The 72,089-nt window shown below is 35.2% G+C and overlaps 6 protein-coding genes across 7 annotated transcripts in view; 2 read left to right on the top strand and 4 right to left on the bottom strand.

Moving 5' to 3' along the window:
- Positions 1-6,295, top strand: part of LOC142628669 (chaperonin 60 subunit alpha 2, chloroplastic-like) — a 9,843-nt gene extending 3,548 nt beyond the window's left edge. The window contains exons 2-8 of the mRNA XM_075802717.1: positions 2,205-2,336; positions 2,410-2,605; positions 2,759-2,801; positions 2,944-3,049; positions 4,607-4,913; positions 5,844-5,854; positions 5,945-6,295. Coding sequence (XP_075658832.1) covers positions 2,205-2,336; positions 2,410-2,605; positions 2,759-2,801; positions 2,944-3,049; positions 4,607-4,913; positions 5,844-5,854; positions 5,945-6,295 — 1,146 coding nt within the window. The remainder of the gene's footprint in view (positions 1-2,204; positions 2,337-2,409; positions 2,606-2,758; positions 2,802-2,943; positions 3,050-4,606; positions 4,914-5,843; positions 5,855-5,944) is intronic.
- A 1,259-nt stretch (positions 6,296-7,554) lies between these two features.
- LOC142629651 (putative E3 ubiquitin-protein ligase ARI5) lies at positions 7,555-9,860 on the bottom strand. 2 transcript variants are annotated; one of them, XM_075803676.1, is made up of 2 exons: positions 9,651-9,860; positions 7,555-9,389 (listed from the first exon to the last, which is right to left on the bottom strand). In XM_075803676.1, exon 2 carries the CDS (start codon positions 9,367-9,369, stop codon positions 7,666-7,668), a length of 1,704 nt encoding a protein of 567 aa, XP_075659791.1. In that variant the 5' UTR covers positions 9,370-9,389; positions 9,651-9,860; the 3' UTR covers positions 7,555-7,665. The 2 variants fall into 2 exon arrangements, with proteins under 2 accessions (XP_075659791.1, XP_075659792.1); XM_075803677.1 differs by having other exon boundaries at positions 7,555-9,374; positions 9,651-9,853.
- Positions 9,861-14,776: 4,916 nt separating this feature from the next.
- LOC142626808 (L-type lectin-domain containing receptor kinase IX.1-like) lies at positions 14,777-16,921 on the bottom strand. The gene has a single exon (XM_075800525.1). The coding sequence runs from the start codon at positions 16,919-16,921 to the stop codon at positions 14,777-14,779; it is 2,145 nt and encodes a 714-aa protein (XP_075656640.1).
- A 14,740-nt stretch (positions 16,922-31,661) lies between these two features.
- Positions 31,662-32,507, top strand: LOC142628668 (uncharacterized). Its single transcript, XM_075802716.1, has one exon. The coding sequence runs from the start codon at positions 31,662-31,664 to the stop codon at positions 32,505-32,507; it is 846 nt and encodes a 281-aa protein (XP_075658831.1).
- Positions 32,508-44,784: 12,277 nt separating this feature from the next.
- LOC142628667 (uncharacterized) lies at positions 44,785-46,289 on the bottom strand. Its single transcript, XM_075802714.1, has 2 exons — positions 45,451-46,289; positions 44,785-44,884 (listed from the first exon to the last, which is right to left on the bottom strand). The coding sequence occupies exons 1-2, from the start codon at positions 46,287-46,289 to the stop codon at positions 44,785-44,787; spliced, it is 939 nt and encodes a 312-aa protein (XP_075658829.1).
- Positions 46,290-46,727: 438 nt separating this feature from the next.
- Positions 46,728-48,851, bottom strand: LOC142628666 (L-type lectin-domain containing receptor kinase IX.1-like). Its single transcript, XM_075802713.1, has one exon. It carries the CDS (start codon positions 48,849-48,851, stop codon positions 46,728-46,730), a length of 2,124 nt encoding a protein of 707 aa, XP_075658828.1.
- Between the last annotated feature and the right edge of the window lie 23,238 nt (positions 48,852-72,089).

Below are 72,089 nucleotides of genomic sequence, written 5' to 3'. Positions count from 1 at the left end.
TGTACCAATCCCTCGCAGGCCCTTTCAAGGTAGTGAGAAAAGCCCTGCACATGATTTCGTCCGGTACACCCTGGAGATGCATTAGGGTTCTGAAAGACTCCAGTGTGATCCAACGGGTCTCGGATCCGTCGTAGTTTTCCATATGGGGCATGCGGAACTTTGGAGGAACGGGGCATGAATTCACCAACGCTGTGAATGGTGAATCCGTTCTATGGACGAGGTCGTCCAGGTTGCTGGATACCCTTCCTCTAAGGGCGTTCATCATCACATCCATGCGTTCCCTCATCTCCTGCATTTCGGCGGCTATGTGAGTCGGTACAGCGTCTGAGACCGGTGGTTGATTGTTTTCTTGTCGCTCGGGTCTGGTTAGAGCGTTGTTGCCCTCAGGTCTTTCTGCATTCCTTCCTTCCGGACTAGCGCCCTCATGATCTTCCTGTGGTGCACTTGGGTGTGCGGTCCTTTGTCGCAACTGTTCTTCCAAATCATGATTCTGCTTGGTGAGGCGCTCAACCGCCGCCACAAGCGTTTGCACCTGCCTTTCTAGGGCGGTGGCGTGCGGTTCGTCGCCTTGATTGTTGTTCGTCGCCATCGATCGAGTGAGTGCCATGCAACTCTTTGTCTCAGGAATAGAGCGAGGCTAAATTAATCGGAAGATTTTTTGATTTTTCCCACAGACGGCGCCAACTGATGATGCTGAAAATATCACCAGTGAGTTGCAAGCACCCCTCCGCCTGAAGCTATACCTGCAAAAAGAAAATAATGTACCTAAAGAGAGCACCGGTGTGGTGTCGGCCAAAAACCCTCCGAAGGTCAAGTTAGAATCTTGTGTCTTTAACCCTAGAGTGCCAGAGTAAAGAATATTATGCGTACCTTCATATCTAGGGTTTCTGGGGTATTTATATTGAATTGAATTACCTTTCTTTTAGGATACAACTTCCTTCTCAAGTTCCTTTCCATATAGGAGTCTTCTCAAACGTGTGTCGCAAGAAGTCCAAGTGTGCACGTTTGCGTGGGGATAAAGCAAAAGCCCATTTGAAACATATCAAATGACATGCAACCCGGAATCTGCAATTAATTTATACATGACGGATACTCAGCAAAATTTAACCGTCATAGTCGTGTCACCTACGGTGTCGATCCGTCTTCACTCTTTCCGTCCCTTCAAGTTTTATGGGAATACCCGTCTCCTATTTTTATCCCCTTCACACCCCATTTTTGGCAATCGAAGAAACCCTTTCAAATGAATACCAAAAATGTAATGATTTTTTTTAATAAATAAAATGTACTGAATTTACACTACTCGCTTTTCCTCTATACTCATAAGTTTAAAAAAATATTTATAATAGATGTTTAATTTTAATAGAATTTTAATTTATTAAAATTTAAATGATAAAGTTTTAACTAAATTAACCATGGTTAAATTGTATTCCTTAGTTTGAGAAAATTAATATATCTAACAATTAATAAAAAATTAATTTAATAATTAATGAGGGTGGCCGTTTATTTGGAAAAAAGTTGTTGTACGTAGTTTTTTTTTTTTCGTGGTTGATTTGGAGTGTTTTGGATTGATAAGGTAGAAGAGGAAAAATTGATAAGAATAATTATTTTTTTTTGAGAAACAATTCATAAGAATAATTATGTTCTTATTGTTTTTTTTTTCTTTTTCTAAGAAAAAGGAAAAAAATATTGTTGTATTTATCAAAAAAATTGGTGAAGGAAAAAATTTGGTGAAATCACTTGGCTTAACCACAACTTTTAAGTCCAACTTTTATTGTTGCAATATTGTTTTTGCGCATTGATAAGGTAGAAGAGGAAAAATTGATAAGAAAAATTATGTTCTTATTGTTTTTTTTTTCTTTTTCTAAGAAAAAGAAAAAAAATATTGTGGTATTTATCAAAAAAATTGGTGAAGGAAAAAATTTGGTAAAATCACTTGGTGTAACCACAACTTTTAAGTCCAACTTTTATTGCTGTAATATTGTTTCTGCGCATTGCACGGATTAAATGCTAGTTCCAATAAATCTAGAGTCATAATTTTTTCACAACAGCTAAGGTGGTTTATTATAATTGATACATGATAAAAGTTATATTAGTGGTGGACTATTTTAGAAGTAATGTTGTTCCAGTGTAACTTACTAGTTAGTGCCTAGTTTTGATTATTCCTTGAAAATATGTGTAATGCAATATAAAAAAAAAAAAAGCAGGCAGCAGGCCGTGACGTTATTCTTTCTGAGTCTAGATCGCTTAAAGTAATTAATGATGGTGTTACAATTGCTCCATCCATAGAGCTTTCAGATGCAATTGAGAATGCAGGAGGAGCAATTCTAATCCAAGACGTCATTCATGGTTGCTAGATAATTCTCTCCCCTGTTGTTGTATTGATGTTTTTCGAGACAAAAGCAATCATAGTTTGCAACTAAAGTGAATGATTTGGCTGGTGATGGTACAACTACTGCAATTGTTTTGGTTCAAGCAATGATCAAATCTGGGATGCTGGCAGTTGCTTTCGGGGCTAACCAGGTTTCTTTGAAGAAGGGAATGGATAAGACTGTGGAAGAATTGGTCAAGGTCTTGAAGAAGAAAAGTGTGCCAGTAAGAGTAAAAGGTCTGGCATTTTGTTAATAAAAAGCAGAGTCAGAAATGTGTAGAGCATGACTTGTGAATTAGGTTTGTGCCCCTCTTTGCACATTTTTTTAATAAAAAAATATAATTACTTGTCAAAAACAAAATCTTGAAAGTTTCTTTTGCAGCATTGCAGCTGTTGATACGATTTCATCTGGAAATAATGAATTTGTTGGGAACTTAGGCCCTGTTTGGTGAGTGAGTTCTAACTCACATTTTCACATTTTAAACAATATTGCATACATTTTCACATACTTTTTCACCCACACGTAGATCAAAAACACTTAAACAACATAACTCAAACTCCTCTCTCAAACACCCCTTAATTGCTGAAGCTTTAGAAAAGATTGGCCCTGATGGAGTCATCTCTATTGAGTCATCTTCATCATTGAGGACATTTTTAATAATAGAATTAGGATTGAAGCTAGTTCATTAAAGATGATTTTTAATTGAAAAGATTCATGAAATTTAATTTGAAAGGAAAGAAAATGGGTCAGAATGTAATTTGAATCGAACCATAATTTTTGGTTCAAATTTTTACTTTTATTTTGTGTGCAAAATGCAAAAAGATCCTTTAACTTTCAGTCAAAGTCAGATTAACCCCCTTATGTTCTAATTTGAATTTTTAAACCCTGAAGCTAGGGTACTTGCAAAATTGGCCCTTCCATCACACGTCCACTGGCTCAATGGACAGAAAATGTTGTCATGTGATTCATTTTAAAGTAAAATTTATTTAAAAGATTCATTTTAAAATTATTTGAATTTTTATTCTTATTTTTCTTCTCCTCTCTCCTGCAACGCATGAAACCACCCACCAAGGAAATCAGCCACCTAAACTTGCTACGCAAGCCATTATATAGGGTGGCCACAATAACCATCCAAGTCTGCCACTCCCATTACCCAAAACAACCCTTACATCTCCTCAACCCTTTCCTCTGCCGGGAAAAACAAGAAAAATCTTGGAAAATGAATGACTGCCAACCCTACTGGGAGTTCTCTGTACTGTACGTTCATCTTATGAATCTATGATATTTTTAGAATGAAAATAAACTTTATAAACCAGCAATGAACTAATTACCCCACTGTTTGGTTTTTGTTGTTGAAAATAAACGGACTAAAGAAAACCAACATCAAGGTTATAGTCTCAATCCATTGAAATTTCATTCCTTAAGGCACAGATAGATAAAACTCATAAAAGGTTGTACCCAGTTCAGAAAGCTCCCAAATCTGTGGAGTCATGACACAAATAGATACAAGTTAAAAAACTTTGTATTCATTCCTCAGCTCACAGGTAGATACTACTAATTTTAATCATGTTAATTAGTATTTCTTTTCATTTATACATTCTTTTTTAGCTACAGAATGTATCATAAACTGAACCAGGACTACGTGCATATAACTGACACCACCCCTTGGCCACCCTCAAAACTAAGACCTAACACAAAACCAACCTTCCACGACAAGCCTTAAATCACTACCTCTGGCTTGGATCCGACACCTACAGACTCGGATTTGCCACCTCCACAACCCCAAAACACAACCCTTTGGCAAATCTTTGCTGTGTGCCAGTTTTTGTAGTGGTAAATTGTGGTGGTTCTTGGCTGCCGGAGATGGTGGTGTGGTTGTGTGTTGGCAGGAGTGAGAGGAAGAAGCAGAAGATACAGGGAGAAAAGGAAAGGAAAATAAAGTCAAATAAAAAATAAAAAGGTTTTTTTTTTAATAGTAAATTTTACTTTAAGAAAAATGTGTGAAGCACTTGACACCATTTTCCTTCCATCGAGTCATCGAAAGTAAGATGGAAGGACCAATTTGGCAGTTTCCCAAACTTCTGTGGTTCAAACTTGATATTAGAACATCAGAGGTCTGTTTAATTTTGAACTAAAGTTGGAGGGGTCTTTTTGCATTTTTCCCCTTTATCTCTGATTCCTAGTTTTTTTTTTCTTCTATTCCCTTTCTTTTCATTCTATTAGATCTTTCTGGACAGATTGACAAGGGTTACATGCCACCCCAATTCACTACAAACCATGACAAATCTATAGTGGAGTTTGACAATGCCAAAGTCCTAGTAACTGATCAGAAGATTTCAACTGTCAAAGAAATTGTTCCTTTACTAGAAAAGACTACTCAACTGAGCGTCCCACTGCTAATCATTGCAGAGGATATGTCCAGGCAAGTACTGGAAACACTAGCGGTGATCAAAATGCAAGGTTTAATAAATGTTGCTGTTGTCAAATGTCCAGGATTTTTAGAAGGAAAGAAGGCTCTTTTGCAAGATATTGCACTTATGACAGGTCAAATTATGTACTGCATGCCAAACTTTATTTTCTTGATTATTTAATTTTTCCATGACATATTTCAATAATAAGATAATGTTTATTCTGAATCAGAGGCTGTTTTGATGTTAAGAAACTATCATGACTATGACCTGCTTTTTATTCACTAAATTTCTTAATTTGTTACTTTGTGACACAGTTCAACTCATTCCCACTTAGCATTATATTAATATCTTTACATCTCAAAATGGTGAAATAGCTCACTTTGCAGCCAGATGTTCACTCACATTTTTTATTTCCTAGTTTGCTGGCCCTCATAGTCATCTAAAAAAAAAAAAAAAAAACTATAGGACCTTTTTTGTTTTGTTTTTTAAACTCCTTTCATTATTGTAATTGCATCAAATCATCAACAATAATATAAGAGATGCCTTAAGAATGAATTGCTGCAAAAGCAGCTTCTGAACAATCCTGTTAGTGGGCCTATTTAATTGAATTTTATAGACCTTTTTACAAATCTGTTAGGCTTATTGATTATTTAATTTAGATACTGAACCAGTAAACCCTTAAATCTATGATGTACATACAATCAGATTTTCCTCATTTGTTATAACAGATAAGATCCCTTATCACCATACTGATATTTTGTTTTGGGAGGAGTAATCAATTAAAATGTTTTTCAAGACGGCTGGTGCCATGATACATAAATTGGAGATTGTCCAAAACAGAGATTGCCTCATAAAATTGTCAGAACAAGTGTTTAATCCTAAGGATTGGGTCTGCATGTGTAAACAATAAACTGGCAGTAGTTATACTACCAGCAATTAGTAAGAAATAGTAGCATATTTGCTACTGTGAATGACAGTGAGTGAAAGATCCTGTCCCTCATCTGAGGCCTCCCCATTTCTTAAATTGTTTCATGGGAACTTTTACTTTTTATTTGTTTGTTAGTTCAGAATTCAGTCAGATAATGTAAAATATAGATTATTATGCTTTAAATTTGAAAGTGTCAACTTTCATTTTTCATCTTTTGGTTTTTTAACATCTTTTAGGACCTTATTTGTGGACATTTTACTGCCCTGATCATAGAAACTATTGCTAATGTTGAATTGCAGGTTCTCCTTGCACCTGCAAAATCAATTGCTTCTAATGCAGGTGTCGATGGAGAAATTGTTGTAGAGAAGACTAGAACTTGTAATTGGCAAACTGGATACAATGGAATGACAGGCAGATATGAAGATCTTCTCAGTGCTGGAGTTGCAGATCCTTGTCAGGTTTCAAGGTGTGCACTTCAAAATGCGGTGTCAATTGCTGGTGTAGTTCTTATCACTCAAGCTGTGTTGGTGGAAAAGATAAAGAAACCTAAGCCAGCTATGCCACATGTTCCAGGCAAAACTCCTTAAAGAAAAAATTAGATGGAAAGCTAGTTGAAAGCTGAGAAAGGCCTGAATGTGTCACATTGGTTTGAAACAAAAAATTTGAATTTTCTTGGTTACTTGAGATGATGATTAAAAAAGCTTTAGAGTTTAGAAACTGAGAGGCCGGACAAGTCAGCTTTCAATCTGACTTTTGGATTGTGAGAGTATTAAAAGCCATACATAAAGAAAGGGATTTCATAACCAGTAGCTGTCAACCTTTTAGTCTTTGTAATCTCACTCAACACATGTAAGATTCCTTTTTTTTTTTTTTTCCAGTTTTGTTTTTGGGTACTCTGTTTTTGGACTTTAGTATAATACTGCAATAATAATAATGAGGGTATCTTAAAGAAATTTCTTTATTCTTTTTCCTTGATCTTTTGTTCAGAAATATCCAAAACCTATTTCTGATTTTCTCCATATGCATGTTCCAACTTTGCTGTAGAAGCTATCACTAAGAACAATGCACAACTGGCTACTAGGTATTGTTACAGATGTGGCAGTATAATTAATTTTGGAATTAAAGCAATATACTTCCTCCTTGATGAATCCAATTGTCTGCCAATGTTGCAACATCATCCAGAATATTGCGTCTGTGTATACACAGCATACAAGTGATTTTATGCCAAGTTTGTTGATTTGAGTGTTATTCCAGACAGGTAATTCCGTCAAAATGAAGTTTTAAGTAAATTCTAACACAATCTCACATCCAAGAGGGTGTAATCAATCATGCATTTACAATGCTTTGCTTGCATCTTATTTCATTGTTCTAAATACATAAGCTAAGTAAGGACTTATCTTTCACAGTATTATGTCATGAAGTACAACCTACTGCTAATAGTTGAGAATGCTCGAAAACCGAGTTTCAACCTATACTATTGAAGAATTTTGACCAAGCCACATTTATGTGTATTTGTTTTACAATCTCAATCATTTTTTGGCAGAGTTGCCAGTTATATATGTTTAGATTGTGTGTGTATATTTTGAAAAGAAAAGAGAAAATTCTTCAAATTCCTATACAGATATCAAACAAATATAGGGTTTAAGGTAACTAAAAAATGGACGGATGCCCATTTTTCAAGTTCACATTGTATATGATCAAGATGTGAAAATTGAAACCTTATCAGGCAATGCCAATGATCTTGAACATAATGATCTAGTGATATAAGACAAGAATTACTACAGATTCCATAAAAATGATAAATATAAAATAAAAATAACTATAAATGAATCCAGAATGTGCTCGATTGATTACAAAAAATACTCAACATATATCTGAAGTCATACAAAAATTGCTTAGTATTGTTTTTGGCTGGAATTCTTTGTTCAAAGAAACATATTCTATTGGATATTTTTGACTAATGTCTCCTCTTACCCTTAGTCCTTTCTCTCTTTATTGGTGTCCTACTCTTTATCTTGCTGGAAGCCTCTTGAGAGCTGCAAGCCTCTTGAGAACTGCAAGCCTCTTGAGAGCTGGCATCTTCTAGGCCATTCTCCAATGCCCTAACTAGATTCTCAAAGTAATTCCTTGTCACTGTGGTAAGCCCGGATAGCTTTGCTCGGAAATTGTTGAATTCTTTGTCTGGACACTTTTTGTCGAGGTAGTCATGTATATCCTTCTCTGTACAATGATGTAGCCTTTCCAAATTAGACTCTGCCTCCCCTTGCAAGTACTCAAAGAACCCCCTTTTTGATTTTGCTTTCTTGTCTCCATCCTCAGGAAGGTAATACCCATATGCATATGTCCACTTAAGCACTCTCCTACATTCAATTATTTGCAGCCAGGCCTCTGTAATGAACTTAAGCTCAGCCTCAGTTGCCCCTCGTAGGTCACTAAGTCTTCCCATGTAGTACTTTTGCATATGCTTTAAATCCTTAACAGCTTGTTTCCTTGATGATTCGTTGCCTGCCCATCTCTCATAATAATGAGTATACTTTTCCAAATGCTTCTCAGCTCTTTTTCTGATATCTTCAGCCTCATTATACTTTCCCTCTACCTTGTTCTTCTGGAATGTATTACAGGCATAGAACCCACCTGTCATTTCACCATGCTCCTTCCATGTTCCAAGGCACATCCAGCAAAACTCATGTCCACAAGGTTCCCGGCATGTCATGTGCATGCACCCTTGGTTCTTCTCAATGGGTTTTCCACACTTTGGACATGGCTTTGTATTGACTAACATCCATGCTGTATTCTCAGCCTCAGAACTATTCTTTAATTGCCACTTAGCCACAGTCTCACAATCCACTGGCCTATGCGCATCATCCATACAATTCCAACAAAAGCTATTGCTACAATGGCAACAAACATCATAGTACTCTTTTTCACCTCCTTCACAAAACTCCACCACGTACTCGCAATCTGCCCCTGGACACCACTTATACTTCTTATTACTCTCAATATAAGACCTTAACAAATATTGTGAATACCTCTTCTTATCTTCCTCTTTAGCAAACAAATCAATTGAATCACGATCCACCATAGCGTTACAGCGCGGTTCGGGACATCTCAATGTCAAACATCCAACCCCATCCTCAATCGCCACACTCACATACTTCTCCCAACACTCCCTACAAAAGGGATGACCACAACTAACCCAACCCATCATAGAGACGCGGACATTCTCATAACATATAGAACAAGTTAGTTCAACTTTTCTAAGTTTCTTGGGCAGCAAGAAAACCGGTTTTTCAAACAAACCTACTTTTTTTCTAACTCTCTCTTCGTCAGCAAACCACTCATCTTGAACGTCACACACGCTCCATTTGTACTGAAGTAGAAGTGCCGTCGCGGCAGCTTTTGATATGGAAAGAACGTTGGATACCTCGGCGATCTCGTTCTCTTGACGTTGTTGTATATCTGATTCTTTCAATACAACGAAACTTTGTTTTGCCTTCTTGTTACTTCTTGACTCACCGTCATAGTCTCCAATAGCTATGTTATCCATCTTTTTCTCTTCTTCTTCTTCTACCTTGTCATCCTCGTTGTTGTAGTCTTTGTCGCTGGAATAGTCATAGTAGTCATCAGCGTCACTGTCGTACACGTAATCCTCGGAGTCCATGGCAGCTGCAGCAACAAAAACTAGAAGGGAATTAATATTAGGCAAATTAAATTATAAATAATGAAATTTTTTTTAGTAATCTCTCTGTATGTGCCATTAGGGAAATTAAATCAAAAAATTCTCAACAAATATAAACATCAAATAAACCAAACCACAAGCCAGCCACTATGATCAAAAATAAAAATTTTAGATTTTTTTTTTTCAAGCCATAAACAACCAAACCTACAACCCAACTAACGACAGAAACACAAAGTGACAAAACAGAGCTGAGAGAGGGATACCACTGGTGGTCAAGTCCGGCTAAAAGGGGACTCGAAGGCGATGCAGTGTTGTAACGTAAGACCAAATTTTTTTTTTTTAATGTATAAACGGCAGTGACTTTGTGAAGTTTGGATCGATTCTCAAAGTTGGGAAGTTTGGGTTGTGTTTTGTGTATTTATTCTGATTTTGGAGTCCTAATTTAATTAGGACTAGGAAGTAGGAATCCTAATTTACAAGGGATTTGACCTTCTTATTTTATTTTGTTTTGTTTATGGGCCAAAAAATATGGGCTGAGTTTTTTAGAATTGATATTTTTAGGGTCTGTTTGGATAGAACTTATTTTGCTGAAACTGAAAACTGAAAACTGAAAACATTTTGCAAAATAATTTTTAAATATATGAATAGTTTTGTGGGACCAATTTTTAATGAAAAAGTGGTTAAAAAGTGAAATTTGTGAGACCCATGAACAGTACATTTGTGCACTGTTCATGGCTGAAAAGTCAAAATAAGCTGTTGGGTAAAAAAAAAAAAAAAAAAAAGCAAAAACGTAGACGCACAAACGGCGGATCCAAACGCCCTCTTAACATGTATTTTTTTTGGTCAAAAATCTTAGGGTGCCGGTGATTAAACGTTTTTCCTAATTTTTAAGGTTTTTTTTAATAAAAAAATTTATTTTAATACTGCCGTTTGGGGAATTTTTCAAAAGTCAGCTCCTTAGCTTCACCACTATCTCTAGTGATACCCAAGTTCTTAATTAAAAAAAAAAAAGGCAAAAATGCAAAACTGATCTTTTAACTTTCACTCTTTTTCATTTCAGTTCTCTAACTTTCAGTTTTGTTAATTTAATCCTCTAACTTTTAATTTTTGTTAATGCAGGATTCCGTAGTTATGGTTGCAGTTAACTTTCAAATTCTTTTTAAAAAAAATTTCGGAGTTAAAAGAAAAAAAAATCTGTAAAAAAAAAGAAAGAAAACATTTAAGGGGAACCGAGGAATCACAACCGAGGAAAAGAGAGAGTTTCAGATTTGAATCAAGAAGCCCGTTGTTGAGAAAAAGGTTAATGACGGAGGCAAGCTATATGAAAATTAGTATCTCTTGGTTTTCAGAAGATGGTGATTTATTAACTTTTCTACTGGCTATTGTGTTGATTTGAGAGCAGAGACCATGAAAATAATTTGGGGAACACATTTTTGAATTTATCTTTTAGCATCTTTATTACTTTTGCTGTTGGGGAGGTGGGTTCATCAAATTGTAGATCTCACCAGATTGTAACAACAAAGAGGTTGAAAGCGGTTTACCAAAAAAAAAAAAAAAGAGAGGTTGAAAGCTTTTAGGATCACGTGGTGATGTCATTCACTTGCAATATGTTGTGATTTCTCGATTGTGATTCCAAATGTTTTCTTCTTCTTTTTTCTCATATTTTTTTCTCAGATTTTTTTTCTTTTAATTCCGAAATTAAAAAAAAAAAAACTGAAAGTTAACGGCAGCCCATAACTAGGATTTAACGGAATCCTGCATTGAAAAAAAATTGAAAGTTAGAGGACTGAATTGACAAAACTGAAAGTTAGAGGACTGAAATGAAAAAGTGTGAAAGTTAGATGGTCAGTTTTACATTTTTGCCTTAAAAAAAAGAAAAAGAAAAGGTACCCATGTTATACATGCATGGATGTGTTCATTTAATAATGACAATTAATATACCAACATAAGCTGGACAATAATCCTAGCTTAATTATGTGTGTCTATAAATATTCATAATCACACATGCATGGTATTCATTATAGTCTTATAGAGATAAGAAGCATAAGAGCAGTGGCGACTCTAGGAATTTTGTCCAGGATATTTCTATTCCACTTTGAAAAATTTTTGGGTCATTTCGGTCTATTTCGGGTGTTTCAGGACATTTCGGTAAATACCGGCCGAAATTCAAAATTTGGCAAGCATGAAGTTTGTACTTAAAAAAAAAAAATCTTAAAACCAAACAATATTTGCATTTTGTACACCGAAAAATCTCAAAAGGAAAAAAAAATTAAAAAAAATAAAAAGAAAAGAAATTAATGAACAAAGGTACCGGTACAATAAACTATAAGTTCATTTAAAATATTAATAAAATTATTAATTATTGTTGTTTAGTTGTTTTATAAATTTGTTTATCTTTTATAAACTATAATTTGTTGTATTATTGTTTCATCAATTATTAAATTATTAATTGTTGTTTAGCCTAATATAATTTAATTTGTTTGTCTTTTATAATGTATTAGTTAATTAAATTGTTAATTATTGGTGTTTAGTTGCTTCATTCATTTTTTTTACTAACTATTAGGAGTCTAGCACACACCCCACTGTGCGTTAGCACACACCTCATGTGTGCACACACCCCTGCCTTTGCATGCCTTTTAGTTTGAAATTTGTTTGGCATAAAAATTTTGAAGGTGTTCCTGATATTGCTTGAGGGTGTTCCTATTTTTTTTTTAAGGCTAAACATATAAAAAAAATTAAATTAAATTATTATATATATATATATAAAATTCAAGCCAGAGTGTTCCTAGGAACACCCTGGCTTCTGAGTGGCGTCGCCATTGCATAAGAGCAATGAAATAAAAGGATTTATCAATTATACCCGCAAGGGGAAGCTTGGATTTGATGAAGGATTATTTATTTGGAAAATTTCTAGAATAATTGGGAGAGAATTTAGGTATTTTCATGGTATTTTTATTAATATTTTTGAGTAGAAGGGATGATAAATTTATAGAACGAGAATAAAAATTTGCTCATACATACTATGAGCATCAGGTTCAAAGAACATGGTATGTGTGAGCATGTGCTTTGTTTTTTGTTTGTTTGTTTGTTTGTTTGTTTGTTTGTTTTTTTTTTTGGTTAGAAGGATAATGCATTAGAAATTAACTAGTCAAAGTTTGGCTAGTTAACCCAGATGTAAATAGAATTCAATCAAATTTTCTAAATTATCAATCACATTGACTTAAAAGTTATTATCGCTTAAAGAGGTACATCTTATAACTCCTACATCTCCCAATATAGAGTCACAATCTATTGACATATGCTTTCATGAAAATTTATGCTTGAAAGCTTAATGCATAGTCACAAATCACAAGGGCATATATATATATATTTCTTTTATTTCAAGCCCACTATTGTACACGTTTAAATAAAAAATGCATCACCTTTGTTCAATGATTTTTTTCATGAGATTTCTCTTAATCTCATTTTTTATTATCTATAAAGAAATACACAGATTGCTCTACACTAGTGGTGAGATGGTTATTTATACTTTTCTCTTAAGATTTTTTTAGTCTTTACGATCATGTCGAAATCAAGATTTTTTGATTAAAACAAAGAACAAATCACTCATATTAAGACGAGTCTTTTGAATCCACATCTTCTTAGATGTAGAAAGGGAGTTGGAGTTCCTTGAAGGATTGGATTGAAGATCAACTCTAGAATTAGCAAAAAGATTAAGTGCCTTTACCAATTCTTGAATAAGTGTCATAGGATCTTATGCTTTTGGCACTGACACTATTTGCTTAGTTGCTTGCTTGCAACTTGAAACAATTTGGGTGAGTATACCCAACTCCATCACAGAAATGACAAAACCATTAAGGATGAAGTTCGATTTTCTTTTTAGCAATAGGGTGAACAGACTGTTTTGGTTTGGTATCACTCAAGTCAACTCTAATTCTTCTAGTAGCAATAATTTCTTCCATATGAGCTCTCTCTACCGGTTTAGGAATAGACTTAGAAGAAGATATGATAAATTTTGTAGAAGTATTTTTAGAAGACAAACCACCTTAAATATACCCTAAACTAGTTTTATTAGAAAAGGAATTTTGAGCACTCAGCATCTCATCAAGTTTAGAGCTAGAAGACCTACCAAGTTGTTCTCTAGTGATACTTAAGTCATTTTCTAGTCCTTTTAACCTTTTCAACCAAAGAAGATTTTTCAATCTTAACAGCATTCAACAACTCATTAGTACTGGTGTGTTCGAAAAACATAATGTCACAAAGATCTTATAAACAAATAATACGAGTAAAGAGAACTAAAAAAAACAGTCACAATTACAAACAAACGAAGAGCTTTCACATAAAACCGAAACTAAATACACCCAAAGAATTCTCTCTTAAATACAAAGATTAGGATTTCAAATTGTAACAAGCGCTAGCTAAATATTTATATAACACTTTAGTTGGGTTAAGAACTGCACAAGCAAAAAGATTCAAATGCCAAAAAAAGAGAGAAAGGGTTCTGCAGAGACTCTCCAAAGACGAGTGGGAATAGCATTCCTACACTTCAAATTTGGTAGAGTTCATATCCTTAATGTAACTTTAATTCGATCACAGTTACTGACCAAAAAGTAAACCACATGACTGCAAACTTTCGCTTGAATTTGGATAACGTCACAAATGAAGCTATCTAAAGCTGTAAAAAACAATCAATTTCAAGCAGTGTTTGAACTTATGCAAATGGACTGACTTATTGATCATGTCTATTGAACAATGCCAAGAAGAATTTTCCTCTAATCAACAGTTTCACTAACAAAATGGATCAGAATGTAAATGTACATTTGATCCTTGGTCATGTATCCCTTATAAAATAAAAATACCTTTTGATCCTTTGTCAAACAAAAACAGATAAAAATTTGAGATAAATTATGCACATGCTCCGCCCCTTGATTTACTACCCATGCTCTTTTCTTTTATTATTAAACTAGTCGCGGACTTGCGCGTTGTGCGTGATTTTTCATTGATTTATTATATATATTATAATATAAAAATTAAAGTAGATGAATATGTAAAGTTGAAATTGCCTAAGATGAATTTGTAAAGTCAATATATTTATATATTTAATATAGTAAAAAAATCAAAGGTAAAAAACAAATATGAAAAAGATTAATTATGTGGCTAATGATCTTGCAATGAAGTGACTCAATAGGAGCGTAGTAGTACTAAATGTTACGCTTCAACTTTTAGATATATATAGATAAAGTTTATACGCATGCTTACTTTTTTTTGAATCCATTGACCTTACCGTGCATTCCATAATTGAAAAAACTTACCCACGCTTTCGAGTTTATTAACAAAAGTATGATTCTAAAAAAGAAGAAATTATTACAAAAGTATGAATAATCACATATTAATATGAAACTGAAGTTAACTCCACATCAGCTATGCCTGAATTTAGAAGAGGTTTACTAAGGCCAACTGACGTAGACGAATTAGTAGAACAACTACTACACGAGCATAATGGCTGACCTTTGATTGATCCCAAGTGACTAGCTGGTGTATGCGATAATCTACACATGTGCATTGAAGGCTCATCATACATTGGCACCGGCAATTTTGATGAAAGAATGGGAAAAGGAGTTTCAAAATTAAGTACATTTATAACTTGTCTTATAGAGGGTCGGATAGTGGGATCAGGATGGCAACACCACAAGCCAACTGCCATCAAGCAGTCCGTTTGCTTCTCATCAAATTCCATACTTAATCTTTTATCAACAGCTTCAAGGAGTTGGTGTTTTCCATAGAGGTCCCACACCCACTCTACAAGACTTACCTTGCTTGGTTCGGCCTGTAGTTGGATTGGCTTTCTTCCACATGTGATCTCAAGGGAAACCACCCCAAAACTATAGACATCAGATTCCTTGGAAGCCTTGCCAGTGATAGCACACTCCGGGGCTAGGCAGCCCAAAGTTCCTGCCAAAACAGTAGTTTGTGAGCCCAACTCATGGTCTACAAGCCTTGCAAGCCCAAAATCGCCTAGTTTGGCATTGAAATCTGAATCCAACATAATATTGCTTGACTTTATATCTCTGTGCACCACACATTGTTTCCATTCTTCATGAAGGTACAATAGTGCAGAAGCCAATCCAAGAGCTATTTTATACCTCACAGACCATGTTAGCATAATCTTTGCTCCAAATAGATGAGTATCAAGGCTTCCATTAGCCATGAACTCGTACACAAGAAGTAACTCACCTTGTTCATGGCACCAACCAATGAGTTGAACCAAATTCCTATGTCTTAAATGGCTAATGGTCTTCACTTCTGATGTGTACTCCTTTTTACCTTGCCTTGATCCTTTCGAGACTCTTTTAACTGCAACTTCTGTATTGGATTCTCTTAACAAACCCTTGTAAACACATCCGAATCCTCCTTGTCCGAGCTTCCCTCCTTCAGCAAAGTTGTTTGTTGCACGGATAAGTTCATGGTAAGTGAAACTTCTTGGGCCAGTTCCTTTTTCAAATTCATCATCGATACAAACATCATCAGCAAAATCTTCTGTGTTCACATTAGCCCCTTTTCTCCAACAAATGAACCAAAGTAGACCTAATGCACAACTCACTCCACCGAAACTCACTGCTAAACCAATGATCAACGCCAATTTGTTTTTCATGTTCCAATTTTTTGTGTTCACATTAGCCCCTGTTCCCGTGTTGTTTGTCTGAGAAACCCCATCTACAAGCTCCGAGGTTGAATTGAATGACCAAGAAAGTATTGTATTTGTCTCGGTATATGCACCTGTTGCCGCGGATAAACCAACACAAACCCATTCCGGTAAAACAATCCTCAAGTCAACAATATATGAAAGACTAAAATTCCCGCTGAAGACTGGATTATCGGCATAAGTAAGGAACACACTCAGGATTTTGATTGTAGAGTTATAACTTATCCATGTGTTTGCTATGGACCCATCGCTAATGCTACTATTCCATGTGACATTTGCCTTTGAGACAATGGAATTGACATCGATTCCAACATGATCACTGCTTGGATCATATTGGTTTTTGAAAGTGTCAAACTCAACTGCAACAATTTGATTATGAGTGCCGTTGAGAGCATCATCACTACTCAACAGTCCAAAAGCCCCGCCGGTTGAATTGTTGGGCATTTTAGAACCAAATGGAGCAATAAAGAAGGTGAGCCCATCAGCAGGCACAGCAGTAACAGCTTTAATGATGAAGGAGAAGTGAGTGGTGAAGTCTGCTAGCCACCCTGTGTTATTATCCCAAAGGCGCACTTGTTCAGAATATAAGGCACGACCAGCACTATAACTCAGTAATGCGGTTTGTGTATTCTTTGTTAGTTGGAGACCTTCTGGGTCCACGTATGCATCACCCTGAAAGGTTATACTGCTATCACTTGGTTGGAAACTAGAGAGGTTGAAGTAAACTGAGTTTGCATGGGGAAGTGACAATAAAAAGAAGATGATCATGAAGAGCTGATTGAGAAGAAGAGAATGGATTTTTTGAGTTTGAAGAAGGCTGGAGAGAGCCATGGTTAAATGCGTTGAGGAAAAAAAATGGTCTCAAGTTACTGGCTTATTAGGGGTTTGGAGTATTTCAACCATGTTATATGAACGTCCTACTTCAATTTATAAGGCTTATTTTTTTTTCTTAATTTATTTACTTTCATTGTTTTTATTGTAGTGTTTTTATTATAGTAAGCAATTTTAATTTGGTCAACTCATATACTCTCTCTCTCTCTCATGTTCAACTATCCTCATTGGTAGTATTTTCCCAGGCAAGAATCGGTTGTCCAGAATTGCCCGAGGGAGGATTTGCCTAGCTAGCACCAAATTTTAAACTAATAATTATTGACCTGGTATAAGCTACCGGGTCAATAATTATTAGTTGCCCGAGGGAGTATTTGCGTAGCTAGCACCAAATTTTAAACAAATAATTATTGATCTGGTATAAGCTTATACCAGGTCAATAATTATTAGTGTAATCTTAACATTCTCTCATGCGAGACAATTCCTAACCATTTGATCAAATTGCAAGCTAAGTATATATTGGAACATATATGATCATATATGTCATGACATGAGTGCAAATTTTAAATTCTAGAGTATTAAATCATAATCATTTTGATGATGAGGATTAGAGAGAAGTCTAGGGTCATACACAATGATTATTCACAGCCCAATGTGAGTGGTTAGCTTTTGATTCAATTTAAGATTGTGTTCCCGACATATTTACATTAAGATCATTATTCTAAAAATTGCATTATTAAAAATAAATATAAAACTAGGCAAAGGAAGCATTCAAGGGTTAAAGTAAGATTTAACTAGAAGTCAAATTGTGATGGTGTCATGAATAATTTAATATCCTATAGCCGCGTTTTCTAGAGCCGCGTTTGTAAACGCGGCCTAAGCGGCGCAGCAATAGACCCGCAGGGTCTGTAGCCGCGTTTTTGAACCACGGCTATAGGCTTCAGGTCTATAGCCGCGTTTTTCAAAAACGCGGCTACAGACCCGCTTGAGCCGCGGTTATTAACGCGGCCATGGGCTGCGGACTATAGCCGCGTTTATAAAAAACGCGGCTATAGCCCATCTGGCAGGTTCGTTTGCCAACCTTTCATACAAACTATAGCCGCGTTTGTAAAACGCGGCTATAGTTTCTATTTCTTTTATTTATCCTGCCCTCTTTTGTGGCTGTTTTTTCCCTGTTATCAAAACAGAAGAATTTTTCCCTGCTATCACAAGTTTCCAACACAACACAACCATCCAAAATAAACAAGTTCCAACACATGAAAAAAAATTTCCAACACAACACAACCATCCAAAATGTCTCTTTAGTTCTCTGCTATTACAAGAATGTCAAAATGTCTCTTTAGAAAAAGTGGTGAGCTGTGTATTCACAGCATCCAAGCAGCAGCACTTGATCCTGCAAAAATACAGTGCCAAAGTAGATCATAAGTACTTAAATTAATATGATGTATATATTGTGTGGTCATAGGGTCCACCACATGTGTGCATGATACATGGGATCCCACATGAATTTACATTAAGATGGTGACTGCCATGTGGTTCACTATCAGCACATTATTAACAAAGGACTAGTAGTTGATTTTGGCAATCTAAGTGACCAAAACTTTGGTATCCCTTGGATAGGGTACGCAAATAGGTGGGTTGGTGTTGATTTTGGCAGATCTAAGTGAGGTTTGCTTCACAACTAACTTGGATCTAGCAAGGATCCAATCAAATTAGTAGATAAATTTACAGGTGCTAAGTTAAAATTTTAAAGGAAGTGACACTTTATCCTGAAACACATTGAGGTACACAAACATGTTACCATGGAAAATTCTTGATGGTGAAACGGATGAAGCTTGGACTTATGATATCATAGAAAATGGATGGTTGAAAACTGAGGCGTGAGATTAAAAAGATTACGAGAAAAGATGTGGTAGACGGTAGTAAATCCTTTGTGACGGTTGCCACAAAGATTAGTGGCCAAGCTGGAATTGCATAATTAGAGCTAAGGGATGACTGATAATTAGAAGGTCAGAGAACAAATTGAATCAGATTTTCCTTGTGTAACATCATTTGAACAGGAAAAATTATGAGTGTTAAGCATGTTGGCAAGGCTTATTATTGGCATGTTATTATTTAAATGATTTAATAAACCAAAAATATTTTCCTATCCACTTCAAAAATAACCCTATTTGCAGAATTGTTTGTGGTCACAAAACCTGCCGAAGTTAGTTTGGCTCTAAGAGGATAATCTGTAGAGCATGGTGTTCCTAAGCTTTCTCACCAATTGAAGGGTTTAAGATTTGAGCATAGGTGGGCCATGTGAACATTCTATGAAGAAACACATAGAATATGTGATGGTTTTTGCTAGTTAAGCTGCCAACCAAAGGCTGCGAAATGGGGACATGCACAGAATTTGAGAAAGGGTCATCAAGGAAAGAAGAAGAAGACTGATCAGAACTGTTATTCAAAGTTCTCTTCAGCATCTTTTCACTCACGTTTATAGTAGGTTTTACACCCTTCCTACCTTGTTTGCTGCAATTTTTCGAAGTACAAATGTATTCTCAATTTCATTTAATTAAGTACCATATATATGAAGTTGTTTAAAGCTCAACCAACTAATTTAACTTCCAAGTTACCAAAGTAGGGCTTCTTGCAGACTTATTTAGTGAAGAAGCGTTGAGTCACTGACCTCTTGATGGCAAACCAAATTAAAGAAGATAAGGAAGACACGTATTCAAGGAAGCTAGAAAGATAAAAATTAGTCATAATCCTTGCTAATTCAACTCTATCCTCCAAATATTTTAAAAGATACAACAAATAAAACAAAAATAGAGGGTTGGTTGTAGACTTTGGTTAAAAACGCATTGACTATTCGAATGGCAAAGAAAAATGATGGCAACATATACACAAATAACATAAATAATTGAAGAGACTTAAACATGATTGGTATGGCATTTTTCCTAGGAAATTCCTAACTCTTTCCCACCTTTGAGATATATGTGATACTTTCAATCTATGTCTATGAGGTATATGTGGTCGTCATGCTCATACGTACTATAGCTTTGTTTTCCTTCAAACTTGGGACTAATTAAAGTGACACATATGGCAATTACTTGCGCTCCTTAACTTGTATTTCAATAACAAATGCAAGTTGCTTAAGCGAGAATCAATGAATGGCTTAAGCAGCGATGCTCGGCAAACAATTAAATCCACCAATATTATTAGTCAAATTGTATCAAATTCGTATACGGTTTCAACCCCTCAAGGCTTCCAATATCATCAAATCAGCAACTACATAAAATTTCATATAAGTGGGTGAAAAAGAGTTTTCACAAAATCAAAGGAACTCATTGCTGGGCAGGGACATCCAACATTTTACGTCTCCTGAATTGTCTGAAATGATATTCTCACAAATCTCATTTATTTTTTCAAATTAAGACAAGAGAATGAGAAAAACATTAGAAGCGAGAATGCATAGGCTTAGAGCATATTTTCTGCATGAAATATTGATTAATTTTCCAGAATGAGATTGGGATTGGGCATTTCTATGAATCTAACTTGAACTATCTTATGTTAAAGGTCTTGGCTACTAAAATGCCTATGACTACTAAAACAAAAAGAAAACTGTGTCTTACTTGTATTCACTCTTGAAAAGTCTTGAAGAGGTGGAATTTTTTTTTTAAAACCATTTTGGCAACTCTTTCAATGCCCAAATGATAGGGTGCAGTTTATATTGAGAAGGATGAATAAAGATTAAAAAATGACTTAAGCACCATTTGGTTAGTGCCACAAAAAGTACTTAATTGCTTTTTAAATACGAAAATTAGAATCATATGAAACAGGAATTATTTTTTGCTTTGAAAAATCATGTATTTGATGACCCAAATCAAAGCATGATGAAAATTAAAAAAACTAAACAAATTTAAGCAATTTCCAAGTGAACATACAATTAATGGCCAAACTAATTCCACATGTTCAACCAAAGTACTCCCAATACTAGACAACATTTTTTCTTCATCTTCATATTATTTTGTAGGTGATAAGGTCAAATCAACAACATTTACATACAAGAATGTGCTTGACAAGTAACTAGAATCTAAAATCAGTATATTTATAGCGGGTGCATATGAAATACTTACCAGTTGAGCTAAGGCTCAACGGCACATAGCCACATACACCTTTGATCATACTTGTTTTAACTAATGATAACACACCCAAAAAAAAAAAAAAAAAAAGGCCCGAAGCATGTAACCATGTTTCATCCACACCATGGACAATGATTTGAAAGGTCATTCACAACAGATGCAATGCAATAGGAATTTGACTAACAACAAACCACTTAGAAGAGCACATGTGAGATAAATGCACTACTACTTTCTATAACCAAAACAAAATAATAAACAAGTATTTAGAAGAATAGTGATGACCTGATCTCATTCTCACCTTGGAGACGCATTCCAACTCGGCGAACTTGAAAGCGAGGCCAATCGACGGCGGAGATTGAAAGACGAGGGCGGCCGTTGGATGGGTTGGGTTTGGAAGAGGAGGAGTCGGTGAGGCCGAATAAGAGCTTCGAAATGAGAGAGAGTTTGGGTTTGGGCAGGTGAGTGAGAGAGAGCAAGAAGGAGTCGATGGAGGAGGGGTTTCTGATTTAGGAATTTTTGCAATCTGATTAATTTAGGAATGATTTAGGGAATTTTTTTTTTATTTTATATTTATACTAAATGTTGAAGCTGCGTTTAATCAAACGCGGCTTCAACATTTAGGAGCTGCGTTTAATCAAACGCAGCTTCTGCGTTTAATCAAACGCAGCTTCTGCGGGTCTGGAGCTGCGTTTTTTAAACGCCGCTCTAGAAATAATTAAAAAAAAAAAAAAAGAAATCCCTAGAGCCGTGTTTCTAAAAACGCGGCTAAAATCCTACTAGCCAAACGCAGCCTCAACACCAAAGAACGCGGCTTCAGTGCGGGTCTATATCCGCGTTTAGTAAACTCGGCTATACGTGTTTCCTAGAGTTGCGTTTTTGTAAAACGCGGTCAAAACCCATGTCTGTAGCCGCGTTTTACAAAAACGCGGCTGAAAAACGCGGCCCAAAAGCGCGTTTTTTGTAGTGTACCGGTGAGTTCCAAAAACATCATGTTTTGATCAATTAAAAACTTCATTCTAAGTTCTATAATTTTCCTATTTTCATTAAAAAAAAATCCATAATTATTGAGAAAGACAGTTTCATGATGGATCACATCATCATATCATCATGAAAACACATACACTTGCCAAAAAGGAGATCCGAAATACTTCCTCACAAGATTTGATCGTGGAAAATGAAAATTATTATGGACTTGACAAAAATCTTATAAACAAATAATACAATCAAGTAAAGAGAACTAAAAAAAAATATTCACAATTACAAACAAGAGAAGAGCTCTCTCATAAAACCTAAACTCTAAATACACCAAAAAAAAAAAAAAAACCTCCCTTAATTACAAAGATTAGGATTTCAAATTATTACAACTAACAAGCGCTAGCTAAAAATTTATGTAACACTTTAGTGTTGGGTTAACTACTGCACAAGCAAAAAGATTCAAATGCCATAAAAAAGGGGGGTCAGCAAAGACACTCCAAAGACATGTGGGAATAGCATTAATCCTACGCATAAAAATTTGCTTGAGTTCACACTTCACATCCTTAATGTAACTTTAATTCGATCAGAGGTACTGACCAATAAATAAACCACATGACTACAAACTTTAGCTTGAATTTGGTTAAACGTCACAAATGAAGCTTCTTTGTCAATTCCATGCCAAGCTATCTAAAACTGTAAATAACAATCAATTTGAAGCAATGTTTGAACTTATGCAAATCGACTGACTTATTAATCATATCTATTGAACAATGCCAAGAAGAATTTTTCTCTCTCATCAACAATTTCACGAACAAAATGGAAGAAAATGTAAATGTACATTTGATCCTTAGTCATTGTATCCCTTATAAAATAAAAAATAAAAATACTTTTGATCCTTTGTCAAGTATCAACAGATGGTGCTGCAACTGCAAGCCTATCTACTTATTTTCTCTCAATTTTTGTTGGCATCTCTACATGTATATTTTCCAAAGCAATATTATTTGTTGGATTAGGAATTTAGGACATCCATAGCTTCGCATTGCCACATGCCAAAATTTTTGTTTGTTCCATTAAATTTCTCTACCTCAAATTTGGAAGTATATTTAGTCCATAGTTTTAATAGCCAATGGTTTTGTAGAGAACCCATCTGACATATTTCTCTCGAAAACTTGCTGGATCCATGAACCAATGAACAAAATTTCCAAAGAGAACAAATCATAGGTAGTGAACATTAGTTTTAATACCACTTTGATGTAACCATTGTTTAAAAACCAGACCGAGTCATCTGGTCAGATTGGGTTAACTTGTAACCGACCACCTTTCTATTTAAAACGTACAAAATTAGAAATTTATTTTTTCTGGAAACTGCTTGAATTGTGGTCAAAGTACCTGGTTTAGCGGGTTTGTTGATTTCTTCCTTAAAAAAAATTGCTACAAAATACCTAGAAATCAACCTATTTCGTTGTGAGAATAGCTTGTTGTTCGTCGGAAGCCGAAAGTGGTGTTCTCGTTCGTCTTTGTTGAAAGCCCATGCCCATCTCCTGTTTGCCGTATCTGTTTGGTTGGGGGAAGAGAGACTGAAGTGTGGGGGAGAAAAAGAGAGAGATGGAGACGTAAAGAATTTAAAAGAGATTGAAAGGAGAGACGTCAATTTTGATTGTTTTCGAGAGATGGAGAAAAGAGACTAAGAAAGGGGGAGGAGAGACATAAGAGTGCATGAAAGAGACTAAAAACAGATATGTTTGTGAAATTAAAACTGAAAATTGAAAGTCAAGGGAGGGGGCATTTGATACAAGAATTATATTCTACTAAAAAACTCTTACTTGTTTAAAATTAATGAGTCAGTAATTAGTTTTTGTTTAAATTTTTTTTTTGACTTAGCAATTTTAAATTAGTAAAATGGTAGACCACGTCACTTGTTCACCGTAAGGACATTATAATTTCTCCATTTAATACTGTGCATCTTCGTTGAGAAAGAAACACCCAAAAGTTCCAATTGATTTGCAAAATTATTGGCATTTGTGAAGAGATATTAGTCTTTTGTTCTAAACTAAAACAAGTCACGCATTCATTAGCTGAATTTTTTTTAAATTTTTTTATACAGGATGGAATTCTACTTTAGATTTTAGAATAATCTAAGTGTGTGTGTGTGTGAAATTTCCTCCTAAAAACTTGAACCTCGGCTCTTGTCTCTCACACCCCACAAACATTTATACTTGTGGAGTGACCATCGCACTAAGGGTGCGCGAAGGTCTCATTAGCTAACTATGAGAATTTTTCCCCCTTTGAAGTGCTTGTTTAAATTTAAAACTTGAAAGCATAATTATTTTTTAATTATATTTGTATATAATCTTTGAAGTGTTTCCATGTACAAAGATACTAAAATATTTTAAATAATAAGAAAATAGCTTCCGAATCTTTGTAGATAACTAGTAAGTTTCCCGTGCGATGCACGAATACTGTTGTAATGTTTTATGTAAATTTGTTTTTGGAAAATATTAGACATATATTATAGCATATTTATTATAAAATTTTGTTAGTAATGAGTTCATCATAAAAAGTAACAATTATAAATTGCTCACATATATCTATTATAATTATTTTGTTCAAATAATGAGAAATAATTAAAACCACTTAGAGTAATATTGCATAATAAAAGTTGATAAAAGCATATTAATTTATTCTATATTATTGATTTTTATTATATGATGTAATAAAAAGTTTCATTACGAAATCTTTTTTTTTTCTTCAATCTTTGTTATTAAAGTATGGTGATACTTGTTATCATCATTAGTTTCTTTATCTTCAACGTTTGAAGTTTAGTCCGTTCATATTTGTTTAATTTTTTAGCTTTCATCATTTTTTTTCCTTTTGTTGCATCATTTGTGTTAATCACTAATAAATTGACATCGAGAGATTCTTAATTGGATCTTACAAAGTTTGGACTTTGTCGCTAAAATTTTTCATAGTATTTCCATTTATATTAAATTTCAATGATGTTACAGTTTTTGTAAATATTTTTATTTTTGTTAATTTTGGAATAGTGCAGTAAAAAGAATTAATATAGCATATTGAATTGTGTATTTTTTTTTTCGTCCATACCTTTTTATCATTTGAAGGTGCATCAAAAATCTTAGCAATTATTTAATTTTCAAAACCATCCTTCAGATTGAATTCATTCAAATGAAGTAGAAAAATCCATTTTTTTTCCCTAATTTGTTTTTGAAATCACGTGGAATTCGTTCTCCAATATCAATATTTTTACAATAATTTAAATAAGTTGCACCTCAGTTTATTTTTCAGCAAAATATCTTGTAGATTCAATTAGGATTTTCTCGGCATTTCAATCAAATATCACAAAATTTGTTTTGATAGTTGCATAAAAAATTTAATTTGAATCATGTATCTGAAGTAGTTTGCAATTGTGTGTGTGTGTGTGTGTGTGTGTGTGTGTGTGTGTGTATAGTAGTTATAGTGAGATAAATATATTATAAATATTTGGAGAGTATGTAGTTAATGTGAGTGCCTCTAACTTTGGGATAGAAATGTTTATTTTTGTTTCATATTTTGCATATCAAAATGATTTTGCTTGTGGTTTGACATTTCTTTTACAAAGTACGCATAAAATGTAATACCAACCTATTGTTGTATCAATTTTACTTATTATTGCAATACCCTAACAGTTCATATCTTGCAATGAACTTTGAAATTAATATGTATTATTTTTTTAATGTAAATAATATGATGTATGATTATTTTTTTACGTAAATGATGAGTATAAATTGAAATGATTAACAAACCTGTTTCGTAGGATCTCATTCAATACATTTTATCTTTACTATTGTCTTCATAATATTTAAAGATAAATCCTCCTATGAAAATTTTTTGCATGTATTTTTGGTATTTCTTGTATAGGATCATGTTTTTTACCATTCCTATCATTGAATTTTTTTAAAAGAAAATATTAAGTTAATGGCATTTTGTGAGATAGTATATGATATTTATTAGACTTTTTTGTTATTATAAATTTTAAAAATATGCACTTGTCAATTATTTCAGCAACCTCAAGGATCTTAAGATTTATATATATTTTTGTTGCACTGGTCGATGACGAAGAATTTGTCTGCATAAATTGCATAGAACATTATTAATAGACAAAAGCATATTGAATTGAAATTGGGGAAAAATGAAGACATTATTTCATGAGGATGAGATTTTCTAGAAGTATCAGCTATACGTGGGGGAGGAAGAAGAGAGTTTGTAAGAGGGTAAGAGTTTTTGCTTTGATTTACACATGGGAATGGTCAAACTTGGGTCATAATCTGAAAGGTAAGAACTAGCTTGAGTTTTTCATAAGGTTTGGTCTATTTTTAAAAGATAGTTTATTTTATAGTGAATTAATTTTGGTCTAATGGGTTTGACTGTCAATAACAATCCATATTTTATATAATAGTAAAAAGAAATTACTATGATCTATCGGGGAACATTAAAAAAAACTTAATAAAAATAGGTAAAAAAATACTAAATTTATATAATAATAAAAATAAGTTACTATGATCTATTGGGTAACGGTTAAAAAAACTTAATGAAAAAAGGTAAAAAAATGTTAAATGTAATATTAGAGTGCCACGTGGCAGGACAGTAAAAAGAAGTTACTATGATCTATTGGGTAATAGTAAAAAAAAATAAAATAAAAAGAGGTAAAAAATGCTAAATTTATATAATAGTAAAAATGAGTTACTATGATTTATTGGGTAACGGTTAAAAAACTTAATGGAAAAAGGTAAAAAAGGATATTAGAGTGTCAGATAGCAGGACCTCATACACTCTCACATGAGGTCTCTACTTTTATATATATATTGATTGATTGTGGAAATTATTAGTTTATCTTTAATTAGAATATATTTATCCTCTTTTGACATTTTTTTTAGTCAAGATTGCTAAAATCTGAACATTTATTTAATTTTGTTCATATTAATTAATTATTAAAATAATTTATATGTCATCACTGTTAAGCCACTTGTTGAACCCCAATTCAACTTTAAAACCTTGAACTCTTTTATATTCGGTTTTTTGAATGGTTCAATTTTTAAAACTAGAAAGAACAATAGACAACTACGTATAAGAAAATAATACCAAAAATTTACGTAGTTTAACTTTTGGCTTACATTTGCAAGTAGAGATGGGGAGAAATTTTACTAATGAGTCCCAGTGGTATCCTAGCAACATTTGTGCCTAGTCACTTCCAACAACCTACAATCAATATTGGCTTTTATCCAATCGCTTCTGTACATTCAAATCCGAATTTCCACTCTTTGTCCCTTAATACTCTCAATTCGGGAATTTCCATTAATTACATATGGCAACCCAACACCCCCCCCCCCCCCCTCCTCCCTCTGTCTATATTTATTATTGAAGTAGAGTAAACGTAGATTTTAGATTATGTCAATCTCTCTCAAAAAAAGAAAAAGAAAAAGATTGTGCTAACCTATTTAAAATTTAACTATTGTTAAATTTAATTATGGTTAAAATAAAGTAGAGTTATAATTTTTTTTTTAAATATAAGTTGATACAATCTTGACCTAAGATTTACTTCACCTTAAATCATGAACCTAAATGGCCCTCACCATTTCACCTGGAAGTGGAAATAGAGAGGATCCAAATTCCTCAAAACCATTGCCCTCCACTTCTTACCAACCCAATCTCAAATTTGCCCTTATTGTCATGAATACAAATCTACTCTTCCACACTTTGTGTTCTACTTAATACTTCATCAATCCCAATTTGTCATGTATTTGTTCGATTTTCCTAATAAATTAACTAAAGTTTAAAATGGAAAAAAAAAAATCCAAGCACATGACAAACAATGTTGGTGGAAACATAAATTGGAATACAAAAAGTGAGATAAAAGATTTGTATTTCATTGTCATCCCTTAGAAATTTCAATACATGTCTTCCAGGGTTGCCACTATGGCCCTATGATCTATAACACCACAAGGCAAACTCTATTTTCGTTTACCCTAATCAGACTCCTTGGTTGGGTCAAAAGACTCAAAATAACCTCATCTTCATAAATGCACACACTAGTACCCCCCCGACCATAGAATTAGTAAAGCTTAACACAAGTGACAATGTTACAGGGGAGATGGTATATCATGTTTCAGGTATATACACTCAACCTCTAACAACACGTGGGACCAACAAAACTACTAAATTGCTTGGGTTAGAAGTTAGAACAACTTGTTTGGGTTGCTCAAGTAGTAGAAAAACTGTTGGGTTTTATTAAGTTTTAGGGTAAATTGTAAATTATACCTCTAAAGTTTAGGGTATTTGAATTTTATATTCTAAAGTTTCAAAATTTGGATTTTACCTCCTAAAATTTGGATGTATTTGGATTTTACCTCCTAAATTTTAGAGGTTTTTTTTTTATTATTTTACTTTCTAAAGTTTGGGGATGTTTAGATTTTACACTTTCAAGTTTCAAAATTTAGTACCTCAAAACTTTAAATGGTAAAATTTAAGTTCTAAAACGTTAGGGTATCAAATCCAAACAACCCCAAATTTTAGGGGGTAAAATCTTAATACTAAAACTTCAAGGTATAAAATCCAAACACCCTCAAATTTTTTAGGGGTATAATTTGAAGTTTACCCTAAGTTTTACTAGTTAAATTGAATAAATGGTCCAATTAAACGGCCAGATTGATTTAGATATCAGCTCACTAGATTAGTGGATAAACCTACCGAGTTTAATAATCATGCTTTCAACTTAGGGGATGAGAAGTGAGTTGACAAACTATGGTTCCCTATTTCTATATTTATATATATATATATATATATATATATATATATATATATATATATATATATATATGTATGTATGTATGTATGTATGTATGTAGGTATGTATGTATGTAGGTATGTATATAGGGTAAGATTTAGGTACAATACTTAAGTGCTGTTCCTTAGGTTCCCTCATTAAGATTCTGCCATGTGAATTTTTCTCATGGAATAGAAATGTATTTTTTAGTTAAGTAATTACATGGCTGAATCTTAAGAGGGGAACCTAAGGAATAACACCTAAGATACTGTACCTAAGTTTTGTCTATATATATATATATATATATATATATATATATATATATATTAAAAAAGAAAAACCTAAATTGCTCTTGCAATGAAGCAGGGATGGACCCAGGTGGGGGCCTAAAGGGGCCCGGGCCCCCTTGGGTCCAATTTTTATTTTTATATTTTTTATATAGTTATAATGTATTTCATTTTTGTAGTTGGCTTTCCTTCCAAAACCTTAGGCCCTCATTCTCCTTAATAAGCCTAACTAACCTCACCTAAATAGCAACTATCCAACCAAAAAACTTAACAAAAACAATAAAAACATTTACAATGGTGATTGTATTTTAGCAAAAAAAAAAAAAAAAAATTAGCACCAAAGAACCAAAAAATCATGCGTTATTAGAGAAGCAAAAGCTAAATTTTTTGCAACTATAGTAAACTAGTATAAATACTAGTTAACTGTAGCAAGTTATTAAAAATAAAATGAAATACAATATTTTTTAAGATTCTATCTCTTCCTTCAATTAAAAACTCAAATTTTCTCGCTTCCTTTATTATTTTAATGAGTTGTTCATATTATTTTAAATTGAAGTGATAAAAAATAGAACATTTGATATTGAATGCATTGTAAAGTGAGATGGTAAAATAGATAAAGTAGCTTTTTGAGGTGCTAAAAGCTAAAATTTTTAACACCACTACTATAAATGCTCTAACTTCAAAAAAAAAAAAAAAAATCATAGTTAGCCTAGTATTAAAAAACACATTATTTTGTTTCTGTTGGTAAATGGTTACATCTTAAGGTAGTAAGAAACAACGATTTTGAGTATTTATAATTTTTTAATACTATATGCATACCTATTTGGATATATATTTTTTGAACTCTAGCCCGCTAGCTTAAAATTTTGGATCTATCCCTGCAATGAAGTACGGATTTTCATTCCAAAATGTTTAACAATAGTAATAAAATGATAAGTATAAGGCATATTCTTAAGTATTAACTTTGACCGGACTAGTTTAGGAGCTTTCTCTCTCGTTTCTATGCGAGCTTACTATCTCCCTTGGGCTTACTGAGGGTTTGTATTTTATTTTGTTTGATTGGATTGTGGGTACCTCTAATGGCAGGCGAGGAGATCCAAAGTATGGAAAAAATGAAGCTGATTCTAGAAGAGGAGGAGGTGATAGAGATTTCGGATGAGGGTTGTTTGAAAGATATAGAGGAATGCTCACAGAGTCTAATTGGTAAGTTCCTTACATGTAGACCTTTCAATAAGAAGGCGGCCCAGAATACATTGAGGAGAGCTTGAGGTTTGGCCGAGGAAATTCAGATAGTAGAGGTGGGTTCAAACTTGTTCCAATCAAGCTTGGGGTTTGATTTTGATCTTGAACGCGTGCTCAAGGGGGGACCTTGGACCTTTGATAACCAAGCCTTGATGCTTCGACGGTGGCAACCAGGAATGACAGCGACTAACGTTTAGTTTGATACGATTGCTATGTGGATACAAATATGGGATGCACCATTTGATATGGTATCCCTAACAGTCGCTGCGGAGATAGGGAAACGTCTGGGGGAGGTTGTTGAAGTGGAGAAGCGAACGTCACAGGATACACAGAATCTATTCATGAGGGTGAAGGTAGCACTTTCGACATCCAAGCCGTTAAGGAGGGGGGCATTTGTTTGCAGTTCAGAGGGTCAACGAACGTGGGTCACATTCAAGTACGAGCGGCTTCCCATGTTTTGTCATTTTTGTGGAGTGTTGGGGCATAATCTTAAACACTGTGCCAAGCATTTTGCTTTGACGAAGAATGGTGGGGAGGTGGCTTGCCAATATGGTGACTGGTTGAAAACAAATGGAGGGCGAAATCGGGCTTTTTCACGGAGAATGGAGTCAAATCCAAAGAAAGAGCATGGGAAGACTGGTGAAGAACTTGTCAGAGACACGAGCCGTCAGGAAGTGCAGGTGGACGGAGATACACAGGCAGCGAACGTTACGAAAAGCACTAATGAGGCATTAAATGAGAGCGCAAATCATGGGATTGAGGCAGATTTGGGTCAGGAGGGCAGTGTAACCGATGGAACAAATAAGGAATGTATGGGCACGTTACCATCAATCATTAAGCCAGCTGGAGCTGATTCAACGATTGTGCATGTCCCAATCCGGTCTGAACCGAAACAAGTGGAGATCAATTCATCCACGCTGCTCCTTGTGCACGTGACAAGTATAAATTAGATTGGGCCGCAAGAAAACAAACCTAGGCCCACTTGGACAAGGCTTGCATGCATGGATTATGGGCCGCAGGGGAAAGATGTAGATGTTATTAAGCCCATGTTGGGTAAACGAGGGCTGCATGAAGTGGAGGACGCTTCAGATATGGGGACTATAAGTAAGGAAAATAAGAGAGGTAGAAGACAGACTAAGATACAGAAAAATGAAACAGCAGGGGTGATGGAGCACCCTTGCCGAACACAATGAGGCTATTATCATGGAGCTGCCAAGAGAGGGCTTGGGAACCCTTGGACAGTTCGTAGCCTCCGCAAACTTGTGCGGGATCAAGCTCCTACGGTGTGGTTCTTGATGGAGACACGCCTTGACAGAGAAGGATTTGAAAATAATTGCGGTGATTTAACGTTTCAAAATAAGATGATAGTGAAGAAACCGAATTCTGGGGGTGGGTTGGCGCTATTGTGGAAGACACATGTTCAACTTGACATAATAAACTATACAGAGAACCATATTCTTGCAAAGGTGGTGGAAGAGAACGCTTTCGCATGGACGCTAACGTGCTACTATGGTTGGCCGGAGGCAAGCCAAAAACATAAGACTTGGGCGATGCTGTCTCATCTTTCTTCATTAGTGCTGGGTCCATGGTGTTGTATTGGCGATTTCAATGCAATACTACAATCTTCGGAGAAGCTAAGCAGATTCCCACCTTCATTCAAACAGATGGACGAGTTTCACATGACTCTAGACTCTTGCAATCTTGCTGACTTGGGTTTTATTGGATACAAGTATACATGGAACAATAAGCGGCCAGGGGCAGCAAACACATGGGAGAGATTGGACAGGGCGGTAGCAAACGCTGAATGGAGAGGTGAATTTTCGGCAAGCACAGTGACCCATCTCTTCTCACATGCATCAGACCACCGTCCTTTGGTCTTACAAATAAAGGAGTGGAGAAACAAAAGTAGGATGTCACGAGCTTTCAAGTTTGAAGAGTCGTGGCTTCTTTGGGAGGATTGTGAAAGAGTAGTTTCGGAGGCATGGGATAATGCAGGAGGTGCTCATACAGGTTTGAACAAAGCAAAGGATAAGATCAACAAGTGTGGTGAGGAATTGGCAGCCTGGGGGTCCACCAAAGTTCATCTTGAGGCAGAGGAATTTAAGGAGCTACAAAAGAAGCTTGAACAACTTAGCATGTAAGATGCAACTGAAGGGAATGGTGCAAGTATTTTGGAAGCCAGCAAGAAACTTGATGATCTGTTGCTTAAGCAGTAAATATATTGGGCCCAACGATCACGGATATCATGGTTGAAACATGGAGATAAAAACACCAAATATTTTCACTCTAAAGCTTCACAACGGCGGAGGAGGAATATGATTCAGGGGATTAAGGACAAGCACAATAATTGGGTGGAAGAAATTGAGGGTATTGCTGGTGTGGCGACGGAGTACTTTGATAATATTTTTAAATTAGGTGGATGTGAAAGAATGGATGAATGCCTAGAAGCAGTGCAACATAAGGTGAATGCAGATATGCAGGAGATTTTATCCAGGGAGTATAGTGCTGATGAAATCAAAGCAGCGTTATTCCAAATGGGACCAACAAAGGCTCCTAGACCTGATGGTATGAATGTTCTTTTTTACCAAAAATTTTGGCATATTGTTGGTGATGAGTAATTGCTGCCGTTCTAGATTTTTTGGTCACTGGTAACATGAATCCTGATTTAAACTATACTCATATTGTACTTATTCCAAAAGTTAAGGTGCTTGGAAAAATGACAGATTATAGACCTATTAGCCTATGTAATATCATGTATAAAATCATTTCCAAAGTTATGGCTAACAGGTTAAAACAGATACTCCCCCAACTAATCTCTCATACACAAAGTGCCTTTGTCCCAGGATGCCTCATAACGGACAATGTACTCGTGGAATATGAGATGCTTCACTCTATGCATTGCAGGAAAACAGGGAAGAAAGGGATGCTAGCTCTGAAATTGGACATTAGTAAAGTTTATGATAGAGTTGAGTGAGATTTCCTCAGAAAAATGATGTCCAAGTTGGGGTTCCCAAATGCATGGATTGAGAGAGTGATTACATGTGTTTCCACCCCATCCTATTCAGTTCGCATAAATGGCAAGGCATTTGGTCATATCACACCAACAAGGGGGCTTCGTCAAGTAGATCCTTTATCTCCCTATTTATTCCTCTTATGTGCAGAGGGGTTTACTGCTTTGCTGGCTAAAGCAGAGGTAGAAGGGAGACTTCATGGGGTGTCTATTGGAAGGAGAGCACCGGTGATCTCCCATCTATTATTTGCTGATGACTCATTGCTGTTTTGTCGAGCAACACAGGAGGAGGTGCGGTGTATTTCAAATACCTTACAGTTGAATGCAGCATCTTCCGGACAATGTATCAATTTTGAGAAGTCCTCTGTTTATTTTAGTAGCAACACAAAGGGAGTACAAAAAGAGACAATCCAAAGTGAGTTGGGTGTGAAGGAGGTAGATCGTTTTGAGTCTTATTTGGGGCTTCCTACATTGGTGGGACGTGTAAAATATCAAACTTTCTCTTTTTTGAAGGATAGAGTTTGGCGGAAGATTCAAGAGTGGAAGGGGAAACTACTCTCTAGAGCAGGCAAGGAAGTGTTGATTAAGGCGGTGGCCCAATCCATCCCAACTTATACAATGGGAGTTCTCCAATTGCCGGTCAAGCTATGTAATGAATTAAATGCAATGTGTGCAAAGTTTTGGTGGGGCCAATTAGGGAATGAGAAAAAAATCCATTGGAAGAGTTGGAATGTGTTGTTTCAACCTAAGAAGGAAGGGGGTATGAGCTTTAGAGATTTGAGGAATTTTAATTTGGCAATGCTAGCAAAGCAAGGGTGGAGATTGCTACAAGAACAAGACTCTCTTTTGTAGAGATGTTTTAAGGCACGATATTTCCCTCGTTGCAATTTCTTAGAAGCTCCGGATGTCCCAAATAGCTCTTATGTGTGGAAAAGTTTATTGGCGGCTCAACCTATACTTAAAAAAGGGTGTTGTTGGAGGGTGGGAGATGGTTCTTCAATAAGGGTAACTAAAGACAAGTGGATTTTAAACCATCCTACTAATATGGTTATCCACCCACCATTGGAGGAGGATGGGACTGGAGGGTGTCTGATATTATTGATTGGAGAATCAAGGAATGGGACAAGGAATTAATTGAGGCTAAATTCCATAGAGATGATGCCGAGGCAATCCTTTGCATGCCATTAAGTCGAAGACAAGCCTCTGATCTGATTATCTGGTTGGACACGAAGAATGGGGAGTATTCCGTGAGATCGGGCTACCACGTTGCTAGAGAACTCTCAAGACAGGAAGGTAGTAAGGGAGAGAGCTCAAAGGCAGGTTTGGATGGGTTGGTCTGGCGGCATTTGTGGAAAATGCAAATTCCAAATAAGATAAAGGTATTCGGGTGGAGAGCATGTCAAAATGCTCTGCCAACCCGAGAGAACTTGGCCCGGTGTAAAGTTGTAAAGGATGGACGGTGTGAGGTTTGCAAGTTGGATGCTGAATCGGTGGCTCCTGTGCTCTGGCAGTGTGAGGTAGCGCAAGATATATGGGCAGGGAGTATAAGGAAGTTACAGAAGAGCATCACTGGGCACTCTGATTTCATTCCGTTGGTTGTAAGTTTGATTCAAAGACTAACAGAGGAGGAGCTGGAGCTATTCTGGGTTCTATGCTGGACAATTTGGAACCAACGGAACCGAGTTATGCATGGAGGAAAAATACAACACCCTTCTATCCTCATTCAGCGAGCAAGAGACCTCTTGGCCGAGTACAAGGATAAACAATCTCAGCTTGTTACCTCAGTGATCATGGAGTCTGTTCAGCAGTGGAGACCACCCTCAGGGTCAGCTTTCAAACTAAATTTTGATGCCGCGATTTTTGCGAATTCGAAATCGTCAGGAGTGGGTGTTATTATCCGAAACAATTTGGGAGAGGTGTTGGCTGGTTTGTCTGCCCGTGGTCCGTATGTGGTGAACAGCGAGGAAGCTGAAGTGCTAGCATGTAGAAAAGCACTTGAGTTTGCCCTTGACTTGGGGTTCTTGGACCTGGTAGTTGAGGGAGATAATGCCACGGTAATGAAAAATATGGTATCTCTGCATCCTAACAGGTCTACTCTAGGACATATCTATGATGATATTAGAGCCTTAGCTACGGGTTTTAGGAGTTTGTCTATAGAATGTATTAAGCGGAGTGCCGACGCTGTTGCACATTGCTTGGCCAGCCATGCCAGTCAGACAGTTGAGGATAAAATTTGGTTGGAAGAGTCACCTCCACCAGCACTGAAGGCCTTGTATTTGGATGTAATTTTCTTGAATGAATGAAGGAATACCCGTTTTGCTTTCAAAAAAAAAAAAGAAGGATTGACTTTGACATACTGTCTTCTTCTTCTTCTTCTTCTTCTTCTTCCAAAAAAAAAAAAGAAAAAAAAATTTGTCACTCATAGCAGAATCAATATCTTTATATATATAACCAACCGAAATCTCACAATTTTTCACGTTAGCACAATATTTAAATAAAATTATCATTTTATAAAAAATAATAATTTTTAAAATTATATTTTTAAAACAAACTTAATAAATAGTGAAATTCTATCTCTCTAATAAGTCTAACTTAAACTCAAACTCAAACGTTGGTAATTTATCTACAAATTTGCAAAATTTCATTTAAGAATTAATTTATTTTCTTAAAATTTACAAACCGATTTCTTTTTAAAGGAGAAAACACCCAAATGTAAACACTCAATAATTCTCAAACTATTTTGTAGCTACCTTTTTTTTTTTTTTTTTTGAAACCCTATGTTATTTTGTTTTTTTTCTTTCAAGGAGATTGCCTCTATGTCATAATAGCACCATAGGAACCTACAGAGAACATCTCATGGGCGGGAACATAATCGAAGATGCTAAGAAGCCTAAGATGGTTACAACAGGTTTTGGTGATTGTAGTTCTCTTCACGTAAAGCAATAAGCTAATATAACAAACAGATTTGCGGCAAACTCTTTTTCTTTTTTCTTTTTAAGTTTAGACCCATTAAAATTTAACACTTATTGCTTCATGGGTTTGAGTACTTTTTTGTTTTTCTTATATTTTTCTTTTGAATAATCATATATATTTTTGAATTGTTTCAATAGTTTATTCTTTAATTATATATCTTTTTTGACATTTTGGAAGTTTTGACATCTGAATTTATATTAGTTTTTGCACTATTTGAACATGTTTTAGCAGATTTCAATAATTATACCATGCATTATTCTTTTGAAGGTAATCAATTTTTCTTTTATATGATTACACAATATTGTGTAATTATATACATTTTGTTTTGTTTCAAAAATTTATAGAAAGTAAATTTATGATTCTTGAATATTTTTTTTGTCTTTCAAAAGTTTTAACATTTGAATTATTCTTTTAATAGTTGCATATCTTTTTCTTATATTTCTTTGTTGTGTAATCAGCGCGCGCGCGCACACACACATATATTATTTAGGGCAAAACTTAGATACAGTTCCTTAGATGCAGTACCTTAGGTACCCCTTCTAAAATTTAGCCACTTGTCAGACTAAATAACTCAATTAACAGTGTTAACAAAGTCCGTTTATCTGTCTCTTTCTTTTCAATTTTGTTTTCAATTTCCCAAGATGTTAGAGGACCCATGAGCAAAACCCAGCCTCTTTAGCTTTTCAATCTCTCAGACTTCTAAATTTTTAAAGAAATCAAGATTTTAGAAGAACGAAAAAGCTGACTTTTTTTTTTTTTTTTTTTTTATTTTTAAAATTTGATAAACTTCAATATATTAAGCTAAAAACAAAATACAAGATGGGCCAACTTCCATACAAACTTCAGCTAGCCAGGGAGGAAGATTGGCCGAATTAAAAAAACAAGAGCCTTTGGTAGTAAGAGCAAACTTTGCTGCAGAATGTGCAGCAGAGTTGCAAACTCTTCTTGCCCAAACAAAACAGCAAGACGAAAAGGAAAAAGCTATCCAGGCATTGCGTTGTCAACTAAAGGATTTTTGCTTCTTGTCTGCGGCTAGGGACATAGTTAGAGAAGCAGAGAACTTGAACGGACAATAAACAATTTCATGTAATCATAGATCTATGAACGACCATACCCAAAAACCCCATGTTTGGAATCCAAGCAAAACCATCATGTTCTAACAACCAAAACAAACCCAACCCCCAAACCCACATAAAATCAAACGAGGAGAGGAGAAAAGATAAATTAAAGGAAAACTAAAGAACAAACAAAGAAAGAGAGGAGGAGGAGGAGGAGGAGGACGATCGGCGGCCACCGCATACTGGTGTGCTTCCGATGATTCCAGAGCTCATGGGTTTCAGGCTTTTAGCCTTGGGGGCCTAGGCTAGACTTCAGCGGGAAGAGAAAACCCAAAAGAGACCATGAGAGTGGCTAACGGTGGCCTGCTGTGGCTGCCCTTGACAGCAGCCATGGAGATCCGGTGGTGGAGAGATCTTCAAGTTTGAGATGAGAGTGAGATGATGGAGGGATATAGTTAACAGAATTAGAGGGAGGGTATTAACACCGTTAGCTAAATTATTTTAATAAGACAGATGGCTGAATTTTAAAAAGGGTACCTAAAGTACTGAATGTAAGGTACTGTATCTAAGTTTTGCCCTATTATTTATAATTTGTAGACTTTGAATCTTTTTATTCCTTTCAATGGTTATTGCCATTGATTATCCTTTTGAATATAACTCATCTTTCTCTTATATTGGTTTCTTTATCAAATTGTAACACAAATTGAAGTCAACAAGAACAAATCATGTAATTGTGTGGTTTCTTAATCGATTTAAGATTTTATTAAATTATTTAAGTTTACCTCAAAAATAACTATGCATAACACGGGTTAGCGACTAGTTATTATGTAGTTTTAAAGCTTGTGAAAATGATATCAATGTCACTTATGGGTTTTGGATGAGGTGGGAGTGGGAGTCGGATAGAGCCACTTTGGTTGGTCCCAACTCTTAGCTTCAAGGCTAAGCAACTACATATTTATCATCAGGACTGGACGTTATAGACTGAAACTCTCTAAAAAAAAAAAAAAAACTAAGCAATTGCATGCAAAAAAAGGAAATAATTTTGCCACTTTTGGAATCTCTCTCTCTCTCTCTTCAAAATTGAAATTTTCTTCGATTTAGATTTGGGCCCCATTTGAAGAAAGAGGTGAACCCTTGATAACCTTGTTACGTGGTATGAGATTGATTGACCTTGGAATTGGGCTTTATATTGGTCCTATGTTGTCAACGCTACAAATCCTTTTGTACCAACGTTTGTAATTAGACACCGAAGGCCAAAAATAATTAATCAGCCAGCTTTGCGTCCTAGCTTTTCTATTTTTATTTGATTTAATTATTATTTTCAAGTAAAATGGTATATTATTTAAATATTAAATTTTAGACCATAAAAAATTTGGAAAAACAATAAGGATTGCGTAGGCTAGAATCCTAAATCCAAATCTGAATTTGACTTATATTTAGTGCAAATTTATTTAGATTTCTTCTTGAATTTGGGCTTGAATTGGATTGGGCTAATTTTATTTAACTTCATTACCAACCTTGTAAAAATTTAGTCATTAGCTTTCTTCATTACAGAAATTGGTTCACACCTTTCTTGATAAATCTTGCTAGAATTAATTCTATTTTCCTATAAAAGACATATCATGAACATGTGCACTGGACCCAAACCAGTCCCTTCATGAATATAAATTCACTTTAAGAACAAAATTAAATATTTAATATTATGTAAAATCAAATATAAAATGCATAATTTAACACAAAATAAGCACAATAATACTCTCTAACAATAATATTAATATACAAAAATTAAGTTATTATCAATTTATCACTTTAACATGTGACTATTAATTTGTCGCTTGAATTTGAAGGTGTATTTGACATTATTTGAGCCCATTCCTAGCCTTGGTATTTCATTCGTGCTGGTGTTGCGGGGTTTTGGGAATGTGGTTGGCCCAAGGGTGGTTTCCCAATTGGCATGGTTTGATGGGTTTGTCAATTGGGTTTTGTGGGATTGGGCCTAGGAGTGAGTAATTTTGGTCGTAAGTGGCGGGTGTTTGAGGGTTTTTGGGTTGTGAACTGCAATGGATGGCGGCTGTTTTCGGTGGATTGTGATGATGGCTTCGTGGATAGGGACTTTGAGGAAGTGTCAATGGAATTTTGTTTGAAAATAAATGAGTTAAGACTAAGCTTTTTATTATTATTATTTTTATAATTTTAGGAAAGAAACAGAGCAGTATTATTCAATTAACAGGAAAATTAAAGATAACAAAAAGAGAAATGTCTGATAGAACAAACTTCATCCAAACTAATAAAAGAAAAGACAACTTAGCTCTCCTAACTAAGGTATGAGCTACAGAATTACCTTCCTGCCTAGTATGAGAGATGTTTTGAGTTTTTAGAGAGCTTGCAAGACTAAGTGGTTTGACTAGGTAGTTTGAGGCTTTGAGGTGGTTTTTTTATGGCTAATAAAATATTATGGGGAAAATTAAATGATTTTCAAGCATATCTTTACAAATTAAATAAGAAAGTTAATAAAAATAATATAATAAAGCATGAAAAAAAAAGTTTAAAAGTTAAAATTAGTTTTTGAAGTTTAAAAGTACGAATATACTTTATATATTTCCTTTAAAGATGGCTAATTAACAGATATAATACAATAAAATATTATGATTTATGAATAGTTATAAAATAAAATAAAAGCAGCAATAAAAGTTTATTTAATTTAGTAGTATGAAATTGTGTTAAGTTTACTTTAAATATATTTCTTTTCCACTTTTTTTTTGTTTTTTTGAGGGGAATATTTCTTTTCCACTTAAGAACGTTAGCATGCAAGCATGGCCTAGCGGTTAGAGTTTAACTTTAAATCTAACCCACTTGGAAAAACAAGACTATGAGGGCGTTTGGATGTAGCTTATTGCTGTGTCCACGTTTTGCCTCTTTTTTTTTTTGTTTCAGCTGTAGTTGTTGACTAATTCCTCATGAACAGTGCATCCGTGCACTGTTCATGGACCCACAAATTTCACTTTTCAGCAACTTTTTCATTAAAAATGGGTCTCATGGCACTATTCACACATTTTAACATTATTTTGCTACAGTGTTTTCAGTTTTCAGTTTTCAGTTTTCAGCAATAAGTTCTATCCAAACGGACCTATATTAAACTTCAAACATTACAATAATCCAAACTCAAGGCCTTATGCCCAAGGAATAAACTCTCAAAACCATAAGAACTTGACCCCCATTAACAGACACTGAGATGCAGCATTAATTGGCTTATTAGTATAAAAATAGGAATAAACAAAAAGCAAAGGTCTTTGGCTTCATATGTTGCGTCCTCCAAGCACACTTCAATCTGTCAGCTACAACTTTTGATCTATTCTGCATAGCATCAACATTCAATCTTTATTTTTCCAATGAATTTTCAACAATTTTTCTATAGTTTTCTTAGAGTGTTTTCAACCAACTGATTAGATTTATCTAGTTTTACAGTTAAAACTTCTTTTACAAGTTCAATCTCACTCAATTTCTCTAAGGTTTTCTTAGAGTCTTTCTTGGATTTCATTATTTCTCTAAAGAGCTTGATACCAACAATTTTAAGATCACCTATAGAATTGTTTTAAACTAAATGATCACAATCAAGAGTATAATGATTCTCTAGTTTATCCATTACAATGGGATCAAGGATTACACAAGTAAAATAAACCCTACATGAGTGAAACAAGACTCCAATTCCAATTGCAAAATGATGTTTAGACCCCTAATCAACTTAGCTACCAATAAATTATTCAATTACTCAACCGGCTAGTTACCTAGTCAATATTTAATCATAATATGGAACAAGGATAAAATAGACAAAACAATAAATAACAAATTAATAGACATATTCATAGAGTGAAAAGACAAATGGTAGAAACAATCCAGGGTGAAACCCAGCTCAATAAGTCCACTATTGAAGGTTATTAACTATACTCACACTACGTCCTATACATGTAGTCAACCTAACTACTAGTTAGAGCACCTTGCGTTTGCTAGAAATTGCAAACTCCTACTTTGTGTCTTTAAAGTTACTTGTTGTTTCAAGTCAATCTGCGGACCACAAAACTGATCTCTTGGTCACTCCAAGGCTTCATGAAGATTTTCTTGATCTCTATGGTCTCAAACAACACTAGTGATGATATATGTGTTTTGAAATAAAGAACCTCTTAATGATAATCAATGGAGAAGCTAGGAAAACAAAATAAAGAATTCTAAAGGTTTTTCTTTGTTCACCATTACCTTCTTCCTTCTCATGAGATTAGGGTTGAAATAAGTTTTAAATACAAATACGGTTTGGGCTTGAGATGGCTCCAAACACAACCTTTGAAGAAAATAATAGAAATTCCACAACATGGCCTCGGTTTACTGAGAGTCTACCAGGGGTTATGCTTAGATCACCATTCTCACATGACCAAAGTCTTCAGTCTTGCACATTAAACAAAAGTTTTAGCCACCAAGCCTCATTACAACCATTCATATCACGAAGTACATGTTGGAAATAAAACAAAATATTGATGGGCCTTTCCTCAGTTACTCTCACAAATATCCACACACTACTTAGTGTGTAGAAAAGACTCACACTCACAAATTAAATAAAGAGAGAGAGAGTGGAGAGGGAAGAGTTAGAACTCTTTAAGGTTTTGTATTTCTCAACTCTTACATTCATAAATCTCACACATAACTTCAATAAACTTCCCACTACATTAATTTATGAAACTCACTTATTTATGAAGGATTAATTACAAACAAGTTTAACTTCTAACATCCCCCCTTAAACTTGTTTTCTTGATTACTCCAAGTAAGGCTCGCAGCTTGTTGAATGTGCCATACTTGAGTGGTTTAGTGAGTATATCTGCAACCTGATCATGTGACTTCACGAACTCAAGATGAACTTCTTTTCTTGCAATACATTCTTGAATAAAATGATACCTTGTGTCGATGTGCTTGCTTCGGTCATGAAAGACTGGATTCTTTGCAAGAGCTAGTGCAGACTTATTGTCCATAAATATCTTCGTAGCTTCTTCTTGAAACATTTGTAACTCTTTCAATAAACTTCTAAGCCACTTTGCATGACAAACACTGGAGGTAGCAGCAACGTACTCAGCTTCACAAGTGGAAAGCGTCACGATTGGCTGCTTTTTGGACGTCCATGTAAATGCGATTACCCATATAGAATACAAAACCAAAAGAGTACTCTTTCTATCATCCGTATCTCCGGCCCAATCACTATCACCGTAGCCAACAAGTTTAAAATCTTTAGAGGGTGAATACAACAGTCCATAATCCAGTTGTACCTTTTAAATAGCGAAGAATTCTCTTGGCGCCTTTCAAATGAGTCATCGTCGGTGCTTCCATGTAACGACTAACTAGTCCAACGCCAAAAAGAATGTCTGGTCTTGTACATGTTAGATACCTCAGACTTCCGATCAAACTTTTGAAGAATGTTGGATTAACCTTCTCTTCATCAACATGATTTGACAACTTCACTCCACATTCTACAGGGGTGCTAACTGGATTGGAATTTAACATCTCAAACTTCTCGAGAATATCCTTCGCATAACCTTCTTGGGAAATAAAAATCCCATCCTCCATTTGCTTCACTTCAATGCCAAGATAATAGGCCATAAGTCCAATATCTGTCATTTCAAACTCCTTAGTCATTGCTTTCTTGAAGTCTTCAAACATACTTGGATTGTTGCCTGTAAAAATCAAATCATCTACATACAGACAAACAATTAAGATATCTCCATTTGTATGCACCTTATAATAAAGCGCATGTTCATGTGGGCATTTAAAAAACCCATTAACCTGGAAGTATTTGTCAATTCTACTATTCCAAGCTCTTGGTGCCTGTTTTAGGCCATATAGAGCTTTCTTTAACTTCAAAACTTTATCTTCCTGCCCCTCTACAACATAGCCTATAGGCTGCTCAACATAAAGTTCTTCCTCAAGATAGCCATTCAAAAATGCGGATTTTACATCCATTTGGAAAATTCTCCATTGATTCTCAGCCGCTAAAGAAATTAGCAATCGTATAGTTTCCAAACGAGCAACTCGGGGCAAATACCTTATCATAATCAACACCTTATCGTTGACTATACCCTTTCACCACCAATCTTGCTTTGTATCTCTCTACCTCTCCTTTTGCATTCTTTTTCAACTTGTACAACCATTTTACACCAATTGTTTTCTTTCCAAGCTTGGAAGAGTTGCAAGCTCCCATGTATCATTCTTCTTTATTGCCTTTATCTCTTCATCCATAGCATTTCTCCATTTTTTGTCTCGCACTCGCTTCTTCAAATCCCGTAGGTTCACAATCGCAAACAGATAAAAAAAGTGTTACATCACGTAATCTCTCGTTGAATCATAAAGATCCCGGATACTTCTCATTTTTCTTGGTCTTTCACTAGAACTTCCTTCTAGTAAAGATGATGATGATGGACTTTTATGAATGGGAGATGATGCTGCCGCCGGTGATGGAGGTGGAGTGGTAGGCTCTTCCCGAACTTCATTCCCTTGATCTTCCTCTTCGCATAGAGGAAAGAAATCATACTTCTCCTCTTCTTGGGTACTCCAATCCCATGTGCCTTCTTCATCGAATTCCACATCTCGACTAACAATGACTTTTCCAAGACTCGGATTATAGAGCTTATAGCCCTTAGAGCTTGGATCATAGCCAATGAACACATACTTCTTGCTTTTATCATCTAGCTTGGATCTCTCTGATCCGGTACATGTGCATATGCAATACTCCCAAACACACGAAGATGGGAAACCGTAGGCTTCTTCCTACTCCAAGCTTGTTGTGGGGTTTTTCCTTGTACACTTCTTATGGGGCAACGATTGGACAAATAGATTGCACAATCTATAGCTTCAACCCAAAAAATTCTTTAGGCATTTTCTTGCTCTTCAACATGCTTCTCCGGCCATATTAAGAATAGAGCGATTCTTTCTTTCTCGCTACACCATTCTCGTTGTGGTGACCTTGGAATCGTTAAAGGGCGGCGAATCCCATTTGCTTCACAAAATTCTTTGAATTCATTTGATGTGAATTCGCCTCCTCTATCGCATCTTAAGGCCTTAATTTCATGACCACTCGCTTTTCTACAAATGCCTTAAATTTCTTAAATGCACCAAATGCTTCGCATTTCTCGCTTCAAAAAATAAACCCATGTTTTTCTACTAAAATCATCAATAAAGAGAAGAAAGTAGTTACTTTTACCAAGTGATGATGGCTTGATAGGTCCACACACATCAGTATGAACAAGTTGCAATGGCTTGGTTGATCTTGTACTAGCTTCTTTTGGAAAGCTTTTCCTTGATTGCTTGCCAAGGAGACATCCTTCACAAAGCTGGTTAGGATGCTCAATGGAAGGCAATCCTCTCACCATCTTCATCTTTGTCAACAAATGTAGTCCTCCAAAGTTTAAATGCCCAAATCTTAGATGCCAAAGCCAAGAAGAATCTTTAAAACAAGCCTTCAGACATCTAATAGCATCAATTTGAATATTTAACAAGAACATTCTATTTCTTGTCATAGGCACATTAGCTATCACATTATTTCGATGATCCCTTATTAAGCAACTACGATCTTTCAACTGGATATCATAGTCTTTCTCAAGAAGTTGTCCCATGCTCAAAATATTAGTTTTCATGCTTGGCACATAATATACATCAGAAATAAATTGATGATCTCCATTCTTTAAACGGATAAGAATTTTACCTATCCCCTTCACTGAAACTTTGGACGAGTCACCAAAGGTAACACTCCCGACCACCGATTCATCAATCTCCATAAACATCCTTTTATTCCCACACATATGGTTGCTAGCACCAGAGTCAAGATACCACGCACCATTTTCTTCTCTGCCTTCTCCTTTGTATGCCAACAACAAAGTCGGCTCCACTTCTTCATTCTTATCTTCAACATAGTTAGCTTTCTCCTCAATAGTGTTAGTGGCATTTTTACATTCAGAAGCATAATGCCCATACTATTGACAATTATAACATTTGATATTAGACTTATCATACCTTCTTTTATATGGTCTTGAGAAACTTCCTCTTCCATGATCTCTTGTGGATTTTGAACTTTGACCCCTCTCTTCATAATTGGGAGAGTTTTGACCATTTCTTCCTCCAGATCCTCTCCCTTTACCACGTCCATGTCCTTGACCTCTTTGGCTACTTTCACGCCAACCTTTCTCATTCAAGGTGAGCTTTGCTTGTAGGACTTGCTCCAAAGGCTCTTGCTTCTTCTTATTGAGCCTTTCTTCATGGGCTTGTAATGATCCCATGAGTTGGTCAATGGTCACTGACTCCAAGTCTTTTGATTCCTCAATCGCCACAACGATATAGTCAAACTTAGAAGTTAATGACCGTAGAATTTTTTCTACCACACGGACATCATCCAAGTTCTCACCATATCTCTTCAATTGATTTGCAATTGCCAACACCCTTGAAAAATAATCTGAAATAGATTCAGATTCTTTCATGTGCAAACCTTCAAACTCACCTCTCAATGTTTGAAGGCGAACTTTCTTCACTTTATCAACTCCCGTTAGAGAGTTTTTAAGAATCTCCCATGCTTGCTTGGATGAAGTTGCATTTGCAACTTTCTCGAACATAGTTTCATCCAAGCCTTGATAAATCAACGTAAGTGCTTGTTGATCTTTCTTTCGAGCTTTTTGCAAGGCATCTTTTTGGTTTTGGGTCAAAAATTCTTCATCTTGTGACTCCACATAACCTTTCTCCACAATCTCCCACGCATCTTGGGATCCGAGCAACGCCTTCATTCGGATACTCAAATTTTCAAAATTTTGTTTGGTAAGTCGAGGAAATTGGAATGACACCATCCCATTAGCAATAGCCATTCTCACCACGAACCGATTGGCTCTGATACCACTTTGTTGGAAATAAAACAAAATATTGATGGGCCTTTCCTCGCCATTTCACAAATATCCACACACTACTTAGTGTGTAGAAAAGACTCACACTCACAAATTAAATAAAGAGAGAGAGAGTGGAGAGGGAAGAGTTAGAACTCTTTAAGGTTTTGTATTTCTCAACTCTTACATTCATAAATCTCACACATAACTTCAATAAACTTCCCACTACATTAACTTATGAAACTCACTTATTTATAAAGGATTAATTACAAACAAGTTTAACTTCTAACAGTACAATACCTAAAATAAAAAACTTTCATTGAATTAGCCAACATTAAAATCGTATAAACCCTTTTCAAAAGCTTACATTAATGATGCACACATGCTTCCAAATTCATTAAATTTTTTGAATAATCATACATATTAATCTATAACTGAAGCTAACTCCACATTAGCAGTGCCTATATGTGAAAGAGGTATGCTTGGGCCAGTTGACAAAGACGGATTAGTAGAGCAATTACTACATGAACATTGCTTATGATCTTTTGACCACATGAGACTAGATGATGTATTGGTGAATTTACATTGATCCATTGGAGGCCCAAAATACATCGGCACTGGCAACTTTGATGGAAGGTTGGGCAAAGGAGCTTCAAATTTAAGAACCTGTATTATTTGCCTTATAGAGGGCCTAATAGTGGGATCAGGATGACAACACCATAATCCGACTACCATCAAACGTTCTATTTGCCCAGCATCAAATTCCATACTCAATCCCTTATCAACGGCTTCAAGGAGTTGGCCTTTTCCATAGAGGTCCCACACCCACTCTATAAGACTTACCTTGCTTGGCTCTGCTTGTGGTTGGATTGGCTTTCTTCCACATGCGATTTCAAGGGAAACCACCCCAAAACTATAACAATCTGATTCCTTAGAAGCTTTTCCAGTGATAACACACTCTGGAGCTAGGTAGCCCATGGTGCCTGCCAAGACAGTAGTTTGTGAGCCCAACTCATGGTCTACAAGTCTTGCAAGACCAAAATCACCAAGTTTGGCATTGAAATTTGAGTCCAACATGATATTGCTAGACTTTATATCTCTGTGCACGACACATTGTTCCCACTCTTCGTGAAGGTATAATAATGCAGAAGCCAATCCTTGGGCTATTTTATACCTCATTGGCCATGTTAGTGTAGTCTTTTTTCCAAACAGATGAGAATCAAGACTTCCATTAGGCATGTACTCATACACAAGAAGTAACTCACGCTGTTCATGGCACCAACCAATGAGTTGAACCAAATTCCTATGTCTTAAACGACTAATGATCTTCACTTCTGACATGTACTCCTTTTTTCCCTGCTTTGATTCTTTTGAAACCCTCTTAACCGCAATTTCTGTATTGGACTCACTTAAAAAACCCTTGTAAACGCCTCCGAATCCTCCCTCCCCGAGCTTCCCTCCTTCAGCAAAGTTGTTTGTTGCATGAAGAAGTTCACGGTATATGAACCTCCTTGGCCCAGTTCCTTTTTCAAATTCGTCATCTATATGGTCATCAACATCAAAATCTTCTGCATTCCCCTCGGCCTTTTTTCTCCAACAAATAAACCATAGTAGACCTAAAGCACAACTCACTACACCCAAACTCAGAGCTAACCCAATCCCCAAACCCAATTTTTTTTCCCTCTTCCCACCTCCCTTCTTGTTTGGTTGTGTAAGCCCAACTTCCAAAGTTGAATTGAATGACCAAGAACATATTATATTTGTCTCTGTAAAATTACCTGTACTCGCGGAGAAACCAACACTAACCCATTCTGGTAAAATTGTTGTCAAATCAACAATAACTGAAACGCTAGAATTCTCGCCAAAGACTAGATTATCAGCATCATTAAGGAACACGCTAAGATTTTGAGTTTTTGAGTTATAACTTACCCATGCATATACTGTTGACCCATTCTTCATGCTAGATGGCCATGTGACACTTGTGTTTGAGACAATGGAATTGATATCGATTCCTACATGATTATCACTTGGATGATCACGAAATTCAGTGTTTTTGAAAGTGTCAAACTCAACTGCTACAATTTGATTTTGAGTGACATCGAGAGCGGATTCATTAGTAAACAGTCCAAGAAATGCGCCACTTGAATTGTGGTTATCAGAAAATTCATAATCAAATGGTGCGATGAAGAAGGCGATCCCATCAGCAGACACTTCTTTATGAACAGGTTGAATGATGAAGGAGAAGTGAGTGGTGAAGTCCGTAACTGTAAGCCTCCCTGTGCTATTATCCCAAAGGTGCACTGGTTTGTTATAATAGGCACGACCAGCACTAAAGTAGCTGGGCTCGGCAAGCTGGATAGTACCATCTGGTTTTATGGATGCATCACGTTTAACGGTAATGTTTTCTTTGTTGAAACTAGTGAAGTTGAAGGAGATTGACATTGCAAGGGGAAGTAGCAACAACAAGAAGAAGAGAAGCTGTTTGAGAAGAGATTGGAGTTTTTGACTTTGAAAAAGGCAAGAAGGTAGTTTGTTGGAGAGAGCCATGACTGAAGTTGAATACAGGGAAGAGTTAATGTGCTATTTCTAATAATTTTTTGTTTCATCTTTTAAATGTTTGTAGTTTTTTTTTCTCTCTAAGAAGAAAAAAAAAAGTTTGTATTTTGATGATTGAATGGCCACACGTTAAATTTTCCTAAGTCAATTTTCTTAGATTGAACCCGCAACGCACTAGATTGAAACAATTTTAAATGATTTTTTTTTTTGGAACAATTGTTACCTTTATTTCTACTTTCCTATACGGCTATTCCCCACATTTTTATATGTTTGACGTAAGAAATGTAACAAATTTCAAGTCACAAAGAATAATAAAAAGAAAAAGATAGTGAAGATTTAGAATGGTATTAGAAAAATCTTATTTTAAAGTCACAAAATATATTAATCTTTGAGATGGAATACGGAAACTCACAACCATCAACATTAATCATGAAGAATGGTATAATGAAGATTTAGAATGAGGAATATTAATCATGATTGATGTCCCATTTCTATGATCGTATACTTATTTGATTTTTTCTATAAAATAAACAAAGCTTAAAAGGATTAAAAAAATCAAATGCATAATATACCATGATCGGTAAAACTTGTAGTGGAACACAAAAAGGTAGTGACGGGAGGATACAACACTCTTTGCCACAGGACCAAACCTCTTATATGCTGTTACACCACAAACACACACTGATAGTCTGACACAGACACGTCCATTGGTAGATCTGATTTTCTTAGAATGAACCCTTGACGCACTAGATTGAAACAATTTTAAATGATTGTTGCCGTTTCTTTTTTTTCCTTTTTTTACAATTCTTACCTCTTTTTTTTTTTTTTTTTTCCTACTTTTCTATACGGTTATTCCCCACATCTTTATATGTTTGACGTTAGAATTATCATAAATCTCAAGTCACAAAGAATAATAAATAGAAAAAGAAATCAAGGAATATGGATTAGAAAAATATTTAATTACCAAGTGGTGTCCAATTTTTTCACCCCTAACTATATCCCCGATGACTTTGGACTACAATAATGACCAAGTTAACAATAACCTCCATAGAAATTAGAAAATTTCTTTTCAAGAAAGAGATATTTGAATCTTTGATTGAGGTCCTATTTCCATGATCCTATACGTATGTGATTTTTCTACAAAATAATCACAATTTAAAAGGAAAATAAAAATAAATTGAACACATAATGGATTCAGATCCTCTAGAGTTCTTAGGGTACTCTACCAGTAGAGTTCATTAAATCCTAACCACTCTTTAATGATTTAATGGTTTAGATTTTGCCATGTCAGCATTTCATTAATAATATTCTTGAAATAATAAAATAATGTTGTAAACAAAACAATTAAGATGATTGTTAATGAAATGCTGACATGGCAAAATCTAGACCATTAAATCATTAAAGAGTGGCTAGGATTTAATGAACTCTACTTAGTAGAGTACCCTAGGAACTCTAGAGGATCTGAATCCACACATAATATATCATGTTCTGTAAAACTTGTAGCTGAACACAAAGTGGTATTGATGGGTGGACACAACACCCTCTTGCCACAAGACCAAACCCTTCTATGCTGTTGCACCACAAACACACACTGACAGTCTGATACAAACCCATCCGGTTGTAGATCTTATTTTCTTACAATGAACCCGTGACGCACATAATGGATTGAAACAATTTTAAATGATTGTTGCCATTCTTTTTTTCTTTTTAGAACAATTGTTACCTTTTTTCTACTTTTCTATACGGCTATTCCCCACATCTTTATATGTTTGACGTTAGAAAGATCATAAATTTCAAGTCACAAAGAATAACAAAAAGAAAAAGAAATCAAGGAGTAAGGATTAGAAACATCTTATTTTAAGGTCACAAATATATTAATCTTTGAGATGGAATACCAAAACTTGAAACCATTAATAGTAATCAAGAAGAATGGTATACTGAAGATTTGGAATGAGGAATAACTCTTTTTCTCAAAAAAAAAAAGAAAAAAGAAAAAAAGAGAAAAAGAATGATTTTTATTATTATTATTTTTAATACAAGATAGAATTTCTACTCTAGCCTAATCTAAGTGTATATGTGTGTAAAACTTCTTCCTGAAGATATGAACCCCAACCCTTGCCCCCCACACCCCACAAGCAATTATATTTGTGGAGTGACCATCGCACCAAGGGTGCACGGTGGTGAAAAATAAAAAAGAATGACACTAACAAATGTTTTTTCAAGATCTAGTAGAAAGTCAATGCCAATAGTTCTCTGTCATGACTATTACTCTCCGATTTAGCTTGGGAATTAAATTAGGGAAAAATTTTTAATCACCAGGTGGTGTCCAATATTTTAACACCTAACCATATCCCTGATGACTTTGGACTACAACAATCACCAAGTTAGCAAATAAAATAAGCTCCATAGAAATTAGAAAATTTCTTTTCAAGAAAGAGAGATTCGAATATTTTATTGAGGTCTTATTTCTATGATTGTATACTTATTTGATTTTTTCTATAAAATAAACAAAGCTCAAAAGGATAAAAAAAAATCAAACACATAATAATAATATATCATGATCGGTAAAACTTTTAGCAAAACACAAAAAGGTATTGACAGGTGGACACAACACTCTCTTGCCACTGGACCAAACCCTTCTATGCTATTGCACCACAAACACACACTGATAGTCTGACAGAGACACGTCCAGTGGTAGATCTTATTTTCTTAGAATGAACCCGTGATGCACTGCGTTGAAACAATTTTAAATGACTGTTGCCTTTTCTTTTTTTCTTGTTTGAACAATTGTTACCTTTTTTTCAACTTTTCTATACGTCTATTCCCCACACCTTTATATGTTTGACGGTAGAAAAATGATAAATTTCGAGTCACAAAGAATAATAAAAAGAAAAAGAAACAAGGAATAAGGATTAGAAAAATCTTATTTTAAGGTCTCAAATATTTTAATCTTTGGGATGGAATACTGAAACTCACAACCGTTAACATTAATCATGAAGAATGGTATAATGAAGGTTTAGAATGAGAAATTACTATTTTCCTCAAAAAAAAAAAGAAAAAGAAAAAAGAAAAAAGAATGATTATAAAAAATGTTTTTTCAAGATTTGGCAGAAAGTTAATGCTAATAATTTGCCTCCATGACTATTACTCTCTTATTTAGCATGGGAATTAAATTAGGGAAAAATATTTAATCACCTAGTGGTGTCCAATTTTTTCACCCCTAACTATATCCCGGATGACTTTGAACTACAATAATCACCAAGTTAGCAAATAAAATATCCTCCATAGAAATTAGAAAATTTCTTTTCAAGAAAGAGATATTTGAATCTTTGATTGAGGTCCTATTTCTTTGATCCTATACTTATTTGATTTTTTCTATAAAATAATCAAAGTTCAAATGGAAAAAAACAAATCAAACACATAATATATCATGTAATGTAAAACTTGTAGCGGAACACAAATTGGTATTAACAGGTGGACACAACACTCTCTTGCCACGAGACCAAATCCTTCTATGTTGTTGCACCAAAAACACACACTGACAACCTGACACAGACCCATTCAGTTGTAGATCTTATTTTCTTAGAATGAATCCGTGATGCATGCAATGGATTGAAACAATTTTAAAGGATTGTTGCCTTTTTTTTTTTTTGGAACAATTGTTACCTTTTTTTCTACCGTTCTGTACGGCTATTCTCCACACCTTTATATGTTTGACGTTAGAAAAATCGTAAATTTCAAGTCATAAATAATAATAAAAAGAAAAAGAAATCAAGGAATATGGATTAGAAAAATCTTATTTTAAAGTCACAAATATATTAATCTTCGGGATGGTATACGGAAGCTCACAACCATTAACATTAATCATGAAGAATGGTATAATGAAGGTTTAGAATGAGGAATTACACTTTTTCTCAAAAAAAAAGAAAAGAAAAAGAAAATGGAAAAAGAAAAAACGAAAAAAAGAAGAAGGGAATTAGACTAACAAGTGTTTTTTTCTAGATCTAGCAGAAAGACAATGCCAATAATTCTCCGCCATGACTATTACTCTCTTATTTAGCATGAGAATTAAATTAGAGAAAAATATTTAATCACCAAGTGGTGTCCAATTTTTTCGCCTTAACTATATCCCTGATGACATTGGACTACAATAACCACCAAGTTAACAAATAAAATAACCTTCATAGAAATTAGAAAGTTTCTTTTCAAGAAAGAGAGATTTGAATCTTTAATTGAGGTCCTATTTCTATGATCGTATACCTATTTGATTTTTTCTATAAAATAATCAATGTTTAAAAGGAAAAAAAAAATCAAACACATAACATATCATGATCGGTAAAACTTGTAGCGGAACACAAAAAGGTATTAACGGGTGGACACAACACTCTCTTGCCACATGATCAAACCCTTCTATGCTATTGCACCACAAAAACACACTGACAGTTTGACACAGACACGTCCAGTGGTAGATCTTATTTTCTTAGAATGAACCCATGACGCACTAGATTGAAACAATTTTAAATGATTGTTACCTTTTTTTTTTCTTCTACTTTTCTATATGGCTATGCCCCACATCTTTATATGTTTGACGTTAGAAATATCATAAATTTCAAGTCACAATGAATAATAAAAAGAAAAAGAAATTAAGGAATAAGGATTAGAAAAATCTTATTTTAAAGTTAAAAATATATTTATCTTCGAGATGGAATATTGAAACTCACAACCATTAATATTAATCTTGAAGAATGGTATAAGGAAGATTTAGAATGAGGAATTACTCTTTTTCTCAAAAAAAGAAAAAAAAAAAAAGAGAATGAGACTAACAAGTGTTTTTTCAAGATCTAGCAGAAAGTCAATGCCAATAATTATCCGCCATGACTATTACTCTTTTATTTAGCTTGAGAATTAAATTAAGGAAAAATATTTAATCACCAAGTACTGTCCAATTTTTTCACCCCTAACTATATCCCTAATGACTTTGGACTACAATAATTACCAAGTTAACAAATAAAATAACCTCCATGGAGATTAGAAAATTTCTTTTCAAGAAAGAGAGTTTTGAATCTTTGATTGGGGTCCTATTTCTATGATTGTATAGTTATTTGATTTTTTCTATAAAATAATCAAAGTTAAAAAAAAAATTAAACATATAATATATCATGATCGGTAAAACTTGTAGTGGAATACAAAGTGGTATTGACTAGTGGACAGAACACCCTCTTGCCATAGGACTGAACCCTTCTATGCTGTTGCATCACAAACACACAATGACAGTCTGACACAAACACATCTAGTGATAAATCATATTTTCTTAGAATGAACCTGTGACGCACTAGATTGAAACACATTTAAATGATTGTTGCCTTTTCTTTTTTTCTTTTTTGAATAATTGTTACATTTTTTCAACTTTTCTATACGGCTATGCCCCACATCTTTATATGTTTGACGTTAGAAATATCATAAATTTCAAGTCACAAAGAATAATAAAAAGAAAAAGAAATCAGGGAATATGGATTAGAAAAATCTTATTTTAATGTCACAAATATATTAATCTTCTAGATAGAATACCGAAACTCACAACAATTAATATTAATTAGGAAGAATGGTATAAGGAAGATTTGGAATGAGGAATTACTCTTTATGTCAAAGAAAAAAAAAAAAGAAGAAGAAAAAGAAACAAAAGTATGAGACTAACAAACAAGATCTGGTAGAAAGTCAATGCCAATAATTCTCCACCATGACTGTTGCACTCTTTTTTAGCATGAGAATTGAATTAGGGAAAAATATTTCACCCTTTGGATAATCAGTTTAGTAGGATGGAGAAAAACTCTTCTAACCATATCAAATTTGGTACCTTTTTTTTTGGGAAGGAAATTTGGTACTTAAAGGCAATAGAGGTAGAAGAATTTCCTGAAGATAGACTGGTTAATTTATAGAAAGCAAGAGCTCCAATTCTTTACCCTCATTGGAGGGAGAAGAATATCACAACCTCATCAATTAAATAGAGGATTAAGATCTGTACAAACCCAAAGTTTGGTAGATCTTTGTAAATAACAAAGTTCGGGGCATGATAAGAGGATGCTTTGTAATTTTTTTTTATTTAAGCACAAAAATAAAATAAAATAAAAAAACAAAAAAACAAAGTGGCAGATCATTATCTTGAAAAGAAAAAGTTAGAAAACACCTGACCTGTATTATATGTTTATGAATTATTTTTCGTTAAAGATAATCATGCATGCATCTTTGAATTTAGGGGCCATATATTGTACCCTTAGCACGTGATTCATTCATATCTTGGTAGAAATGGTAGATTTATTGTACTATTTTATAGTCTTCTTTTAGACCCCTTTCTTTCTTCTTCTTCTTCTTCTTCTTCTTCTTCCTGTTGGGTTATTTAATTAATTTATTATTTTTTCTGTGTATCTTGTCCTGATGCATCTACTTTTTCTGTCGTGGTCTTCTTTTAGACCTTGATTTCTATTTAAGAGATGTAAATTCAGTTTTGTTTTCTCTCTGTTTTTGTGTTTGCGTTACTATTAACGTTGTACGAGAAAAGGCTTCAAAGTTCAAAGCAAGCGCGTCAAAATGAGCCCTACAAGGAGCTGTAATTTCTATCATCCTACTCCTACCTACCTTCAAGTTTTTTCCTTTGCTAAAAGAGCTTTTATACGTTAGATACTTTTGATAAAGTTAGAAAAAGTGATCAACACCACACCAACAAAAAAACACAAGTCAATTCAAGTGACTTTGAATGAGAGGCTGCTTTAAAGCAAGGGTTCCACTGCCAAGAGGAGGTCCACAATGAACCGATATTTTTTATCATTCTACCTAACTTAATAATTTTTCCTTCACTATCATTAAAATACATTATTGTTTGTTTTTTGTTTGTTTGTTTGTTTGTTTGTTTGTTTTTTTTTGGGTAGAAATGGGGAAATATCATTAACTAAGCAGAAATACAATTGGAGCAAACTCGCTCATAATTTGCCCCTGATGCATCAAGACTGATCAGTAGTGATACATTAGAAGGGGGAAAAGAAAAAACAACAAAATCTTGGGAAAGGAGGGCTCCTCTGCGAGTGAGGGTAAAATAGTTGTTTCTTTCCTTTTCTTGGTTGGAAAGAAAAATGGGAGAAGTGAAACAATGATTTGTAATGGAACTTTTGCAATCAATCACCAAGTATCATGTGCTATTTAGTGGGTCTTATTGACATTATTTAGATACCAATAGAAATATTCCAAGTCTTTTTAAATAAAAATTACAAAGAATACTTAAGAGACTATCACACGTCGACACGTGTTAATTTAAATGACATAAGCAGTCTAATTAAAAACAGCCTTGTGTTATTTTAAGTTATAATTCTTTGGCTAATAAAAAATGCTATGTTTTCCTTGGAGAGCAAGACAAAAAGTTCCTCTATTTAAATAATGACACATGTTACCACTGAAAGCCAATAGCTTGTCTTGTGGAGATAGATTCAAACACATCCAGAAGTCTTGAAACTTTACTGGAATCAAGCTCCAAAGCCTCCAAAGAACTTTAACTTTCAAATACGAAGAACCTTTGAAGCAAAAATCTTTCAAATCATCTTTCTAGATTGTAAAGTTGTGATTTACAACTATTTTGTGTTGGTTTTAATTCCGTGCCAAATTTGATTGTATTTTTATTTAATCTTTTGTACCCTGTATTTTATGTGAGATTTATTTTGTAAGGGTTGTGTGTGAGAGAGAGAGTGTGAAGACCCAAGACATCTGTTGAAGACAAAGGAGTTTTCGCGAGTATCTTGGGACTAACCATCCCACAAAGTGATGGATGTGCCCTACACATGACTAGAATGCAAAGAGTCATGATAGATGGTGACAGCTAGTTTTTGTGAGTGTCTCGCGGGTAAGGCCTTCTCGTGAGATACCTGCGAAACAGTCTATTTGCTATTTTTTCCTATATGCTCCACTACATCTTCATACACACTATATATACCATCATTACCCACATATTGAGTAGAGAGCTTTTCAAAAGAGAAAACCCTAGCCTCATACCCTTGAGAGTGTGAGATTGTCATACCCACAATTCTCTACACCATCCATTGTGGTTTTCCTCTACTCCTACCTCTCCATTTCCAAATCCTTGAGAGGTTTGTAGAGTTTATTTAGACCCCTTAAACCACAATTGGATTAGCCTAGTTAACAAGCCAAGTTATTACTTAGTCCAAATTCCAGATCTAGGTTAACACAATCATATAATACTATCAATGCAAAGTGCGGAATATAAAAACACAAAGATATGATGATCTAGGAAAACCAAATCGGTAAAAAACCTGGTGAGGATTTAACCTAACTATCCTCAAGGTAAACCTGAATCCACTATGAAAGAATCGAAGTTGTACAATAGCGACTTAGACCACTAACATCCTATTGCTACCTACCAGTAGAACTTACTAATACGACCACATGTAAGCTCCGAGACCACGAACTCCTTCTTTCTTGGATTCTCCAGCAAGTACAAGCACTCCCGCTTGTTTATCTTTAAACTCTTATGACAGCAACTGAATGATCATTAAGTTCTTAAAGCAATCTCCTTCTTGATAATCCTAAGCATGTGTGAAGGTAAGCACCTCTCAGATCTCACAAGAGATTCACACAAACAGTAATATGAGCAACAAAGACTCTAAAGAGATTTTGGGTACAAACCCTAAAAACAAAAAGAGGCACACTCTTCTCTCTTTTATAAGCCTTTAAAAACGTGCTTAGGGTTTCCTTTATATAGTGGGAGAAGTAGATATGAAACCCTAATCTTAAATGGGCTTCGGATGAGTTGGAAAAATCTGCTGAAAAATAATCTGCATGACTTTCGATCAGTCGAGCCTAATTCTCGATTGATCGAGCCAGGCAGAATTGCACAGTAAATTCTGCAGCAACTCAATTCCAACTTTACATAAAAAACACATACTTTGAGCAGTCTAAACAAGACTAAAACTTTTTGATCATGATTTGCCAACATTACAAATTAGAGTTCTAATACATGTAAACCTAAATTCTTAGAACCTAACAAGGTTGATAGACCAAACACTTGCCACACCCATATTGAGTGTCTAGTGAGGTTTTGGTGTTGTTGGGAAGCTTTGGCGGATGCAATCGGGCGCATTGTAGGATATGGAAAGCTAGACAAGACACGGTTCCGAGAAGCCTTGTTGGAGTAAGAGCTTGGAGGGTTTAAGTGCACTAGGTAGACTAGGCTTGGAGGGTCTTTTGCTATTAATGTATCCCAACTTATTGTCTAGTGGATTGATTTACCGCTTGGGGGGTGGCGGAGGGGTTTTTCGCCGAGTTCTTCAATTTCCTCTTCTATAACACATCGGAGTGTTATCTTGTGTTTGCATCTCTCTTTCCTACTCTCTTAGCTTTCATTTTACTGCTGTGATGTGTTGAATATGGTTTAGAGTAGTGGTTTTGTTTGTTCACTCACATTTACTCTATTTCGCACTTAGTTTAAGTTAGAGTAAAATCAATTGAGCCGTAATTTTTTAATTTGGGGTCTAAACAGCTCTTGTATTTTTAACACAAATCCGAGCTTTCAATTGGTATCAGAGCTACTTTTGCAGTGGTTTTATTACCTAAGTGCGATCTAAGACTCCTTTTGTGATGGATCGGTTACAATCTCTCAATGCTCCACCATACTTTGATGGAAGCAACTACGCTTTTTGGAAAGTTCGTATAAGGGAATTTCTTTGTTCTATAGATGAGTCCGTATGGGATTCTGTTGAAAATGGTATGTTAGACCCACAACAGCCAAGTCCAAATGGGACAAGGCAACACTTGCTTTGGCAAATGCAAATAGCAAAGCAATTAACACTATCTTTTATGGTGTGTCTATTGATGAATTTCACAGGATATCGCATGTGAAGACCGCCAAGGAAACTTGGACGATTCTTAAGATTAATTATGAAAGTACCAAGAAAGTCAGGGAAACAAAACTTCAAATGCTTACCACTCGATTTGAAGAGCTCAAGATGAGTGATGATGAGTCTTTTGATTCATTTTATGGGAAGCTCAACGAAATCGTGATTGCCAAGCTCAATCTCGTGAAAAGATTGAGGATGCTAAGGTGGTGAGAAAGATCTTAAGGTCCTTACTGGAGAGCTACTGTGCGAAGGTTATTGCAATAGAAGAAAACAAAGATTTGGATGAGATAAAGATTCAAGAGCTAATTGGATCTCTCCAAACATATGAACTTGGACTGCCTTCTCACAAACCAAGCAAATCACTTACACTCAAAACCATCAATGAGAGAATGGATGAATCTTCCGAAGAACATGATGTGGAGAAAGAATTAGCATTCCTTGCAAAGAACTTTCGAAAATTTCTAAAGATGAAGAACAACGGGAAGTCCTTTAGGAAAGGAAAGTTCTCATCATGCAAAGGTGGTAGAAAGGAGTTCAAGAAGAAAGATGGGAAGGACTCTCAATCCTTTCAAGGAATTGTGTGCTTTGAATGCAATGGCCATGGACACATTAAGAAAGAATGTCCCACCTACTTGAGAGGGAAGGGTAAGATGTTGGCCACTACCCTTAGTGAGTCCGAAAGCTCAAATTCAGACACGAAAGAAGACTGTAACAGTGACGGGAACTATAAGGCTTTCATGACAATTACCTCGGTTGAATCTAAGGATGATTTGAGCAATTTGGTAAATGAACTTGGTGAGCATTTCGAGGGTGAGGAAGTTGAAGAATCGAAAGATGAAGATGTATGCCAAAATGAAGGAGAGCGCAACCTTTAAGAAGCATATGATTCTTTGCTAGAAGATTGTGGAAAATATGCCAAGGTTGCGAACCATGCTATGAGAAAGATGAAGAAGATTGAAGAAGAGCATAGGTATACTCTTGTGCAACTTAAAGAGGAAAAATTTGAAGTAAAATGACTCAAGGGAGAGCTGGTTGAAGCTTACTCTGAGATCAAGTTTCTTGAGCTTGAAATAATCCAAGCTAATGTCAAGGTTGAGCGAATCTCCACCAAGAAACTTGACAATGTGTTGTCATCACAAAAATCCTCCCATGACAAGACCGGTTTAGGTTATACCAGAGAAGGAAGCTCTAGCAACGAACTGAAGAAGGAAGTGAGGTTTGTATTAGCCAAGAGTGTTGGGAAACTTAAAGGAGTGACGCCTGAGACTGAGACCTCGGTTGCTAAGAAAAGAACCATTGGTGTAAAACCAAAAGATAAAGGGAAGTCATTACCCAAAAATTAGAGGGGGCCTCAAATGAAGCATGTGTGTCATCATTGTGGTGTTCAAGGGCACACAAGACCTAACTGTTTCAAGCTTCATGCACTCAAGAAGGTTGATTCCATGCATGGCCAAGAAAGTTCAAAGAAGAGATCAAAGGGAACACAATCTAAGGGAGAAAATGAAGGACATCTCATTGGAGACGTCATGAATATGCTGAAAAACATCTCTTTATGCCTTGCTAGCTTTACCACAAGGTTTGAAAGCTATGTTGGTCGTGCACCTCCATCCAAGGCTCTCACCCAAAACACTCAAAAAGTGTGAGTGAAGAAGGGTACCTATGCATGATTATTTCCTATGCCCATGTTTTAATTATTTTGATATTTAGGGTCATAGGTTTATGCATCATGTTTTGCAAAATCTTCTTGTGTCATTTCTTCCGATTCATAGCATGTTTCTTTTGCTAGCTGCATTTTGTTTTTGTTTTTGTTGATCTTACTTTTCTTGTTATGTTTTTGAGTGTGTTGAAAAATTCAAAAACTCATAAAAATTTGAAAAAATCTCCAAAAAGTTTGTTCGCTTGTGTTGTATATATCACATGTGAGTTTGGCCTAGTACCTTCGTACTACTGGCGTAGTGCATTACGAGCTTAGCTTGTTTTGTATGCACATCTATCTTTGTGGGAAAAATCTTGAAATTTATGTGTGATTGTTGTAAATCAATCTTCAAGCTTGTCATGAATGATTAGTCAATAGTCTTGTTGGACTTGATACATGCATAGACTTGTGTCTATATCTTTTCCCACGTTTTTATGTTTTGCTTAAAGAGCTCAGCCAATGTCTAATCTCGAAAAGAGATACTGAGCTACAAAAGCCATTGCACATACTAGTATTTAACTAGGAAAAAGGGAAAGCGACTTGTATTGAAATGTATGGTGCCTTAAAAAGCCAAAAGCGCATTCACAAAGTTGAAATATCAAAAAAATTAGGCATCGATCTCAAACTGAGATGTATTTGTTCAAAAAATGATCAAATGTTATGATTTGTAAAGAAGCCCAATGAAAAGCTTCAAAGAAATGTAATCATTTTTTTGTAGGAGATCATTTATGTTCATTTCTATAATTGAGATAGTCTACTTGACTTAGTCCTAGTTGTGTATGACTTGATTGAATTGATTATTGAAACTTCACTCTAGATTAAGGACTATTCCACGTTTGATACTCACACACAACACACAAGACTTTGTCCCATGAATGCTTATTTCATTTGTGTGATTGTACATGATCAAATGTGATGTGTATATACTTAATTGCTTGCCGATCAAACCCAAATTTTTTTTTTGAGTATTTTATATGTTTTTGAAATTGTTTTTATACTTTCGTGCTTTAAGTTTTTGTTCAAAATGCATTTTTGTGTTGTTCCTCAAAAACTAGTTCAGAGGCATTTTTGCGAGAAGCTCGCGACTAAGAGCTTCCCGCGAAAAGTGTTTAAGGGAAATCTAAGATTCTCAATTTTCACACAGAGAGTATCGTAACTGCCTCGTGACTTTCTTGCGACCAAGCTCTTCTAGTGAAAAGATTTTAAGGCAAAAACTGGAAAACACAAATTCATACAGAGACTTCCGCGACTATCTCGCGACTGTTTTGCGACTAAGTATCCGTTTGGATACAAATTATTCGGTGTCTGCATTTTTTTTTGTTTCTGCTGGGGGGGACAAAATGCGCAGTGCGTGCATTGTTCACGTACTTTTTCAACAATTTTTATTAAAAATGGGTCCTGCAGCACTATTCACATATTTAAAAATTATGTTGCTACAGTGTTTTCAGTTTTCAGCAATAAGTTCTATCCAAACGGACCCTAAAAGCTTCTCGCGAAAGTGTTTGTGCTTCAGTGGTGTTTTTCGCGAGTAATTTCGCAACTACCTAATCCTCGAAAAACGCTTGTTTTTAGTTTTATAGGGCTGATGTGACTGAGTTTTGAAACACTCTATTTCCCTCGCATTGCTTCTCTCGAACCTCTTTCAACCCAAATCTTATTTTTTCTCAAAACTCCATCTTTTTCAAGTTTGATTTCTGCAAAATCAACTTCAAGGTATGTTTTCTAAAACTTTCTTTTCATTTTTGTCTTAGATTATTTAGAAATTTTCTTAGGGTTATACATTTTGGGGATTTTCAAAACAAGGGTTGGGTTCATAACTTTGAAGCCAAATATTTTCAAAATTTTGTTTAGGCTGAGTCCCATTTGGTTTGTGTGTATTTGTGTTGGCCCCTTGTGGCATTCTAAACATGTATTTAGGCATATTTCCATGTGTTCATGCATTGCCCACATGTATAGAAAAGTGTTGCATGCTAAGTGTTTGTCAAAATGTACAAGTGACATTTTTGTGTTGATTTGGACTCAAATGAGTTCCAATGTTTGGGTTTACCCTTGATTAAACATGCTTGACATGTTTTAATCATTGGGTGTGTATTTTATACATTTTGCCCAATTTGTGCCTCTATGCCATGCCATACATCACCTAGGCACACACTAGGCATACACTACGCACACTCCATGCATCACTTCATGCACACACATGCACAGTTGATACATTTTTGCATTTTGCTAGTGTTTACATGGTTTAGATCTTAAAGCATGTAGTTTTAACACTGTTATGTTATGTTTTAAGTATTTGTGCTTATTTGTTTTGGACTAACTTGAATCTAATAAGTTTTGTGGTTTGTTTTGTGTTTTCGTTTTTTCTCTTTGTGCTTTATGTCTGTTTATGCAGATGTCATCCTTCAAGAAATCAGTTGTAAAAGGGGGAAGTAGCAAAGGAAAAGAACCAGTGATCGATCTTGACAGTTTTACCCCAAAGCCAAAGAGGACTAGATCTTCAATAGAGCTTTATGATGTTAACAAGTTCAGATCATATGCCGCATCTCAAGATTATGAAAAATATTTCAAAAATGCCTCCTTGTTGGTTGAAAGAGTAGTTGGCCAAGCCTCTCTCCTCGATATGAGCATTCCAAAATGGTTTGCTACCAAGGATTGGAATTTTCTTTTGTCAAGTTTCAATGAACCGTACGAGAATATGGTGAAGGAACTCTATGCGAATGCCATTGCTGAGGGAGATGAGCTAAAATGTTGGGTTAGAGGAAAGAATTTCATAATAACACCCACTTATCTTGCTGACATTCTATGTATCAACCGGCCTATGTTTCCGAAGCCCCCAGTGTATGATGAGTTAGATCCCGAGCAGGATTTTCTTTGGGAAACTCTAGGAAAGAACTTGGAATTCTCTTCAAATGGAAAAGCTGTGAGTGTTGCATCACTATCACTTAAATTGAGGCTGCTCACATCAATCATGTTCCATAACCTCTATTCTCTCTCAAGTATCGGTTACATGAATCTCGGTCGAGCTTTATTTCTCCATGACCTGGTCCACGATGAAGAGATTGACATTTTCTCTTATATCTTCCATATCTTACACAAAACTGGCGAGAGGACTGCCTCAAGGAACTGCCTTCCCTTTAGTTGCCTTATTTCAAAAATTCTGAAGCTGAAAGGTGTTCAACAGTTGGAAGATGAGAGACCATACCCATGACCTAATCCAATCAGCGCGAGTTCTCTCAACACCAGCATTAGTCACACTTGGAAGGCAACCAAGCAAGAGAGTAGTGCTCCTCATGCTAATTCAAGCTCTAGCTCTCATGCTCTTGATGAGAAGTTAGACATCATTATGTCATCCATTCAAGACATCAGTACCAAGCTATCCGGACTTACATATATCATGCATTCTCATCATATTCGCTTTGACACGAAGTTCACTTCTCTCTAAACTCAATTGGATCAAATACAAAGGAAACTGGAGGAAGATGAAGACTAACTCCTTTGGCCATTCCGGTTAAAAAAGGGGAGAAAATTTTGAGGGAGAGTTGCACATTTTGAGGGGGAGCATAGTGGATCACATGCACTTCATAGACATATTGGTTATTGTTAGGTTCTAAGACCTTAAGGACTAATGTATTAGAACTTCAATGTGTATTGTGTTGGCAAACCATGGTCAAAATATTAAGTCTAGGTTTAGACTTGCTCAAAGTTTGGTTTAAATTAAGTTTGGAATCAAGTAATTGCAGGAAATTACTATTCAATTGCTACAGTGTTCGATCGATCGAAAATTAGATTCGATCAGTCGAAAGTCACAGATCAGCAAAAATCAGCAAACGTAAAAAGCCCATAACTTGATCGTTTGAAGCCCAAATCGTGAGCCGTTTTTTCCAGTATTTAAAGGACATTATAAGCTAACCTTAAAGAGGGTTTTCAGAGCTTTTTAGAGAGATTAGAGTGCATCTTGTGCCTCTTTTGTGGATCTAGGGTTTTGTACCCAAAAGCTCTCTAAGGTGGCTCTTTATGCTGTGTGTGTGAATCTTTTGTGAGATCTAGAGGTGTTTGCCTTCACACATACTTAGGGTTATCAAGGATTAAGACTATGTCAAGAACTTGATGATCGTTTCAGTTGTAGATTTCAGAGCTTAAAGATATATAAGCAGGAGTGCTTGTGCTTGTTGGGAATCCAAGAAAGAAGTAGTTCGTGGACTCGGAGCTGTCATATGGTCATGGTAGTAAGTTTCATACTCGAGGTAGCAATAGGATCTTAGTGGTCTAAGTCGTTATTGTGGAAACTTCAATTCTTTCATAGTGGATTCAGTTTTACCTTAAGGATAGCTAGATTAAATCATCCCCAGGTTTTTTAACGTTTTGGTTTTCCTAGGTCATCATATTATTGTGTTATTTATTTTTTCGCCGCTTTGCATGATATGATTTATATGTGTTAACCTAGATCTGCATAATTTACCTAAGTTGTTAACTTGGCTAAATAACTAGGTTAATTTGGTTGTTTTAAGGGGTCTAAAAATGTACAAGTAGTATCAAAACGGATAGCTCTTTTGTTGAAGATCTTTCGATCTTTGAGCTGATCCTTGACCCCAGTTGTCATGAAATACGGACACTCTCTTGTTATTCCTCCTCACTTTGATGGGAATAATTATGCTTATTAGAAAGTCAGGATGCAAGAATTCATGAAATCTATAAATGAGAGAGTCTGAAACTCCGTTGAATACGGATGGGAGAAGTCCACTACTCTTGTGAGTGAGTGGCAAACTTCTCAGAAAGAAGCAGCAGCCTTCAATAGCAAAGTTATGGATGCTATCTTTAATGCTGTTTTTATGGAGGAATTTAAGAGAATCTCTAATGTTGAGGTTGCTCATACTGCTTGGAATATCCTCCAGACTGTGCATGAAGGCACAAAGGCAGTTAAAATTAATAAGTTACAGCAATTAACTACTAGATTTGAAAGCATTAGGATGTCTGATGATGAATCTTTTGATAAATTCTATGCTAAACTTAATGATATTGTTAATTCTGTATACAATCTGGGTGAAATCTATGATCAACCTAAAATTGTTAGGAAGATTCTTAGATCTTTGACTGAGGACATTAGACCCAAAGTGACTGCCATCACTAAAATCAAGGATGTTGACTTCATTCCTGTTGATGAACTTGTAGGATCTCTTCCGTCCTATGAGTTGGACTTACCTAAGACTGGCAAATCCAAATCTATGGCTCTTAAGTCTGTTAATGATGTTGATGTAAGTGGGTTTGATGATGAGCTCTCTGCTATAGAGATTGCATATCTTGCCAAGAACTTTAGAAACTTTCTTGGGAACAATAACAGAAGGGCAAGAGTAAAGAACACTACTGAACCTAGAAGTTTTAGGAGGAATGATCCCACTAAGGTCAATAACACTAATAGACCTAAAGAAAAAGTAAGTCAAGCTTCTAATAATTCTATGGGACAACAATGTTTTGGGTGTCAAGGGTATGGCCATGTGAAATCTGAATGTCCTGCATACTTGAGGTCTAAGGGTAAAGCCATGGCTGTAACCCTTAGTGATGATGAAGTTTCTGATGATAAGTCTGGGTGTGACGAGAATGGAAACTTCATTACTTTCACTGCTACTGCTGTGGTTGATGAAAGTGTTGCTGTTGAGGAGAACGCTTTTGATGGGGAACTCTCTGAGGATGCAAATCTTCAAGAAGCCCACAATAAACTTTGCAAAGTTGTTGCAAAAGATGCTATGAATGTTGATCTAGGTTTAAAGAAAATTGAATCTCTTGAGCTTGAAAAGAACAATTTGCTTGTGAATCTGTTTGATGCTAATGAATTGTTGAATAATGTGAAGACTGAGAACATGCTTTTACTTGATAAAGTTAAGAATTTGGAACATGATTTATCTGTTGCTAGAGAACAATCTAATAGGCGTGCTAGTTCCAAACTTGATCATATGCTGAGTGTTCAAAACTCTCCTTCAGACAAAACTAGGCTAGGTTTTGTAGAAAACATCTTTGTTCTTGAAACACTTTCCACAAACTTTGTTCCTTCTTCTGAACCCCCTGTTTGTGAGGTTGTCAAACCTATAAAAGTCATACCTCTTAGAAAGATTAGGGTTGATTTTCAAGAGTCTAAACCTAAGACTTCTAATCCTTTTAAGGGCAAGTTGCATGATAGACCTACATGGGTTTGTCATTTTTGTGGAAAGTCTAGGCACATTCGTCCAAACTGTTTCAAGTTGCAAGCTGCTAAGCGAGAAAATAAACCAAAGGTACCTGTGCCTCAAGTCCAAGATCCTATGGTACTTATTGGTGAGTTGGTAAAGACTTTAAACTTTTATTCCAATTCAGGAGTTGGAAATCATTCTAATGTGAACAGGAACTCCAATGCTCAAGGCGCATCTAAAAGGCTCTGGATGCAAAAGGCTCAATCTAAGTGAGTCTTTCTGACATGGTTCTTGTGCTTCATTGCTATACTTTTTGTGAGCATTGTTATTTTTATTTATTTTTTATTTTTATGATTTCTTTGTTTTCTAGGATTTGCATTGCATAACATTCATGCATTTCATTCTAGGTGGTTTTTGTTTTTTTTTTTTTTTCATCCTATGTATAAAAAAAAGGGGAACAAAATGTGTTTTGTACTGTTCTCTTGGATTTGAAATCAAGGTTGGCCATATTATCTTTACATAACATGTTTATGTATCTTGTTTAGCTTGGATGAGCTTATTTTCTTGCACTTTACTAGTTTGAGTTTTGTAGTGCATGTTGTGTGGGAAGATGTTTATAGTTATTGATCACATGATCTTGATTTTGAAATCACATGCTTTTGATTGTCGAACTTGAACTTATTGAGAAAGGTATAAATAACCATCTCACCACTACTTATTAGCCAATCATGAACACCTTAGTGCATATCGTAAGATTTTGTGCTCGAGAAAGTGTAGCACATGAAAAAAAAGAACATAAGGTGTAGCCTCAGTTTAAATGCTAAAATTGGTGTGTATATTATTGGACTATAATAATTTCTATCAATTAAAATTGGTGTGTACATTATCTCGACTAATTATTAATAAGTTTCTGTTAGGTTCTAAGTACTTAGGAACTAATGTATTAGAATTCGAATATGTATTGTTGGCAAACCATGATCAAAATGGGTGTCTAGTTGTGTTTTGGACTTGCTCAAAGTATGTGATTTATGTAAAGTTGGAATCGAGTTAACTGCAAAAGTTACTGTGCATTTCTGCCTGACTCGATCGATCGAGAATTAGACTCGACCGATCGAGAATTAGACTCGACTAATCGAAAGTCATGCAGATTATTTTTTCTGCAGATTTTCCAACTCAGCCCTAAGCCCATATGCCGTGTAGGGTTTTATGTTTTGCCCTAGGTATAAAAGGCAAACCCTAGTCACATTTTTATTGTTGCTCATATTGCTGTTTGTGTGAATCTCTTATGAGATCAGAGAGGTGCTTGCCTTCACACAAGCTTAGGATTATCAAGAAGGAAATTACTTCAAGAACTTGATGATCATTCAGTTACAGCCATAAGAGCTTAAAGATACACAAGTGGGAGTGCTTGTACTTGCTGGAGAATCCAAGAAAGAAGGAGTCCGTAGTCTCAGAGCTTGCACGTGGTCGTGTCAGTAAGTTCTACTGGTGGGTAGCAATAGGATGTTAGTGGTCTAAGTCGCTATTGTACACTTCGATTCTTTCATAGTGGATTCAGGTTTACCTTGAGGATAGCTAGGTTAAATCCTCCCCAGGTTTTTTACCAGTTTGGTTTTCCTAGGTCATCATATCTTTGTATTTTTATATTTCGCACTTTACATTAATATGATTGTATGATTGTTGATTGTGTTAACTTAAATCTGGAATTTGGACTAAGTAATAACTTGGCTTGTTAACTAGGTTAATCCAATTGTGTGTTAAAGGGGTTTAAACAAACTCTACAGTTTCCGATCAAACAAAATTGGTGTGTACATTATGAGGCAAATCAAGAAATTGTGCTTGATTACTATCCACATATCACCTCACATGTTTCTCAAGCTTTTGCTAGTTGCACACACTACACAAGTTACTCTTTGCTAAACTTTGTACATGTTATTGTGTGTGATTTTGGTTTGGCCATCCAAGATTAAAACTTCCTTGAGTTAAATGCAAAATGTGTTGTGAAGTTTGAGATTTGAAGGTGAATTGAGTGAAATTCTTATTTTTTGAGAAATCTGGGCTTAAATCATGGGTTTTTTAAAAATATTTCATCTCATACTTATGCATTTTATTTATAGATTTCAATGCTTTGAGGAGTGTATGCATAAAATTCTTTGTTTTTCATAAAACTATTTTTTTTTAGAATTTCGATCGATCGAAGCTGTTTCTCGACCGATCGAAATTGCGATTAAATTTTTGGTCAGCCCTTGTCCATTTCGATCGATGCTTGATTGGTGTTGGATCAATTGAAGCACTTTTGATCGATTGAATATGTTTTTTGATCAATCGAAAGTCGTATGGAGAGTTTTTAAAAATCTGAGTTCTTTCACGTGTTCTTTCCCTATTTCAAAAGTTCAAAACTCTTTCTCTTTCTATTCGATTGGTCTAAGGGTCCAAGCAAGATTTTTGTCATTTTCCACCAAAAGTTTAGCAAGGTTTTTGTCATCTAAGGCCGGTAAGACCTTTTTACCCTTCCTTTTTCATTTATTTTCATTTTTCATGCATTAAATCATGCATTTAGAAGGAAAGTTTGAACCTAAGGATTTTTTGGGGTTTTTGATGTTTTAAGTTTTTTCTTTCACAATTGATCACTGGGTTTTTCTTGTGGGATGTTATAAACATGATTCTTGTGATTCAATTTGATCAATTTGATGGTTTTGTGAAAGATTGAAATTCTAGGGCTTGAAACTACCCAAATTGGGGTTTTAGTTCAATTGAGTTTAATTTGATGAAATTGACTTGTTAGATTGATTTATTTAATCATTTTAATGTGCTATCTATTTTGTGTAATGATCAATTGGTCAATTTCTTGAAAATTGTACAAGTGGTTTTTCAAGATTTTGGGGTTTTTGACATAAACTCTATGCTAAGCCAATTTTGTGATTTTAGAGTTACATTGAATTTATTCTCACTGCATTAGAGCATACATCATGTGTTGATTTTGTTCATGCATCATATAGAATTGTTATTTCTATATTTGTTTTGTGCTAACTTGCAGTCTGCCCTTGGTTTTCTCTTGTTTTTTTTAGTTCTTTTCTGTATGTTTGTTCTTTCCTTAGCATCATGCCTAGGAAAACTAGAGCCAACAAGCAATGCTCTTCTTCTTCTACTCCTTCCTTTGAGAGTGAGAGATTCTTGAGTGAGAAACACCAAGCGACTTATGAAACACTTAATCTTAAGAGGAACATTTGGGCTGAGAGACGGGTGCTTTTAGATGAGCTAGATCCCAAGATTAGGAGAAACTTTAAGCGTAGGGGTTGGTTACCTTTGTTAGATTTTTCACACCCCCCTCCGGCTACCTTGATTAGAGAGTTCTACTCGAACTTCTCTATCCATGTCTATGATTCCAACACTTTGCTTAAGAGTTGGAGACGAGGTGAAAAGTATACCATTACTCCTTTGGTAGTGGCTGAAGCTCTTGGGGTACCCGGGGTTCAGCATCTTGTCTACCCCTTATGATGAGTCTCCTCCCTTAGATGACATCATGTCTTACATCACTGGGTCTTCTATCTAGTGGAGTTCTAATCTTCGAATCACTACTGCTAAGCTTTATGAGGTTCACTATCTTTTCTTTTGGATTGCGTGTCATTTCTTATGGCCTATTTCTTATCTGCACACCATCCCTATTGAGGGATGTGTGTTTCTGTATGCCCTTGTTGCTAATGCTCCTATCAGTTTTCCTCATCTATTTATTTATTCTTTGAACGAGGTTTATAGGAGTAGTTCTACTGCTCATGCTCTTTTCTTCCCCGTTTTTATTCATCGAATCCTCTTACATCTTGGTTTAGAGGATTTTCCCGCATCTGAGCTTGTTCATATTATAGCTCCTATAGGTGCCACCTTTCTTAGGCAGAGGGCTGCTCAGATGAGAGTAAGCTCTAAATGTCCTAAGGTTGACTCTTCTGGTGTCGTACCTCCTCCTCCTTCCTTCTCTACAGGTGATAATTCTGCTGAGGCATCTGATGATCCTCCTGCTGTTGTTGCTGCTGATGTTCCTCTGCCTTCTACTTCGGATGATTTAGACATCCGACGAATGTTGGAGACTGTCATGACCGTTTAGGTGGCTCATGGTCAGTTTTTGGTGGACATGTTTGATGAGCTTTGTGCCTTGCAAGCAGATTTGGAGAGTTTTAGACTGCCACCTCCTTTTGATGATAAGTGAGTGCCCTTTGGTAATTCGTCACAAAAAGGGGGAGTGCATATATGGTGGAGAGAGGAGTTTTTGTTGTTAGGGGGAGATTTTTTTTTTGAGTTGTTTCGAGCTATAGAGATTTTAGATTGTATCTAGGTGCTTCACTTTGTATGTATCTTTTTGGCTCATGATGTTTGGATTGGGTAATCCATGATAGGGGGAGATATTTTGTTTTGTTTATCTGTTTCTTGTTTCACATTGTGCTACATTGTTTATTGATGAGTTTATTCATGATATATGTCTTGTGGTTTATAGTTTATGTTTATGTGAAATCAAGAAGTTATGTTGTTTTACTTGTATTTTCCACACATGCGTTTATGTGTTTGTTAATTGTTACAGGAATATACAGGTTAATTCAGTCATGGCTGTTGTCTACACTTGCAATTGATAGATAGTGATTAGGTTGAATTGTGCTTAGGGCTTTTTAAATCTGATGGGGCTTTTTGTAACTTTGAGCATTTCATGTTTGTGATGTGTTTTGTCACAGATTGCTAAAGGGGGAGATTGTTAGGTTCTAAGACCTTAGGGACTAATGTATTAGAACTTAAATGAATATTGTGTTGACAAACCATGATCAAAACATTTAGTCTAGATTTAGACTTGCTTAAAGTTTGGTTTAAATTAAGTTTGGAATCAAGTAATTGCAGGAAATTACTATTCAATTGCTACAATGTTCAATCGATCGAAAATTAGATTCGATCAGTCGAAAGTCGCAGATCAGCAAAAATCAGCAAACGTAAAAAGCCCATAACTTGATCGTTTGAAGCCCAAATCGCAAGCTATTTTTTTTTAGTATTTAAAGGACATTATAAACTAACCCTAGAGAGGGTTTTTAGAGCTTTTTAGAGAGATTAGAGTGCATCTTTTTCCTCTTTTGTGGATCTAGGGTTTTGTACCCAAAAGCTCTCTAAGGTGGCTCTTTATGCTGTGTGTGTGAATCTTCTATGAGATCTAAAGGTGTTTGCCTTCACACATACTTAGGGTTATCAAAGATCAAGACTATGTCAAGAACTTGATGATCGTTTCAATTGCAGATTTCAGAGCTTAAAGATATACAAGTAGGAGTGCTTGTGCTTACTGGGAATCCAAGAAAGAAGTAGTTCGTGGACTCGGAGCTATCACGTGGTCGTGGTAGTAAGTTTCCTACTCGAGGTAGTAATAGGATGTTAGTGGCCTAAGTCGCTATTGTGTAAACTTCAATTCTTTCATAGTGGATTCAATTTTACCTTGAGGATAGCTAGGTTA

Source organism: Castanea sativa, chromosome 3, assembly GCF_040712315.1.
Source record: "Castanea sativa cultivar Marrone di Chiusa Pesio chromosome 3, ASM4071231v1".
NCBI classification, from domain to species: Eukaryota; Viridiplantae; Streptophyta; class Magnoliopsida; order Fagales; family Fagaceae; genus Castanea; species Castanea sativa.
Note: the sequence above shows the minus strand (reverse complement) of the source record. Positions and strands in the feature narration are given on the sequence as shown.

Coding starts and splice junctions, on each gene's coding strand:
- LOC142629651 (XM_075803676.1), bottom strand. CDS start 9,369: ATGGACTCCGAGGATTACGTGTACGACAGTGACGCTGATGACTACTAT.
- LOC142626808 (XM_075800525.1), bottom strand. CDS start 16,921: ATGGCTCTCTCCAGCCTTCTTCAAACTCAAAAAATCCATTCTCTTCTT.
- LOC142628668 (XM_075802716.1), top strand. CDS start 31,662: ATGGAGACACGCCTTGACAGAGAAGGATTTGAAAATAATTGCGGTGAT.
- LOC142628667 (XM_075802714.1), bottom strand. CDS start 46,289: ATGGCTATTGCTAATGGGATGGTGTCATTCCAATTTCCTCGACTTACC. Junction 44,885..45,450: donor TCAAGACCATATAAAAGAAG/GTATGATAAGTC, acceptor CTTGTTTTAAAG/ATTCTTCTTGGCTTTGGCAT.
- LOC142628666 (XM_075802713.1), bottom strand. CDS start 48,851: ATGGCTCTCTCCAACAAACTACCTTCTTGCCTTTTTCAAAGTCAAAAA.